At 43.9% G+C, this 58805-nt stretch overlaps 3 protein-coding genes across 4 annotated transcripts; all 3 read left to right on the forward strand.

The window, feature by feature from the left end:
• Positions 1–175: 175 nt before the first annotated feature.
• LOC135530541 (stonustoxin subunit beta-like) lies at positions 176–3506 on the forward strand (the record flags this gene model as incomplete). Its single annotated transcript, XM_064958841.1, has 4 exons — positions 176–349; positions 1764–1937; positions 2141–2187; positions 2561–3506. Coding segments are annotated over 4 exons (928 nt in total), but the record flags the coding sequence as incomplete, so codon positions are not given.
• A 24728-nt stretch (positions 3507–28234) lies between these two features.
• LOC135530543 (chromobox protein homolog 5-like) lies at positions 28235–42619 on the forward strand. Of its 2 annotated transcripts, none has more exons than XR_010453864.1 (4): positions 28235–29059; positions 33515–33582; positions 35653–35796; positions 42509–42619. XR_010453864.1 is itself a non-coding variant. In XM_064958844.1 (4 exons), exons 3-4 carry the CDS (start codon positions 35778–35780, stop codon positions 41751–41753), a joined length of 255 nt encoding a protein of 84 aa, XP_064814916.1. In that variant the 5' UTR covers positions 28235–29059; positions 33515–33582; positions 35653–35777; the 3' UTR covers positions 41754–42080. The 2 variants fall into 2 exon arrangements, 1 of the variants encoding a protein (XP_064814916.1); XM_064958844.1 differs by lacking the exon at positions 42509–42619 and adding an exon at positions 41518–42080.
• Positions 42620–42845: 226 nt separating this feature from the next.
• On the forward strand, positions 42846–45530 carry LOC135530542 (NLR family CARD domain-containing protein 3-like). The gene is made up of 3 exons (XM_064958842.1): positions 42846–43021; positions 43133–43361; positions 43738–45530. The coding sequence occupies exons 2-3, from the start codon at positions 43133–43135 to the stop codon at positions 45528–45530; spliced, it is 2022 nt and encodes a 673-aa protein (XP_064814914.1). The 5' UTR covers positions 42846–43021.
• Positions 45531–58805: the final 13275 nt, after the last annotated feature.

Genomic DNA, 58805 nt, shown 5'->3' on the forward strand with positions numbered 1-58805 from the left:
TAAATTCATTGATTTGCACATTAGCATAACAATATGACCATACAATTATAGGAGATGGAAGATGAATCTATATGTTGTTTGAGAGAATAAACCAAATGCATCTCCCATTGTCCTTCTACACTACTGGTGTTAAATGAACAGTGTGTTTGTGAAGTCATGATGATCTCTTTGTCAGGCTGCCAGGCTGTGGAGTCACAGAGGAAGGCTGTGCTTCTCTGGTCTCAGCTCTGGAGTCAAACCCCTCACACCTGAGAGAGCTGGACCTGAGTAACAATGACCTGAAGGATTCAGGAGTGAAGCTGCTCTCTGCTGGACTGGGGAATCCCCACTGTAAACTGGAGACTCTGAGGTCAGTATTCCTGTAGTTGGTCAACAAGTGATAACTGTTCACCAGATCCACATGTGTTTACCAGACACACATAGTCCACACTATATGTGTTTGGACAGTGAAGCTTACAGTTTTAAATGTGGTGCTATTCTCCAGCATTTTGGATTTGAGATACAATGTTTCATATTAGGAGACAGTACATAATGTCAACTTTTATTTATTTAAATTAACCTATATTTAACTAGGTTAAGAACATATTCTTACTTACGATGGCGGTCTACCAGGGAAAAGTGGGTTAACTGAGTGCGTTAACTTCAGGGGCTGAATGAATGAATGAATGAACAATGCCTCTGGGATTCAATCTTTCTGTTAACGGCCCAATGCTCTAACCACTAGCCCCCAAATAAGGTATTTAAAGGTATTATACATACATATTTTATAGAACCTTTATTTGATAATATTTATTTTCTTAATCATCGGGATTTTAGAGAATATTACTCCAGTCATCATCCACCATTGAGTTTCTGAAAACACAACCAAAACAAACTGCAAATACGAAACATTTGATCTGAAATCCAAACTAATGTTGGAGTATAGAGCCACATTTAAAATGTTAGCTTCACTGACAAATCTGATACCTCACTGTCTAAATAGATATGGTGTGGACTGTATACTCAATACAATCTAAATCTGATTCCTCACTGTCTAAATAGATATGGTGTGGACTGTATACTCAATACAATCTAAATCTGATACCTCACTGTCTAAATAGATATGGTGTGGACTGTATACTCAATACAATCTAAATCTGATACCTCACTGTCTAAATAGATATGGTGTGGACTGTATACTCAATACAATCTAAATCTGATTCCTCACTGTCTAAATAGATATGGTGTGGACTGTATACTCAATACAATCTAAATCTGATACCTCACTGTCTAAATAGATATGGTGTGGACTGTATACTCAATACAATCTAAATCTGATACCTCACTGTCTAAATAGATATGGTGTGGACTGTATACTCAATACAATCTAAATCTGATACCTCACTGTTAAAATAGATATGGTGTGGACTGTATACTCAATACAATCTAAATCTGATTCCTCACTGTCTAAATAGATATGGTGTGGACTGTATACTCAATACAATCTAAATCTGATTCCTCACTGTCTGTCTTCTGACTGATACTGCTTTTTAAACTGGTCTGGACAGTCTACTATAATATTTGTACTATACATTTGTCTCTCTACAAGTAATATTATGATAATTTATAATAATGACATTTTTAATGATGATACATTAATTTATGAATAGATATGGCAGGTTTCAGGACACTGATGTATCTGAATATGTTGAAAAAATATACTGCCACTATTTTCATCACCAAAGAATATCAGTGTGGTTTTAATATGATTTGACTCTTTGCAGGCTGTCAGGCTGTCTAGTCACAGAGGAAGGCTGTGCTTCTCTGGTCTCAGCTCTGAGGTCAAACCCCTCACACCTGAGAGAGCTGGACCTGAGCTACAATCACCCAGGAGACTCAGGAGTCAGACTGCTCTCTGCTGGACTGGAGGATCCACACTGCAGACTGGAGAAACTCAAGTATGTAGAGGGTTTATGTCAATGTTCATATCAGACATGTTGGACTTATCAGGCTGGTTAAGACAAACATTCTGACCACCACTTGATAGTTAAGATAAACTGTGTGTTTTTTGGACAAAGTTATATGCTGACTGTGTGTGTGTGTGTGTGTGTGTGTGTGTGTATCCCTCAATGACTGTCTGTTCTTCTGCTTACCGCTACAGTGTGGAACATGGTGGAGAGAACACAATGAAACCTGGACTTAGAAAATGTGAGTGTTGACAGCTGTGAAGAATATGACTAAGAATAAGTCTTAATTCAAGTTAAGTCAAAGACCACCATCATTACTGACTTGGTCATATTAAATATCAGCTGTAGTTCTACAGAAGCAGAAATCAGGGACACCAAAGTTTACAAAGAGTTGATTTGACATTGTGTGTGTGTGTGTGTGTAATTAATGGGAATAAGTGTGTTTTATATTACCATACAGTATAACATATGATCATTCAACAAGTCTCAAGTTACCTTAACTTCTCCTTTTGATACCTAGAAACATCTACATTAAATGAATTAGTGAAAAGTGAGTTAACATTCTAATGTGAATGATGATGATTTCTAATATTGTGTCTGGTTTCATCCATCAGATGTCTGTGATCTCACACTGGACCCAAACACAGTAAACAGACACCTCTCTCTGTCTGAGGAGAACAGAAAGGTGACATGTAGGAGAGAGGAGCAGCCGTATCCTGATCACCCAGAGAGATTTGAGGTCTGTAGACAGGTGCTGTGTAGAGAGGGTCTGACTGGGCGCTGTTACTGGGAGGTAGAGTGGAGTGGGAGATGGGGGGCTGCTATTGGAGTGACATATAAAGGAATCAGCAGGAGAGGAGGTGGTGATGACTGTTATCTTGGATACAATGACAAGTCCTGGAGTCTGTTCTGCTCTGACAACAGTTACACTGCCAGGCACAATAGTAATCCCTCTACCATAGACGTCCCCTCCTCCAGCTCCCACAGAGTAGGAGTTTATCTGGACTGGCCAGCTGGCACTCTGTCCTTCTATAGAGCCTCCTCTGACACACTGACCCACCTGATCACATTCACCTCCACATTCACTGAGCCCCTCTATCCAGGGTTTAGGGTTTGGGATGATGGAGACTCTGTGTCATTGAAATAATAACGTGACATGAATCAGTGTCCCTGTGATACTGTGGACACAGACTGGATTCACACACACACACTGGACTCACGAACACACACACACATACTGGACAAAAACACTCACACACACACTGGACTCACACACACACACTGGACTCACACACACACACACACACTCACACACACTGGACCGACACACACACCCTGAACACACACATAAACACACACAGGAAACACACACACACTGGACAAACACACACACTGGGCAAAGACACACACACACACACACTGGGCAAAGACACACACACACACACACACACTGGACAAACACACAGGCTGGACAAACACACACAGGCTGGACAAACACACACACACTGAACACACACCCTGAACACACACTGGACTCACACACACACACACACACACACACACACACTGGACTCACACACACACACTGCACTCACACACACACACACTGGACTCACACACACACACACACACACACTGGACTCACTCACACACACACACACACACCCTGAACACACACTGGACTCACTCACACACACACACACACACACCCTGAACACACACTGCACTCACACACACACACTGGACACACTCACATAAACACACACACTGGACAGACACACACACACACACACACACTGGACAGACACACATACACACACACTGGACAGACACACACACACACACACTGGACAGACACATACACACTGAACACACACACACTGAACACACACACACTGGGCAAAGACACACACACACACACACACACACAATTGGACACACACACACACTGGACACAAACACACACACTGAACACACACACACTGGGCAAAGACACACACACACACACACCAAACACAAACAAACACAGACACACACACACACAGAACACACACACACGCTAGACACACACACACACACACTGGACACAAACACACACACACACACTGGACACACACACACACACACTGGACACACACACACACACTAAACACACACACACACACTGGGCAACGACACACACACACACTGGACTCACACACACACACACACACACACTGAACACACACAGACACTGGACACACACACACACACACACATACTGGACAAAAACACTCACACACACACTGGACTCACACACACACACTGGACTCACACACACACACACACACTCACACACACTGGACCGACACACACACCCTGAACACACACATAAACACACACAGGAAACACACACACACTGGACGCACACTCACATTGCACACACACACTGGACAAACACACACACTGGGCAAAGACACACACACACACACACTGGGCAAAGACACACACACACACACACACACTGGACAAACACACAGGCTGGACAAACACACACAGGCTGGACAAACACACACACACTGAACACACACCCTGAACACACACTGGACTCACACACACACACACACACACACACACACACACTGGACTCACACACACACACTGCACTCACACACACACACTGGACTCACACACACACACACACACACACTGGACTCACTCACACACACACACACACACCCTGAACACACACTGGACTCACTCACACACACACACACACACACCCTGAACACACACTGCACTCACACACACACACTGGACACACTCACATAAACACACACACTGGACAGACACACACACACACACACACACTGGACAGACACACATACACACACACTGGACAGACACACACACACACACACTGGACAGACACATACACACTGAACACACACACACTGAACACACACACACTGGGCAAAGACACACACACACACACACACACACAATTGGACACACACACACACTGGACACAAACACACACACTGAACACACACACACTGGGCAAAGACACACACACACACACACTGGACAAGCACACAAACACAGACACACACACACACTGAACACACACACACGCTAGACACACACACACACACACTGGACACAAACACACACACACACACTGGACACACACACACACACACTGGACACACACACACACACTAAACACACACACACACACTGGGCAACGACACACACACACACTGGACTCACACACACACACACACACACACTGAACACACACAGACACTGGACACACACACACACACACACACTGAACACACACACACACACACTGAACACACACACACACACACACTAGACACACACACACACACACTGAACACACACACACTGAACACACACACACACACACTTGACACACACACACACACTGAACACACACACACACTGGACAAACACACACATGCTGGACAAACACACACACTGGACTCACAAACACACACACACATACTGGACAAACACACACACACACACACACTGAACACACACACACACACACACACTGAACACACACACACACACACACACACACTGAACACACACACACTGGACAAACACACACATGCTGGACAAACACACACACTGGATACAAACACACACACACATACTGGACAAACACACACACACACACACACACACACTAGACACACACACACTGAACACACACACACACACACACACTGAACACACACACACACACACTGAACACACACACACACACACACACTGAACACACAAACACACACACTGGACAAACACACACATGCTGGACAAACACACACTGGACAAAAACACACACACACACACACACACTGGACAAACACACACACTGGACACAAACAAACACACACACACTAGACACACACACGCTAGACACACACGCACACACACACTGGATAGAGACACACACACAGTGGACAGACACACACACACACTGGACAAACACATACACACTGAACACACACACACTGGGCAAAGACACACACACACACACACAATTGGACACACACACACACTGGACAAACACACAAACACAGACCCACACACACTGAACACACACACACACACACACACTGGGCACAGACACACATGCTAGACACACACACACACACACACACACACACACTGGACAAGCAAACAAACACAGACACACACACACTGAACACACACACACGCTAGACACACACACACACACACTGGACACAAACACACACACACACACACACTGGACACACACACACTGAACACACACACACACACACACTGGGCAACGACACACACACACACACACAATTGGACACACACACACACACTGAACACACACACACACACACACACACACTAGACACACACACACACTGAACACACACACACACTAGACACACACAGACACTGGACTCACACACACACACACACTGGACTCACTCACACACACACACACCCTGAACACACACAAACACACTGGACACACTCACATAAACACACACACTGGACAAACACACACACACACACTGGACAGACACACATACACACACACTGGACAGACACACACACACACACACACACACTGGACAGACACACACACACACACTGGACAGACACATACACACTGAACACACACACACTGAACACACACACACTGGGCAAAGACACACACACACACACACACACACACACACACACACACACACACACAATTGGACACACACACACACACTGGACAAAAACACACACACACACTGGACAAACACACACACACACACACACACACACACACTGGACACAAGCACACACACTGAACACACACACACTGGGCAAAGACACACATGCTAGACACACACACACACACACACACACACACACTGGACAGACACACACACACACACTGGACAGACACACACACACTGGACAGACACGCACACACACACTGGATAGAGACACACACACAGTGGACAGACACACACACACACTGGACAAACACATACACACTGAACACACACACACTGGGCAAAGACACACACACACACACACAATTGGACACACACACTGGACAAACACACAAACACAGACCCACACACACTGAACACACACACACACACACTGGGCAAAGACACACATGCTAGACACACACACACACACACACACACACTGGACAAGCACACAAACACAGACACACACACACTGAACACACACACACGCTAGACACACACACACACACACACACTGGACACAAACACACACACACACACACACACTGGACACACACACACTGAACACACACACACACTGAACACACACACACACTAGACACACACAGACACTGGACTCTCACACACACACACACACACTGGACTCACTCACACACACACACACCCTGAACACACACACACACACTGGACACACTCACATAAACACACACACTGGACAGACACACACACACACACACTGGACAGACACATACACACTGAACACACACACACTGAACACACACACACTGAGCAAAGACACACACACACACACACACACACACACACACACAATTGGACACACACACACACACTGGACAAAAACACACACACACACACTGGACAAACACACACACACACACACACACACACACTGGACACAAACACACACACTGAACACACACACACTGGGCAAAGACACACATGCTAGACACACACACACACACACACTGGACAGACACACACACACACACTGGACAGACACACACACACTGGACAGACACGCACACACACACTGGATAGAGACACACACACAGTGGACAGACACACACACACACTGGACAAACACATACACACTGAACACACACACACTGGGCAAAGACACACACACACACACACAATTGGACACACACACACACTGGACAAACACACAAACACAGACCCACACACACTGAACACACACACACACACACACTGGGCAAAGACACACATGCTAGACACACACACACACACACACACTGGACAAGCACACAAACACAGACACACACACACTGAACACACACACACGCTAGACACACACACACACACACTGGACACAAACACACACACACACACACACTGGACACACACACACTGAACACACACACACACACACACACTGGGCAACGACACACACACACACACAATTGGACACACACACACACACTGAACACACACACACACACACACACACTAGACACACACACACACTGAACACACACACACACTAGACACACACAGACACTGGACTCACACACACACACACACACATTGGACTCACTCACACACACACACACCCTGAACACACACACACACTGGACACACTCACATAAACACACACACTGGACAGACACACACACACACACTGGACAGACACACATACACACACACTGGACAGACACACACACACACACACACACTGGACAGACACACACACACACACTGGACAGACACATACACACTGAACACACACACACTGAACACACACACACTGGGCAAAGACACACACACACACACACACACACACACACACACACACACACAATTGGACACACACACACACACTGGACAAAAACACACACACACTGGACAAAAACACACACACACACACACACTGGACACAAACACACACACTGAACACACACACACTGGGCAAAGACACACATGCTAGACACACACACACACACACACACACACACACACACTGGACAAGCACACAAACACAGACACACACACACTGAACACACACACACGCTAGACACACACACTGGACACAAACACACACACACACTGAACACACACACACACTGGACACAAACACACACACTGAACATACACACACTGGGCAAAGACACACATGCTAGACACACACACACACACACACACTGGACAAGCACACAAACACAGACACACACACACTGAACACACACACACACGCTAGACACACACACACACACACTGGACACAAACACACACACACTGGACACAAACACACACACACTGAACACACACACACTGGGCAACGACACACACACACACAATTGGACACACACACACACACACACACACTGAACACACACACACACACACTAGACACACACACACACTGGACACACACACACACACTACACACACACACACTGAACACACACACTAGACACACACACACACTGAACACACACACACTGAACACACACACACTGGACACACACACACACACACACACACACACACTGAACACACACACACACACTTGACACACACACTGAACACACACACACACACACACTGGACTCACAATCACACACACACATACTGGACAAAAACACACACACACACTGGACAAACACACACACTCTTCTTCCTAAAATTGTGACCTTGACCCAGGACCTCTTACAATAACATGTATTTTATGTTGAATAACACATTGTACAATTACATACAATTATATATGGACATACGCTCCATAGTTGTACAAGTATACAAGGATATATTGTACTTTTCATAATAAAACACACTTGAAACAAGAAAAGGCTTGTTACTTGTGAAAACAGTTTGTTTATTGATTTTACGTTTCCTCTGTCAGGTTGATGTTAACCTGCGACTGGTTGAAACATGAAACAAATATGAAATGAAATACAAAACAATTAAATATGTGGAATATAATTAAACAAATTGTACAATTAGTACACCAGAGTGTTGTGATGCAGGGTCACTATAGCAACAGTGTTGTGATGCAGGGTCACTATAGCAACAGTGTTGTGATGCAGCGTCACTATAGCAACAGAGTTGTGATGCAGGTTCACTATAGCAACAGAGTGTTGTGATGCAGGGTCACTATATCTCTCTGCTCTTTCTCTCTGTTCTCTCTGTTCTCTGCTCTTTTCTCTGCACTCTGCTCTCTCTCTGTCTGCTCTCTCTGCTCTCTGCTCTCCCTGATCTGTCTCTCTGCTCTCAGCTCTCTCTGTTCTCTCTCTCAGCTCTCTCTGTTCTCTCTCTCTGCCCTCTGTTCTCTCTCTCTGCCCTCTCTGCTCTCTCCCTCTGCTTTCTCTCTCGCTCTCTGCTCTCTCACTTCCTCTGATCTCTCTGCTCTCTCTCTATGCTTTCTCTCTCTCCCTCTGCTCTCCCTGATCTGTCTCTCTGCTCTCAGCTCTCTCTGCCCTCTCTCTCTCTCCCTCTCTGTTCTATCACTCTTTTCTCTCTGTGATCTGCTCTCTCTTTTCTCTGCTCTCTCTCTTTGCTCTCTCTTCTATGCTCTCTTTCTGCTCACTCTGCACTCTCTGTTCTCTCAGCCTGCTATCTATTCTCTGCTCTCTCTCTCCCTCTGCTCTCTCTGCTATATGCTCTCTCTCTTTCTCTCTCTGCTCTCTCTGTGCTCTCTCTGCCTCTGCTCTCTCTGTTCTCTGCTCTCGCTCTCCCTCTGCTATCTCTCTTCTCTCTGTTCTCTGCTCTCTCTGCTCTTCCTCCCTTTGCTCTATCTGCTCTCTGCTATCTCTGTTCTCTGCTCTCTCTCCCTCCCTCTGCTCCCTCTGCTCTCTTGACTCTCTGCTCTCTGCTCTTCCTCTGCCCTCTCTGTTCTCTCTCTCTCTCTGCTCGCTCTCTCTGCTGTCTCTGCTCTCTCAGCCTGCTCTCTGCTTGCTCTATCTCTGTTCTCTCCTCTCTCTGCTCACTCTGCTCTCTCTGCTCTCCCTATCTGGTCTCTTCTCTCTCCCTCTGCCCTCTCTATTTGCTCTCTTGCTTTTCCCTGCTCTCTCTCTGCTCTCTCTCTTTCTGCTCTCATTATCTGCTGTCTCTCTCTTCTCTCTGCTCTCTCTTCTCTCTGCTCTCTCTCCCTCTGCTCTCTCTCTCCCTCTGCTCAGTCTGCTCTCTCTCTGTTCTCTGCTCACTGTTCTCTGCTCTCTCTCTTCTCTCTGCTCTCTCTCTCTCCCTCTGCTTTCTCTGCTCTCTCTTCTCTCTGTTCTCTGCTCTCTCTCTTCTCTCTTCTCTCTGTTCTCTCTGCTCTCTCTCTCTCTCCCTCTGCTTTCTCTGCTCTCTCTTCTCTGCTCTCTTCTCTCTGTTCTCTCTGCTCTCGCTCTCCCTCTGCTTTCTCTGCTCTCTCTTCTCTGCTCTCTTCTCTCTGTTCTCTGCTCTCTCTCTTCTCTCTGTTCTCTCTGCTCTCTCTCTCTTCTCACTGCTCTCTCAGCCTGCTCTCCGCTCTCTCCCTCCCTCTCTCTCTCTCTCTTTCTCTCTCTCTAATGCTCTCTGCCCTCTCTTCTCTCTCTCTCTAATATACTGATATGCAGAAACATTCAGAAAGTATTCAGACCCCTTTTTACACATTGTGTCACATTACAGCCTTATTCTAAAATTGATTAAATGTGTTTTTCCCCTCATCAATCTACACACAATAACCCATGATTACAAAGCAAAAACGGTTCACTTTGTGTGAACACCTTTATTTAAAAAAAACGTAGATATCACAGAGGGAGAGTAGAGAGTCAGAACAGAGGACAAGAGAGAGAGAGAGAGGGAGGGTAGAGAGTCAGAACAGAGGGCAAGAGAGAGAGAGGGAGGGTAGAGAGTCAGAACAGAGGGAAAGAGAGAGAGGGAGGGTAGAGAGTCAGAACAGAGTGAAAGAGAGAGAGAGAGAGGGAGGGGAGGGAGGGGAGAGAGTCAGAACAGAGGGAAAGAGAGAGAGGGAGGGGAGAGAGTCAGAACAGAGAGAGAGAGAGAGGGAGGGGAGAGAGTCAGAACGGAGGGAAAGAGAGAGAGGGAGGGTAGAGAGTCAGAACAGAGAGAGAGAGAGAGGGAGGGGAGAGAGTCAGAACGGAGGGAAAGAGAGAGAGGGAGGGTAGAGAGTCAGAACAGAGAGAGAGAGAGAGGGAGGGGAGAGAGTCAGAACGGAGGGAAAGAGAGAGAGGGAGGGTAGAGAGTCAGAACGGAGGGAAAGAGAGAGAGGGAGGGTAGAGAGTCAGAACGGAGGGAAAGAGAGAGAGAGGGAGGGTAGAGAGTCAGAATAGAGGGAAAGAGAGAGAGAGAGGGGAGATTCAGAACAGAGGGAAAGAGAGAGAGAGAGGGGAGATTCAGAACAGAGGGAAAGAGAGAGAGAGGGAGGGTAGAGAGTCAGAACAGAGGGAAAGAGAGAGAGAGAGGGAGGGTAGAGAGTCAGAACAGAGGGAAAGAGAGAGAGAGGGGGGAGAGTCAGAACAGAGGGAAAGAGAGAGAGAGAGAGAGAGAGAGGGGAGAGAGTCAGAACAGAGGGAGTGGAGAGACTCAGAACAGAGGGAAAGAGAGAGGATGTGTGGAAGTTGCTTTATGTTTGGTAATCGGGGGCCTTTGAGCCCTGATGGGCTGGGTGACATCAGTGACTCTGAGAGATTACTGTTGCTGTGGAGGGAGAGGAGAGAGAGGGAGAGAGAGATTACTGTTGCTGTGGAGGGAGAGAGAGAGAGAAGGAGGGAGAGATTAGTCAGCAGAAATGATTCAGGACGACGTTCATCTTTAAATGTACTTCTTCATTTCTCTCTCTCTCTTCCCCACTGAGGAAGATAAAGGAGACAGACAGACAGACAGACAGACAGACAGACAGACAGACAGACAGACAGACAGGCAGACAGACAGACAGACAGACAGACAGACAGACAGACAGACAGACAGACAGACAGACAGACAGACAGACAGACAGACAGACAGACAGGAGGGCTAGGTAATCAGGAATTCCTCCCAAGGTGTATATTGATTTTAGTCCCCTTCTCATTAACTAGATGCTGACAGTAACCAGAGATGGCTAGATTGAGCTAGAGGGGTGTGTGTGTGTGTGTGTGTGTGTGTGTGTGTGTGTGTGTGTGTGTGTGTGTGTGTGTGTGTGTGTGTGTGCAAGCGTTTTTACATCTGTGTTTTTGTGAGAGAGTTAACAGGACTTTCGATAAGTTTAGGGCCTCATTATGAATGGTTAAGGTTTGGGATAGAGTTATAACATTAAGTTTAGGGACTCAGTATGAATGGTTAAGGTTTGGGACAGAGTTTAAACAGAATGTTTAGGGCCTCATTATGAATGGTTAAGGTTTGGGATAGAGTTTAAACATTAAGATTAGGGCCTCATTATGAATGGTTAAGGGTTGGGATAGAGTTATAACATTAAGTTTAGGGACTCAGTATGAATGGTTAAGGTTTGGGACAGAGTTTAAACAGAATGTTTAGGGCCTCATTGTGAATGGTTAAGGTTTGGGATAGAGTTATAACATTAAGTTTAGGGACTCAGTATGAATGGTTAAGGTTTGGGATAGAGTTATAACATTAAGTTTAGGGACTCAGTATGAATGGTTAAGGTTTGGGACAGAGTTTAAACAGAATGTTTAGGGCCTCATTATGAATGGTTAAGGTTTGGGATAGAGTTTAAACATTAAGATTAGGGCCTCATTATGAATGGTTAAGGGTTGGGATAGAGTTATAACATTACAGAGTCACTGGGATCAACCTTCTGGTCCAGAGTCATGGGGTTACCCCCCATCACCACCCTCTGTCTCTACCACTGGGATCAACCTTCTGGTCCAGAGTCATGGGGTTACCCCCCATCACCACCCTCTGTCTCTACCACTGGGATCAACCTTCTGGTCCAGAGTCATGGGGTTACCCCCCATCACCACCCTCTGTCTCTACCACTGGGATCAACCTTCTGGTCCAGAGTCATGGGGTTACCCCCCATCACCACCCTCTGTCTCTACCACTGGGATCAACCTTCTGGTCCAGAGGTGTGTGTGTGTGTGTGTGTGTGTGTGTGTGTGTGTGTGTGTGTGTGTGTGTGTGTGTGTGTGTGTGTGTGTGTGTGTGTGTGTTTAGAAGGAAATACTAGTACGTTCCTGGGGGAGTAGACACCACCTCTACAGGTAGTGGAGGAGGAAGAGAATGAGAGAGAAAGAACTCGAGGACATGGTAAGAAGAGGACAAGATGAGGGAGGAATGAGGTAGGAGAAGGATGGATAGATGAAGGGAGAGGAAGATGAGGGAGAAGAAGTAAACATATGTGGATGTAGAGGAAGAGGAGGAAGGTGAAGAATAAGTAAACATGTGTGGATATAGAGGAAGAGGAGGAAGTAGAAGAAGTAAACATATGTGGATGTAGATTAAGAGGAGGAAGGAGAAAAAAGTTGATGCACCGTAGGTGGCAGTGTTGCTCTTTAAACAGAGGAGGAGAGAAGAAGAGGGAGGAGAGAAGGTGGATGGAGGAGGAGAGAAGGTGGAGAGAAGAAGATGGAGGGAGGAGGAGAGAAGAAGAGGGAGGAGAGAAGGTGGATGGAGGAGGAGAGAAGGTGGAGAGAAGAAGATGGAGGGAGGAGAGAAGGTGGAGAGAAGAAGATGGAGGGAGGAGGAGGAGGAGAGATGAAGAGGGAGGGAGGAGAGAAGGTGGAGGGAGGAGAGAAGGAGAGATGAGGGAGTGGAAGCGAGAAGGAGAGAATAAGATTGATGGAGGGAGGAGGAGAGAAGAGGAAGAGAGAAGGAGAGAAGAAGATTGATGGAGGGAGGAGGAGAGAAGAGGGAGAGGAAGAGAGAAGGAGAGAAGAAGATTGATGGAGGGAGGAGGAGAGAAGAGGGAGAGGAAGAGAGGAGGAGTGAAGAAGATTGATGGAGGGAGGAGAAGAGAAGAGGGAGAGAAGGAGAGAAGAAGATTGATGGAGGGAGGAGGAGAGAAGAGGGAGAGGAAGAGAGAAGGAGAGAAGAAGATTGATGGAGGGTGGAGGAGAGAAGAGGGAGAGGAAGAGAGAAAGTGAAGGAATATGTGAATATGTCAATGGATATGGAGGGAAAGATGAAAAATTAAAAAAGCTATTAATATATACTGTAACCCACCAATGAGAGAGGAAACATTCTGTGACTACCTCCTCTCCACCAATGAGAGAGGAAACATTCTGTTCTACCTCCTCTCCACCAATGAGAGAGGGAACATTCTGTTCTACCTCCTCTCACCCAATGAGAGAGGAAACATTCTGTTCTACCTCCTCTCCACCAATGAGAGAGGAAACATTCTGTTCTACCTCCTCTCCACCAATGAGAGAGGAAACATTCTGTTCTACCTCCTCTCCACCAATGAGAGAGGAAACATTCTGTTTCTAACTCCTCTCCACCAATGAGAGAGGAAACATTCTGTTTCTAACTCCTCTCCACCAATGAGAGAGGAAACATTCTATTTCTAACTCCTCTCCACCAATGAGAGAGGAAACATTCTGTTTCTACCTCCTCTCCACCAATGAGAGAGGGAACATTCTGTTCTACCTCCTCTCCACCAATGAGAGAGGAAACATTCTGTTTCTACCTCCTCTCCACCAATGAGAGAGGAAACATTCTATTTCTAACTCCTCTCCACCAATGAGAGAGGAAACATTCTGTTTCTAACTCCTCTCCACCAATGAGAGAGGAAACATTCTGTTCTACCTCCTCTCCACCAATGAGAGAGGAAACATTCTATTTCTAACTCCTCTCCAACAATGAGAGAGAGGACTCCACCAATTTTTATTTTATTTTTATTTCACCTTTATTTCACCAGGTAGGCAAGCTGAGAACAAGTTCTCATTTACAATTGCGACCTGGCCAAGATAGTCTCTATAGTTCCTGGACCATTCTGTCTCTATAGCACCTGGACCATTCTGTCTCTATAGTCCCTGTACCATTCTGTCTCTATAGCCACTGGACCATTCTGTCTCTATAGCACCTGTACCATTCTGTCTCTGTAGTCCCTGGTCCATTCTGTCTCTATAGTCCCTGGCCCATTCTGTCTCTATAGTCCCTGTACCATTCTGTCCCTATAGTCCCTGGACCATTCTGTCTCCATAGTCCCTGGACCATTCTGCCTATAGTCCCTGGTCCATTCTGTCTCTATAGTCCCTGTACCATTCTGTCTCTATAGTCCCTGGACCATTCTGTCTCTATAGTCCCTGTACCATTCTGTCTCTATAGTCCCTGGACCATTCTGTCTCTATAGCACCTGTACCATTCTGTCTCTATAGTCCCTGGTCCATTCTCTCTCTGTAGTCCCTGTACCATTCTGTCTCTATAGTCCCTGTACCATTCTGTCTCTATAGTCCCTGGACCATTCTGTCTCTATAGTCCCTGTACCATTCTGTCTCTATAGTCCCTGGACCATTCTGCCTATAGTCCCTGGTCCATTCTGTCTCTACAGTCCCTGTACCATTCTGTCTCTATAGTCCCTGTAACATTCTGTCTCTATAGTCCCTGGTCCATTCTCTCTCTGTAGTCCCTGTACCATTCTGTCTCTATAGTCCCTGTACCATTCTGTCTCTATAGTCCCTGGTCCATTCTCTCTCTGTAGTCCCTGGTCCATTCTGTCTCTATAGTCCCTTCACCATTCTGTCTCTATAGTCCCTGGCCCATTCTGTCTCTATAGTCCCTGTACCATTCTGTCTCTATAGTCCCTGGTCCATTCTCTCTCTGTAGTCCCTGTACCATTCTGTCTCTATAGTCCCTGGACCATTCTGTCTCTATAGTCCCTGGACCATTCTGTCTCTATAGTCCCTGTACCATTCTGTCTATAGTCCCTGTAACATTCTGTCTCTATAGTCCCTGGACCATTCTGTCTCTATAGTCCCTGGACCATTCTGTCTCTATAGCCCCTGGACCATTCTGTCTCTATAGTCCCTGTACCATTCTGTATCTATAGTCCCTGGACCTGAACCATTCTGTCTCTATAGTCCCTGTACCATTCTGTCTCTATAGTCCCTGTACCATTATGTCTCTATAGTCCCTGTACCATTCTGTCTCTATAGTCCCTGTACCATTCTGTCTCTATAGTCCCTGGTCCATTCTCTCTCTGTAGTCCCTGGTCCATTCTGTCTCTATAGTCCCTGTACCATTCTGTCTCTATAGTCCCCGTACCATTCTGTCTATGGTCCCTGTAACATTCTGTCTCTATAGTCCCTGGACCATTCTGTCTCTATAGTCCCTGGACCATTCTGTCTCTATAGTCCCTGTACCATTCTGTCTCTATAGTCCATGGACAATTCTGTCTCTATAGTCCCTGTACCATTCTGTCTCTATAGTCCCTGGACCATTCTGTCTCTATAGTCCCTGTACCATTCCGTCTCTATAGTCCCTGTACCATTCTGTCTCTATAGTCCCTGGACCTGAACCATTCTGTCTCAATAGTCCCTGTACCATTCTGTCTCTATAGTCCCTGGACCATTCTGTCTCTATATTCCCTGTACCATTCTGTCTCTACAGTCCCTGGACCTGAACCATTCTGTCTCTATAGTCCCTGGACCATTCTGTCTCTATAGTCCCTGTACCATTCTGTCTCTACAGTCCCTGGACCTGAACCATTCTGTCTCTGTAGTCCCTGTACCATTCTGTCTCTATAGCCCCTGGACCATTCTGTCTCTATAGCCCCTGGACCATTCTGTCTCTATAGTCCCTGGACCATTCTGTCTCTATAGTCCCTGTACCATTCTGTCTCTACAGTCCCTGGACCTGTACCATTCTGTCTCTATAGTCCCTGTACCATTCTGTCTCTATAGTCCCTGTACCATTCTGTCTCTATAGTCCCTGTACCATTCTGTCTCTATAGTCCCTGGACCATTCTGTCTCTATAGTCCCTGTACCATTCCGTCTCTATAGTCCCTGTACCATTCTGTCTCTATAGTCCCTGGACCTGAACCATTCTGTCTCTATAGTCCCTGGGCCATTCTGTCTCTATAGCCCCTGGACCATTCTGTCTCTATAGCCCCTGGACCATTCTGTCTCTATAGCCCCTGGACCATTCTGTCTCTATAGTCCCTGGACCATTCTGTCTCTATAGTCCCTGTACCATTCTGTCTCTATAGTCCCTGTTCCATTCTGTCTCTATAGTCCCTGTACCATTCTGTCTCTATAGTCCCTGTACCATTCTGTCTCTATAGTCCCTGGACCATTCTGTATCTATAGTCCCTGTACCATTCTGTCTCTATAGTCCCTGTACCATTCTGTCTCTATAGTCCCTGGACCTGAACCATTCTGTCTCTGTAGTCCCTGTACCATTCTGTCTCTATAGTCCCTGTACCATTCTGTCTCTATAGCCCCTGGACCATTCTGTCTCTATAGTCCCTGGTCCATTCTGTCTCTATAGCCCCTGGACCATTCTGTCTCTATAGTCCCTGTTCCATTCTGTCTCTATAGTCCCTGTCTATTCTGTCTCTATAGTCCCTGTACCATTCTGTCTCTATAGTCCCTGGTCCATTCTGTCTCTATAGTCCTTGGTCCATTCTGTCTCTACAGTCACTGGACCATTCTGTCTCTATTGTCCCTGGTCCATTCTGTCTCTACAGTCCCTGGAACATTCTGTCTCTACAGTCCCTGGACCATTCTGTCTCTATTGTCCCTGGACCATTCTGTCTCTATTGTCCCTGGTCCATTCTGTCTCTATTGTCCCTGGTCCATTCTGTCTCTACAGTCCCTCGACCATTCTGTCTCTATTGTCCCTGGAACATTCTGTCTCTTCTCACAGAACTGTCTCTACAGTCCCTGGACCATTCTGTCTCTATAGTCCCTGGACCATTCTGCCTCTTCTCACAGAACTGTCTCTACAGTCCTTGGACCATTCTGTCTCTGTAGTTCCTGTACCATTCTGTCTCTATAGTCCCTGCACCATTCTGTCTCTATAGTCCCTGGACGACTATTCTGTCTCTATAGTTCCTGTACCATTCTGTCTCTACAGTCCCTGGACCATTCTGTCTCTATTGTCCCTGGACCATTCTGTCTCTATTGTCCCTGGTCCATTCTGTCTCTATTGTCCCTGAACCATTCTGTCTCTATAGTCCCTGGACCATTCTGTCTCTATAGTCCCTGGACCATTCTGTCTCTATAGTCCTTGGTCCATTCTGTCTCTATAGTCCCTGTACCATTCTGTCTCTATAGTCCCTGGACCATTCTGTCTCTTTAGCCCCTGTACCATTCTGTCTCTATAGTCCTTGGACCATTCTGTCTCTATAGTCCTTGGTCCATTCTGTCTCTTTAGCCCCTGTACCATTCTGTCTCTATAGTCCCTGGACCATTCTGTCTCTATAGTCCTTGGTCCATTCTGTCTCTATAGTCCCTGGACCATTCTGTCTCTATAGTCCCTGGACCATTCTGTCTCTATAGTCCCTGGACCATTCTGTCTCTATAGTCCTTGGTCCATTCTGTCTCTATAGTCCCTGTACCATTCTGTCTCTATAGTCCCATGACCATTCTGTCTCTTTAGCCCCTGTACCATTCTGTCTCTATAGTCCCTGGACCATTCTGTCTCTATAGTCCTTGGTCCATTCTGTCTCTTTAGCCCCTGTACCATTCTGTCTCTATAGTCCCTGGACCATTCTGTCTCTATAGTCCCTGGACCATTCTGTCTCTATAGTCCCTGTACCATTCTGTCTCTATAGTCCCTGGACCATTCTGTCTCTATAGTCCTTGGTCCATTCTGTCTCTTTAGCCCCTGTACCATTCTGTCTCTATAGTCCCTGGACCATTCTGTCTCTATAGTCCCTGGACCATTCTGTCTCTATAGTCCTTGGTCCATTCTGTCTCTATAGCCCCTGGACCATTCTGCCTCTTCTAACCCATCTTCCATTCCAATCACTGACCTGTAAAGTACCTGTGAATATGTGTGTGTGTTTATCTGCGTGTCTAGAGGTCCAACTGCAGCACCTGGATTACTGAGGAGGAGTGGGTCAATGTTCTAGAGGTCCAACTGCAGCCTCTTCACCTGGATTACTGAGGAGGACTGGGTCAATGTTCTAGAGGTCCAACTGCAGCCTCTTCACCTGGATGACTGAGGAGGAGTGTGAGGACTGAGTCAATGTTCTAGAGGTCCAACTGCAGCCTCTTCACCTGGATGACTGAAGAGGATCGTGAGGACTGAGTCAATGTTCTAGAGGTCCAACTGCAGCCTCTTCACCTGGATGATTGAAGAGGATCGTGAGGACTGAGTCAATGTTCTAGAGGTCCCACTGCAGCCTCTTCACCAGGATGACTGAGGAGGAGCGTGAGGACTGGGTCAATGTTCTAGAGGTCCAACTCCAGCCTCTTCACCTGGATGACTGAGGAGGAGTGTGAGGACTGGGTCAATGTTCTAGAGGTCCCACTCCAGCCTCTTCACCTGGATGACTGAGGAGGAGTGTGAGGACTGGGTCAATGTTCTAGAGGTCCCACTCCATTCTCTTCACCTGGATGACTGAGGAGGACTGGGTCAATGTTCTAGAGGTCCCACTCCATTCTCTTCACCTGGATGACTGAGTAGGACTGGGTCAATGTTCTAGAGGTCCCACTCCATTCTCTTCACCTGGATGACTGAGGAGGACTGGGTCAATGTTCTAGAGGTCCCACTCCAGCCGCTTCACCAGGATGACTGAGGAGGAGTGTGAGGACTGGGTCAATGTTCTAGAGGTCCCACTGCAGCCTCTTCACCAGGATGACTGAGGAGGAGCGTGAGGACTGGGTCAATGTTCTAGAGGTCCAACTCCAGCCTCTTCACCTGGATGACTGAGGAGGAGTGTGAGGACTGGGTCAATGTTCTAGAGGTCCCACTCCAGCCTCTTCACCTGGATGACTGAGGAGGAGTGTGAGGACTGGGTCAATGTTCTAGAGGTCCCACTCCATTCTCTTCACCTGGATGACTGAGGAGGACTGGGTCAATGTTCTAGAGGTCCCACTCCATTCTCTTCACCTGGATGACTGAGTAGGACTGGGTCAATGTTCTAGAGGTCCCACTCCATTCTCTTCACCTGGATGACTGAGGAGGACTGGGTCAATGTTCTAGAGGTCCCACTCCAGCCGCTTCACCAGGATGACTGAGGAGGAGTGTGAGGACTGGGTCAATGTTCTAGAGGTCCCACTCCAGCCGCTTCACCAGGATGACTGAGGAGGAGTGTGAGGACTGGGTCAATGTTCTAGAGGTCCCACTCCAGCCTCTTCACCGGGATGACTGAGGAGGAGCGTGAGGACTGGGTCAATGTTCTAGAGGTCCCACTCCAGCCTCTTCACCTGGATGACTGAGGAGGAGTGTGAGGACTGGGTCAATGTTCTAGAGGTCCCACTCCAGCCTCTTCACCTGGATGACTGAGGAGGAGTGTGAGGACTGGGTCAATGTTCTAGAGGTCCCACTCCAGCCTCTACACCAGGATGACTGAGGAGGAGTGTGAGGACTGGGTCAATGTTCTCGAGGTCCCACTCCAGCCTCTTCACCAGGATGACTGAGGAGGAGCGTGAGGACTGGATCAATGTTCTAGAGGTCCCACTCCAGCCGCTTCACCAGGATGACTGAGGAGGAGCGTGAGGACTGGGTCAATGTTCTAGAGGTCCCACTCCAGCCTCTACTCCTGGATGACTGAGGAGGAGTGTGAGGACTGGGTCAATGTTCTAGAGGTCCAACTCCAGCCTCTACACCAGGATGACTGGGGAGGAGCGTGAGGACTGGGTCAATGTTCTAGAGGTCCCACTCCAGCCTCTACACCAGGATGACTGGGGAGGAGCGTGAGGACTGGGTCAATGTTCTATGCTTTGACCCAGACTCTAAGGGGTTCATTCAAATTTAAAACTATGCCTCTGATGCGTTTCTTCATCACCAACATGAAAGACAAGTTTAAATATAGTGACAGTTTGTTTCCCAACAGGAAAGACACGTTTAAATATAGTGACAGTTTGTTTCCCAACAGGAAAGACAAGTTTAAATATAGTGACAGTTTGTTTCCCAACAGGAAAGACAAGTTTAAATATAGTGACAGTTTGTTTCCCAACAGGAAAGACGTTTAAATGTAGTGACAGTTTGTTTCCCTCTTGGTGCATTTCTCCATCTGCTCCTGTGTCCTAAAATGGCCATTTCATTCATCCCAACAACAGTTACAGATTGTGGATGTGTTGAGTGATTACTGCATATTAACTTAAATAAACAGTCTTTATATGGATCGTCCCAAATCATATCTACAGAGGGGAAACTAAAGTGTTCATCAGTTGATACATAGTTGAATGTGAGGTCGATAGTCTGTAGACTGTCAACGAAGCTCAACTTGTGTTTCACTTTATTTGGATAGTTCCAAAGCACATCTGCCAATAGAGTATAATATACTGTATATAGTATATACATACACATGTATATATAGTTTAACCTTTAAAGGCAAAAGGCCTCCTGCAGGGACAGGGGCTGGGAATGAAAGATATAGACAAAACACACATCACAACAAGAGAGACAACACAACACTACATAAAGAGAGACCTAAAGACAACAACACAGCATGGCAGCAACACAACACTACATAAAGAGAGACCTAAGACAACACTACATAACGAGAGACCTAAAGACAACAACACAGCATGGCAGCAACACAACACAACATAAAGAGAGACAACACAACACTACATAAAGAGATACCTAAAGACAGCAACACAGCATGGCAGCAACACAACACTACATAAAGAGAGACCTAAAGACAACAACACAGCATGGCAGCAACACAACACTACATAAAGAGAGAACTAAAGGCAACAACACAGCATGGCAGCAACACAACACTACATAAAGAGAGACCGAAAGACAACAACACAGCATGGCAGCAACACAAAACTACATAAAGAGAGACCTAAAGACAACAACACAGCATGGCAGCAACACAACACTACATAAAGAGAGACCTAAAGACAACAACACAGCATGGCAGCAACACAACACTACATAAAGAGAGACCGAAGACAACAACATAGCCAGGCAGCAGCACATGACAACACAGCATTGTGGCAATACAACATAGCAACAACATGGTAGCAACACAACACTACATAAAGAGAGACCTAAAGACAACAACATAGCCAGGCAGCAACACAACACTACATAAAGAGAGACCGAAGACAACAACATAGCCAGGCAGCAGCACATGACAACACAGCATGGTGGCAATACAACATAACAACAACATGGTAGCAGCACAACATCGTAGCAGCACAAAAACATGGTACAAACATTATTGGGCACAGTCAACACCACAAAGGGCAAGAAGGTAGAGACAACAATACATCAGACAACAGCACAAAGGGAAAGAAGGTAGAGACAACAATACATCAGACAACACCACAAAGGGCAAGAAGGTAGAGACAACAATACATCAGACAACACCACAAAGGGCAAGAAGGTAGAGACAACAATACATCAGACACATTATCATCATCAATTAGAAGTACAGCTGGCAGCACACATCATCATCATCATCATCAATTAGAAGTACAGCTGGCAGCACACATCATCATCATCATCATCAATTAGAAGTACAGCTGACATCACACATCATCATCATCAATTAGAAGTACAACTGGCAGCACACATCATCATCATCATCAATTAGAAGTACAGATGACAGCACACATCATCATCAAATTAGAAGTACAGCTGGCAGCACACATCATCATCATCAATTAGAAGTACAACTGGCAGCACACATCATCATCATCATCAATTAGAAGTACAGCTGACAGCACACATCATCATCAATTAGAAGTTCAGCTGGCAGCACACATCATCATCAATTAGAAGTACAGCTGGCAGCACACATCATCATCATCAAGTAGAAGTAGAGCTGGCAGCACACATCATCATCATCAATTAGAAGTACAGCTGGCAGCACACATCATCATCATCAATTAGAAGTACAGCTGACAGCACACATCATCATCATCATCAATTTGAAGTACATCTGACAGCACACATCATCATCATCAATTAGAAGTACAGCTGACAGCACACATCATCATCATCATCTATTAGAAGTACAGATGACAGCACACATCATCATCATCAATTAGAAGTACAACTGGCAGCACACATCATCATCAAATTAGAAGTACAGCTGGCAGCACACATCATCATCATCATCAATTAGAAGTACAGCTGGCAGCACACATCATCATCATCAATTAGAAGTACAGCTGGCAGCACACATCATCATCATCAATTAGAAGTACAGCTGGCAGCACACATCATCATCATCATCAATTAGAAGTACAGCTGGCAGCACACATCATCATCAATTTGAAGTACAGCTGACAGCACACATCATCATCATCATCAATTAGAAGTACAGCTGACAGCACACATCATCATCATCATCAATTTGAAGTACATCTGACAGCACAAATCATCATCATCAATTAGAAGTACAGCTGACAGCACACATCATCATCATCATCAATTAGAAGTACATCTGACAGCACACATCATCATCATCAATTAGAAGTACAGATGACAGCACACATCATCATCAAATTAGAAGTACAGCTGGCAGCACACATCATCATCATCAATTAGAAGTACAGCTGGCAGCACACATCATCATCATCATCAATTAGAAGTACAGCTGGCAGCACACATCATCATCATCAATTAGAAGTACAGCTGGCAGCACACATCATCATCATCAATTAGAAGTACAGCTGACAGCACACATCATCATCATCATCAATTAGAAGTACAGCTGGCAGCACACATCATCATCAATTAGTAGTACAGCTGCACACTAACCAATCGTAATGCTTGTGGTAAATTTAGTTTGACTTTGGAAATCCCTATTGGGCTAGTTAGGAACCTTCTGTAAATTACACAATGTACATGGGACAATATGTTAAAATTCAAATAGCTCCAAATGTCAACGAATTTAAAACCTCAAACAAACTATACATTTATAATATGCATTTTGAAATATTGAAAGCATTTCATGAAAACTAAAAAGTGTGAAACATTAAACTATTGTCTCATTTACATGGTGTAATTTATTGACGGTCCCTCACTAGCCCCGGAGATAGGGTATCCAAAGTCAAAGCGGAAGCTAATTGGCAAAATATTTAGCAAACCTGCGAACACACTTGAGACGAGCATTTCTTAATGAACGAAATCTAAAATGAGGCCAAATCAGGAAGTGCAGTCTCCCTTTAAAACTAACTAATGTCCTCTACCTTTCAGATGAGCCAATCAGGACAGATGACAACAGCAGGCCATTGAAGCACTTAGAACAGCAGCAGCCAGTAGGAAATGGTAGTGAAGAGGATGATGTAGGAGACCCAGACACAGACCAGGGGCTGTGGAGGTCATGATGTAGGAGACACCGACACAGACCTGGAGCTGTGGAGGTCATGATGTAGGAGACCCAGACACAGACCTGGAGCTGTGCAGGTCATGATGTAGGAGACCCAGACACAGACCTGAAGCTGTGGAGGTCATGGTGCAGGAGACCCAGACACAGACCTGGAGCTGTGGAGGTCATGACCTGAAGCTGTGGAGGTCATGATGTAGGAGACCCAGACACAGACCTAGAGCTGTGGAGGTCATTATGAAGGAGACCCAGACACAGACCTGGAGCTGTGGAGGTCATGACCTGAAGCTGTGGAGGTCATGCTGTAGGAGACCCAGACACAGACCTGGAGCTGTGGAGGTCATGATGTATGAGACCCAGACACAGACCTGGAGCTGTGGAGGTCATGATGTAGGAGACCCAGACACAGACCTGGAGCTGTGGAGGTCATGATGTAGGAGACCCAGACACAGACCTGGAGCTGTGGAGGTCATGATGTAGGAGACCCAGACACAGACCTGGAGCTGTGGAGGTCATGATGTAGGAGACCCAGACACAGACCTGGTGCTGTGGAGGTCATGATGTAGGAGACCCAGACACAGACCTAGAGCTGTGGAGGTCATGATGTAGGAGACCCAGACACAGACCTGGAGCTGTGGAGGTCATGATGTAGGAGACCCAGACACAGACCTAGAACTGTGGAGGTCATGATGTAGGAGACCCAGACACAGACCTGGAGCTGTGGAGGTCATGATGTAGGAGACCCAGACACAGACCTGGAGCTGTGGAGGTCATGATGTAATAGGCCCAGACACAGACCTAGAGCTGTGGAGGTCATGATGTAGGAGACCCAGACACAGACCTAGAGCTGTGGAGGTCATGATGTAGGAGACCCAGACACAGACCTAGAACTGTGGAGGTCATGATGTAGGAGACCCAGACACAGACCTAGAACTGTGGAGGTCATGATGTAGGAGACCCAGACACAGACCTGGTGCTGTGGAGGTCATGATGTAGGAGACCCAGACACAGACATGGAGCTGTGGAGGTCATGATGTAGGAGACCCAGACACAGACTTGGAGCTGTGGAGGTCATGATGTAGGAGACCCAGACACAGACCTGGAGCTGTGGAGGTCATGATGTAGGAGACCCAGACACAGACCTAGAGCTGTGGAGGTCATGATGTAGGAGACCCAGACACAGACCTAGAGTTGTGGAGGTCATGATGTAGGAGACCCAGACACAGACCTAGAGCTGTGGAGGTCATGATGTAGGAGACCCAGACACAGACCTGGAGCTGTGGAGGTCATGATGTAGGAGACCCAGACACAGACCTAGAACTGTGGAGGTCATGATGTAGGAGACCCAGACACAGACCTGGTGCTGTGGAGGTCATGATGTAGGAGACCCAGACACAGACATGGAGCTGTGGAGGTCATGATGTAGGAGACCCAGACACAGACCTGGAGCTGTGGAGGTCATGATGTAGGAGACCCAGACACAGACCTGGAGCTGTGGAGGTCATGATGTAGGAGACCCAGACACAGACCTAGAGCTGTGGAGGTCATGATGTAGGAGACCCAGACACAGACCTAGAGTTGTGGAGGTCATGATGTAGGAGACCCAGACACAGACCTAGAGCTGTGGAGGTCATGATGTAGGAGACCCAGACACAGACCTGGAGCTGTGGAGGTCATGATGTAGGAGACCCAGACACAGACCTGGAGCTGTGGAGGTCATGATGTAGGAGACCCAGACACAGACCTGGAGCTGTGGTCATGATGTAGGAGACCCAGACACAGACCTGGAGCTGTGTAGGTTATGACAGTACTGTGCAGCCGTCTTCATCGACCTTGCCAAGGCATTTGACTCTGTCAATCACCATATTCTTATCGTCAGACTCAGTAGGCTCAGTTTTTCTGATGACTTCCTTGCCTGGTTCACCAACTACTTTGCAGGCAGAGTTCAGTGTGTCGGAGGGCATGCTGTCCGGTCCTCTGGCAGTCTCTATGGGGGTGCCACAGGGTGCAATTCTCGGGCCGACTCTTTTCTCTGTATATATCAATGATGTTGCTCTTGCTGCGGGCGATTCCCTGATCCACCTCTACGCAGGCGGCACCATTCTGTATACTTCCGGCCCGTCCTTGGACACTGTGCTATCTAACCTCCAAACGAGCTTCAATGCCATACAACACTCCTTCCGTGGCCTCCAACTGCTCTTAAACGCTAGTAAATCCAAATGCATGCTTTTCAACCGTTTGCTGCCTGCACCCGCATGCCCGACGAGCATCACCACCCTGGATGGTTCCGACCTTGAATACGTGGACATCTATAAGTACCTAGGTGTCTGGCTAGACTGTAAACTCTCCTTCCAGACTCATATCAAACATCTCCAATCGAAAATCAAATGAAGAGTCGGCTTTCTATTCCGCAACAAAGCCTCCTTCACTCACGCCGCCAAACTTACCCTAGTAAAACTGACTATCCTACCAATCCTAGACTTCGGCGACGTCATCTACAAAATAGCTTCCAACACTCTACTCAGCAAACTGGATGCAGTTTATCACAGTGCCATCCGTTTTGTCACTAAAGCACCTTATACCACCCACCAGTACAACCTGTATTCTCTAGTTGGCTGGCCCTCGCTACATATTCGTCGCCAGACCCACTGGTTCCAGGTCATCTACAAGTCCATGCTAGGTAAAGCTCCGCCTTATCTCAGTTCATTGGTCACGATGGCAACACCCACCCGTAGCACGCGCTCCAGCAGGTGTATCTCACTGATCATCCCTAAAGCCAACACCTCATTTGGCCGCCTTTTGTTCCAGTTCTCTGCTGCCTGTGACTGGAACGAATTGAGGGAGACTTTTATCTCCACCACCAACTTCAAACATCAGCTATCTGAGCAGTTAACCGATCGCTGCAGTGGTACATAGTCTATCGGTAAATAGCCCACCCAATTTTACCAACCTCATCCCCATACTGTTTTTATTTATTTACTTTTCTGCTCTTTTGCACACCAATATCTCTACCTGTACATGACCATCTGATCATTTATCACTCCAGTGTTAATCTGCAAAATTGTAATTATTTGACAACCTCCTCATGCCTTTTGCACACAATGTATATAGACTCTCTTTTTTCCACTGTCTTATTGACTTGTTTATTGTTTACTCCATGTGTAACTCTGTGTTGTCTGTTCACACTGCTATGCTTTATCTTGGCCAGGTCGCAGTTGCAAATGAGAACTTGTTCTCAACTAGCATACCTGGTTAAATAAAGGTGAAATATAAAAAATTATAAAAATGTAGGAGACCCAGACACAGACCTGGAGCTGTGACTGTCAGCCATTTATTGTCATGCAAAAGACTGTAGGTCTCAAGGCAAATGACCGTTAATTAGCATTAACATACAAGCCGCTGATGAGTTTTAATATCTACATTTTTTTAAAATTATAAATTAGTTAAATACACACCATCACAATAAATCCATTGTTTATTTTAGGCAGATCTAAATAAACATGTATTTCAGAAGAACAGAATATGAGTTGGCCTACTGAATGTTATCTGCGCCATGCCATAGGCTGTCGTCTTGTTCATTTAGCAGACAAGATATGCTTATAAGTCCTGTGCAATTGTTTGATATTATATGATTTTATAGTAAGAAGAATATAATTGAATTTAGATTTAAATAACAATAATATTTGTCTCATTCCAGAGCGAGTGCACATATGAAGTGTCTACGTAGACCATACAAGTGATCATGTGAAACAATTATTTATCAATTTTAGTTGTGAATGATACAAACCTTAGTAAAGCCAATTGTAAAGTATAGAATTGCATACAGTTGTAGAATGTATGCCAAGACACATTGTAAGAGCTATAAAGAGAGAGGGAGAGAGAACAGGCAGAACCTGATATGTAAATGAGCAGAGCAAATGAAACTAACTTTTGACGACCCGATGATCCTTCAGACTGTGTTTCTATTGAGAGATAAAAGGTAAGACGACGATTGTAATGTGTATTAATGTAGTTGATGATATTGTTATGTGTGTTCATATAGTTGATGATGTTGTTATGTGTATTAATATAGTTGATGATATTGTTATGTGTATTCATATAGTTGATGATATTGTTATGTGTATTCAGATAGTTGATGATATTGTTATGTGTATTCATATATTCATATAGTTGATGATATTGTTATGTGTGTTCATATAGTTGATGATATTGTTATGTGTATTCATATAGTTGATGATATTGTTGTGTATTCATATAGTTGATGATATTGTTGTGTGTATTCATATAGTTGATGATATTGTTGTGTGTATTCATATAGTTGATGATATTGTTATGTGTGTTCATATAGTTGAGGATATTGTTATGTGTGTTCATATAGTTGATGATATTGTTGTATATTCATATAGTTGATGATATTGTTATGTGTGTTCATAGAGTTGATGATATTGTTGTGTGTATTCATATAGTTATATAGTTGATGATATTGTTATGTGTGTTCATATAGTTGATGATATTGTTGTGTGTATAAATATAGTTGATGATATTGTTGTGTGTATTCATATAGTTGATGATATTGTTATGTGTATTCATATAGTTGATGATATTGTTATGTGTATAAATATAGTTGATGATATTGTTGTGTGTATTCATATAGTTGATGATATTGTTATGTGTATTCATATAGTTGATGATATTGTAATGTGTATTAATATAGTTGATGATATTTTTATGTTTATAAATATAGTAGATGATATTGTTATGCGTATTCATATAGTTGATGATATTGTTATGTGTATTCATATAGTTGATGATATTGTTATGTTTATTCATATAGTTGATGATATTGTTATGTGTATTCATATAGTTGATGATATTGTTATGTGTATTCATATAGTTGATGATATTGTTGTGTATTCATATAGTTGATGATATTGTTGTGTGTATTCATATAGTTGATGATATTGTTGTGTGTATTCATATAGTTGATGATATTGTTATGTGTATTCATATAGTAGATGATATTGTTATGCGTATTCATATAGTTGATGATATTGTTATGTGTATTCATATAGTTGATGATATTGTTATGTGTATTCATATAGTTGATGATATTGTTATGTGTGTTCATATAGTTGATGATATTGTTATGTGTATTCATATAGTTGATGATATTGTTATGTGTATTCATATAGTTGATGATATTGTTATGTGTGTTCATATAGTTGATGATATTGTTATGTGTATTCATATAGTTGATGATATTGTTATGTGTGTTCATATAGTTGATGATATTGTTATGTGTGTTCATATAGTTGATGATATTGTTATGTGTATTCATATAGTTGATGATATTGTTATGTGTATTCATATAGTTGATGATATTGTTATGTGTGTTCATATAGTTGATGATATTGTTATGTGTATTCATATAGTTGATGATATTGTTATGTGTATTCATATAGTTGATGATATTGTTATGTGTATTCATATAGTTGATGATATTGTTATGTGTATTCATATAGTAGATGATATTGTTATGCGTATTCATATAGTTGATGATATTGTTATGTGTATTCATATAGTTGATGATATTGTTATGTGTATTCATATAGTTGATGATATTGTTATGTGTATTCATATAGTTGATGATATTGTTATGTGTGTTCATATAGTTGATGATATTGTTGGTGGACAGTGTTATAATAGTCCTACTCTCCTAAAAATGCTTTTGACATTAATTAGATGTGTGGGGTGAATTTGTTCTGTGCCCATCTGTGTGCCCCAGGGTGATCACTCCTACACTATCTAGAATCTAAAAGGGTTCTTTGGCTGTCCCCATAGGATAAGCCTTTGTAGAACCCTTTTTGTTACTAGGTAGAACCCTTTTGGGTTCCATGAAGAACCCTTTCCACAGAGGGTTCTGCATAGAAGCCAGGAGAATTCTACCTGGAACCCAAAAGCATTCTCCTATGGGGACAGCCAGAGGACCTGTTTGGAACCCTTTAGTCTAAGAGTGTACTGTATCATGTGTCTATAGACCAGGGTGATCTCCTGCTGTATCATAGGTCTATAGACCAGGGTGATCTCCTACTGTATCATAGGTCTATAGACCAGGGTGATCTCCTACTGTATCATAGGTCTATAGACCAGGGTGATCTCCTACTGTATCATAGGTCTATAGACCAGGGTGATCTCCTACTGTATCATAGGTCTATAGACCAGGGTGATATCCTACCGCTTTTTACTCAGGGAGGTATTTTGTGTGAAAGAGAGACAAATAGATATTGTGGAAAGACTAACAACTTACACTTCCTCAAAACAGGTTGTGTGTATTCATTAGTGCCATTTAAAACTGTTGGCTGTGGAGTAAACTAATGAACACAACCCAGGTTGTTGCCTACGACTCGGCATGTTGATAGCTGCCTGATGCTGAAACCTGATTGTAGCCTGAGGGGTAAACTATGATACTAGCTAGATATACTGGTTTTCTAAAGTTAGCCAGATTCAGTTAGCTTCACATTCCAGCTCAGACCTCATCCATCAGAATATACAGAACAGAACATATCTCAATGTCTTGACATGTTCTGGTTGTGAATTCAGGCTACAAGGTGAGAATCCTGCCAGGGATTATTGTAAAGTGTGTAGATAAATTAAATGTAATGTTAGTATAGTGAATGGAAGTAAAACACTCCTAACAGTAGATCAATTAAATGTCTGGTGTAATGTTAGTATAGTGAATGACAGTAAAACACTCCTAACAGTAGATAAATTAAATGTCTGGTGTAATGTTAGTATAGTGAATGACAGTATAACACTCCTAACAGTAGATAAATTAAATGTGTGGTGTAATGTTAGTACAGTGAATGACAGTAAAACACTCCTAACAGTCTACTTCTACTGAGACAGGTTGGTGTCAGTTTAATCATACAACATGGAGCTGACTGGACGTGGTCAAGTCAAATTCAATATATCAACATTCATATATTATAGTTCTACATTTAACATTTCATGTGATAATGTAATTAAATCATAGTTCCACTATAGTGTAGTGATCCTCTACATTTCATATGATAATGTAATTGTACCATAGTTCCTCTACATTTCATATGATAATGTAATTGTATCATAGTTCCTCTACATTTCATATGGTAATGTAATTGTATCATAGGTCCTCTATAGTGTAGTGATCCTCTACATTTCATGTGATAATGTAATTGTATCATAGTTCCACTATAGTGTAGTGATCCTCTGCATTTCATATGATAATGTAATTGTATCATAGTTCCACTATAGTGTAGTGATCCTCTACATTTCATATGATAATGTAATTGTATCATAGTTCCACTATAGTGTAGTGATCCTCTACATTTCATATGATAATGTAATTGTACCATAGTTCCTCTATATTGTAGTGAAACTCACTATTGAGCCACGTCACAATTCCAACCAAGTTACCCAATTGATGCCAATGGCGCGATGCGTAGGTTGTTCACCTTTAACACATGCAACCTTGGTTCGATTCCCTGCCCCGCTGTTTGCTACATTGGTGTCTGAGACATGTTTTTGTGTGAGCCAGGTAACAATTCCCACCATGTGGGTTAACCCTATTGGTGCAATACGTAGGGTGTTGACCTCCCTGCCCGCTGTTTTCAACTATATTAACAGCACAGGCTGCCTGTAGGGTGTTGACCTCCCTGCCCGCTGTTTTCAACTATAGTAACAGCACAGGCTGCCCCACATTCGTTGAACAAAGAGACACAATAATAGGAGTGAAAGGATGTTAGGATAATATGAGTAAGTGTTGATTTAGAGTTGTCTTCTGGGTTCAGCCTTCTAGTTGCCTTCATCAACAGGTTGAAATGTAACTAATGACATCACAATGACATGTCCTCAGAGTTGGAAAGATCCTACATCTGAACACATTATTTAACATGGTGACATGGTGCTGCTAGTGATAGAAAACATTAAGAGACAGAATACAGGCGGTGGAGTTTGCACAAAGTTTACGTACAACAATATATTGAACTAGGTAGACTGAGCATAGAGCTAAAGGCTATAACCACGGGGAAGAAACTGTTCAGATTGGGGTCTATAACATCCAATCACAGAGGTTTACAGCAGCTGACAGTTGCAACTTCATTGCTAATAACTCAAACTTCCTTTTTCAGATAAAGACATCATCTCTGTACAGATGTAGGATCTGACTTTGATCACCCTGTTGCAGGAAAACTAAAACTTGCAGTGTATTTGATGTTTTAAAAGGCTTCTGAAGTTTGTCATTTCCACTTTCCACTTTAAAATGTTCATTATAATCCACATAATTTTTCTGCTGTCGTAAACTGTCTCAAATTAAGATCCTACATCTGTAGCAAAATACCTGTCTTTCATGTGTTCTCCTTTGACGATTTGACATCTTGTATTTACTGTTGTTTAGGCTGGTTGAATGAGTTGTCTATGAAAGCTACTTCATCTGCAAGAAAACAGGCATCTGCACCAGTGACTGTAAGTTATGTGATTTCCTCATATGAAATTAAAAGTATGTTGGTAGCCTACGCAGTTATAAAATGGCTGTTGAAACTGTGACACATATTTCTCAGTACATTAGAAGTCGGATAAATGTGTTGAGACGTAGGAAAGATGGGCAAACTCTCGTTGGTCTTGGCTTTCTACACACTATTATAAGGTTAGTCGATGTCAGACATTCAATAGTCAGAGTAGGTTGGAGTTATGATCACTTATCATGCTGACAAACCTGATGGTCTCTGTGAACTGATCTGAACAGGTTTAGACTGGTCATCTATGATATGTAGGTTATATACAGTACATTCTCTGTCCTGCTACTGGTAGGACTATAACATTATGTGAACTGATCTGAACAGGTTTAGACTGGTCATCTATGATGTGTAGGTTATATACACTACATTCTCTGTCCTGCTACTGGTAGGACTATAACATTATGTGAACTGATCTGAACAGGTTTAGACTGGTCATCTATGATATGTAGGCTGTAGCCGAGGGATAGACCTTGATCTGCATATCACTAACAAACTGCTATTATACATTATAACCTAGTCTACTTTACATAATATAACATCTACATATCACTAACAACCCACTACTATACATTATAACCTAGTCTACTTTACATAATATAACATCTACATATCACTTACAACCCACTACTATACATTATAACCTAGTCTACTTTACATAATATAACATATCACTAACAACCCACTACTATACATTATAACCTAGTCTACTTTACATAATATAACATCTACATATCACTAACAACCCACTACTATACATTATAACCTAGTCTACTTTACATAATATAACATCTACATATCACTAACAACCCACTACTATACATTATAACCTAGTCTACTTTACATAATATAACATCTACATATCACTAACAACCCACTACTATACATTATAACCTAGTCTACTTTACATAATATAACATCTACTTATCACTAACAACCCACTACTATACATTATAACCTAGTCTACTTTACATAATATAACATATCACTTACAACCCACTACTATACATTATAACCTAGTCTACTTTACATAATATAACGTCACTAACAACCCACTACTATACATTATAACCTAGTCTACTTTACATAATATAACGTCACTAACAACCCACTACTATACATTATAATCTAGTCTACTTTACAGAATATAACATCTCTTACTTGATGCAAATAAACTTTCTGAATGGATCAATGATTTCCCCCTCAGATCAATCATGTCCGTTTTATCCCTTCTGTCTACATTCTCAGATACATTTAGAAAATAACAGATTGAAAGACAATAAATAGCCACTTTTCATTAATAAAAATAAGTGTGAGACATGACCTTGTGTTGCTGTACTGTCTATAACTACCTTAACAGTAACTTATTATTATTATTATTATTATTATTGTTGCTGTACTGTCTATAACTACCTTAACAAACAGTGACTTATTTATATTATTATTATTATTATTATTATTATTATTATTGTTGCTGTACTGTCTATAACTACCTTAACAAACAGTGACTTATTATTATTATTATTATTATTGTTGTTGTACTGTCTATAACTACCTTAACAAACAGTGACTTATTATTATTATTATTGCTGTACTGTCTATAACTACCTTAACAAACTGTGACTTATTATTATTATTGTTGCTGTACTGTCTATAACTACCTTAACAAACAGTGACTTATTATTATTATTATTATTATTATTGTTGCTGTACTGTCTATAACTACCTTAACAAACAGTGACTTATTATTATTATTATTATTATTATTATTGTTGTTACTGTACTGTCTATAACTACCTTAACAAACAGTGACTTATTATTATTACAGACAGTTGCCATGGAGATGAAATGTCACAACTACATATTCATGTGATTGCATTAAATCACCTGATTGTTTCTATATGTCTGTTAGTAAATGTTTTATTTCTCAAAAGAGATAATGGATAAATGTGAACAATTGACATTCAGTAATTAGTTGTCACCATATTAACCACAACCAACATGTTGGATCTCTGTTTAGGGGTCAGTGCTCTAAAATGAGTCTCTCTGGGGAGAGAGAGGAGGAGGGCCCTGCCTCTAAAATGAGTCTCTCTGGGGAGAGAGAGGAGGGGGGCCCTGCCTCTAAAATGCATCTCTCTGGGGGACATGACACCAAAGCTAAGAGGTAAGATGACCATTTATAAAGAATTTATCGAGTTCATTAAAAAAATAAAGAGCTATCTTAAGATGAAACACTATATATCCATTGTTAATCAGGAATGGAATGTTCGTATCCTGTATATCTGACTGTGATATGTGGTTGTCTCACCTAGATATCTATATATCCATTATTTAACAGGAATGTTGGTATCCTGTATATTTGACTGTGATATGTGGTTGTCTCACCTTGATATCTTAAGATGAATGCACTTACTGTAAATCACTCTGGATAAGAGCATCTGCTAAATCAGGGGTTCTCAATCCGGGGTCTGTGGAGGTACTGTAGGGGTTCTCAATCCGCCCCCGGACATGCCCCCGGAGAAGGCAGAGTAACGACACCAGCCTTTTAGCGGGGCTGACAGACTGACTACAATGCTCGCGACGCTAAATGAATTTTGTTATTAAAAATGACACACTGCTGTCAGGATTTGGCCAGGGTTGTTCCGGGTTTTGGTCACTAGATGCCCCCATTGTGCTTTTTGACCTTATGTTTTTTCCCTTGTTCCCCATTATTATTTGCACCTGTACCTCGTTTCCCTGATTGTATTTAAACCCTTAGTTTCCCTCAGTTCTGTGCTCTGTGTTTGTATGTTAGCACCCAGCCCTAGTGTTCTGTGTTTTCCTGTCGATTCCGGTGGATGCTCTTGTGGAATTCTGTTTTTGTTTTTGAGTGTCTCTTGAGGCTTTTTTGTGCTATTCCTACCACCTTTTGGATTTGCCATTTTTGTATTTAAGGACTTCTCCTTTTTACTTTATTAAATACACCGTCTTAAGTACTGCTGTGTCTGCCTCATCTTCTGGGTTCTGCTGACTATTCGTGGCTCAGTTGGTTAAGTGACTGTTTCTCACTCCGGAGACCCAGGTTCGTAACCGGGTCCTGACAGAAACACAGAGCCAAAAATGAACCCAGAGGCAGCCAGTTCACAGGACCTTTTTGCCATGCTGTCCCACCACCAGGAGACTGTCCAACGCCACGAAGCCGCCCTGGTTCAGCCAGAGGCCTTAATGGCTAGACATTCTCATCTTCTGTCGGAGATGCTGACTTCCATTAAGCAAATATCTGATCGTCTTACCCCGGCAACAGTTCCCGTCCCAGTACCTCAGATTCACGTACCCATGGCAGTTAACCCCCTGGCTGAACCTCGTCTTCCACCTCCCCAACAGTTCTCAGGTGATCCAAGTGCTTGTAAAGGGTTTCTCACCCAATGTTCTCTCTCCTTTGAGCTACAACCCTCGTCGTTTCCCACCGACCGGTCTAAGATCGCTTATATCATCACCCTGCTGTCGGGAAAAGCCCTGGCCTGGGCTACTGCTGTGTGGGATGCCCATAGTTCCTGCTGTGACAGCTACTCTGCCTTTGCTGAGGAATTCAAACGAGTGTTTCAAGGCCCAAGCAGTGGTTCTGACTCAGCCAAACAGCTCCTGACTCTCCACCAAGGTTGGCGCAGTGTGACGGACTATGCCATCCAGTTCCGCACGGTGGCAGCAGCAAGTGGCTGGAACAACGAGGCGCTCACGGTGTGCTTTCTGAAAGGCCTTTCCGACACTATCCAAGATGAACTGGCCACTCGGGAACCACCGGACAATCTCGAGTCCCTGATCAAGTTGGCCTCACGCATTGACCAGCGTCTGAGAGAGAGAGAACTCAACCGTAGACCTCTAGCCCCTATCAGTCCCAGCTTCGAGTCCCCACCTTTATCCTCGCTGGCTCCATCGGAACCCATGCAGATTGGACGCATCTCCCAGGCTGAGAGAGACCGCCGGATGAGGGAGCGACGCTGTCTATATTGCGGCAAACCGGGCCATTTCCGTTCCACGTGTCCCGGGCTCCAGGGAAACGCTCTGTCCCGTACAGACCGGGGGAACTGTAACGGGAAACATAACCTCCTCCCATCCGTCCAACTCCCGTCTGCTCATTCCAGTCACCCTCTCCTGGGACAACCACAAGCTTCACCTTCAAGCCTTGGTAGACTCTGGAGCCGCAGGTAACTTCATGGATGGTGTCTGGGCGAAGGAGAATGGCGTTCCCTCTGAACCTCTAAGTGAACCCATGAGGGTCACTACATTGGATGGAAGCCCTTTGGGATCTGGACTTGTCACTCATGTCACTACCTCCTTGCGACTTTCAGTTTCACAACACCAGGAATTGATGAACTTTCATTTGATCTCCTGTTCCGAGTTCCCTCTCATCCTTGGATACCCCTGGCTTCACAGCCATAACCCTCACATCGACTGGTCTGTGGGCACTATCAAGCAGTGGGGTCCTACGTGCCAAGCTACTTGTATTTTCCAGAATTCCCCGAGTTCTACTCCCGAGTCTTTAGAATCCATCGACCTGACCCAAGTTCCCGAGTGTTACCATGACCTCAAACTGGTGTTTAGCAAACAGAGGGCCACCATGCTACCACCCCATAGACCTTACGATTGCCCCATCGACCTGTTTCCGGGCACTTGCCCCCCCAGGGGTCGGATCTTTTCCCTATCTCCACCCGAACGAGCTGCTATGGATACCTACATCAAGGACGCTGTTACGAATCCCTTTTGGCCCGACAGTCTAGGGGGGATGGTAATGAGACTCGTAACATAACTCATGCAAATTATTATTGTGACAAAGGAAAAGTGTGAACGAAATAAGCACGACAACTGAAATCTACCGTCAAACTCTAGGTTTATTTATAAACACACGGTAATGGGGGGAGCAGGAAAAGGGGCTGAGCTGGACCCAAGGAAAGAAACAATAAGTATTCAAAAACACCCCTAAGCTAGACTAGCCTACTTTAACAACAGCTAACTAACTAACCAAAAATACAGTGGGTGGTCCGCCCAGTTCTAACTAGTGTATTTAACAAAGTTCACCTACGGGTAGTGTATGCCCATGGGCGACTTGTCTTGGTTTCCCCCTTTTCCACCAGCAATCAAACACAAACACCATAACCAAAAACAATACTCACAGGTGATGACAAAGTGCTATGAGGTGCTTAAACAAAAGAGAGGTTACGACACAAAGCGAGAGTGAAACACAGAGACCTACAGACATGGCATTTACAGAGAGATTGAGCTGAGCTGGGCTCCAGAACAAACAAATGATGGGGTTTTTAAACCATGGGGAAAGAACTGTGATAGGTTTAGGAAATATGAGGAGGTGTGTCTTCTGATTGATGATTGATTGTTGACTGATTGGGGAGTGATGATTTTCACCTGTGAGGGGAGAAGGAGAGAAAAGAAACACACACACAGGATACACACACACACACAGGATAACTGTATCCGTAACAACGCTCTGGAAGCAGGCCTCATGCGTCCATCCACCTCCCCGGCGGGAGCAGGGTTTTTCTTTGTGGCCAAGAAAGACGGTGGATTACGTCCTTGCATCGACTACCGGGGACTCAATGCCATAACCGTCCGTAACCGTTACCCGCTACCCCTTATGGCCACAGCCTTCGAGCTGCTCCAGGAAGCAGTTGTTTTCACTAAGCTTGACCTGCGGAACGCATACCATCTTGTGCGGATCAGACCTGGTGACGAGTGGAAGACCGCTTTCAACACGCCTACTGGTCACTATGAATACTTGGTGATGCCCTTCGGCCTGACCAACGCCCCAGCGGTGTTCCAAGCGCTCATAAACGATGTGCTTAGGGATATGCTTAACATATTTGTGTTCGTTTACTTGGATGACATCCTCATCTTTTCGAGCTCCCTTCAAGAACACACTAAGCATGTCAGACAAGTACTCAAACGCCTCCTGGACAGCCATCTGTACGTTAAGCCGGAAAAATGTGAATTCCATTCATCCCGAGTACAATTCCTGGGATTTGTAGTGGAACCCGGTCGAGTCCAAATGGACCCCAGGAAGGTAGGGGCGGTAGCGGATTGGCCCACCCCAAATCCGTTAAGGAAGTTCAGCGTTTCCTGGGCTTCACAAACTTTTACCGCAAGTTCATCAAGAACTTCAGCTTGGTGGCAGCCCCTCTCTCAGCTTTAACCAAGGGTGGCAATGCAAGGTTTTTGTGGGGAAGAGAAGCTGAGACGGCCTTCCAAGGACTCAAGCAGCGCGTTCTCTCTGCTCCCATCCTGATACTACCGACTACGGATGAACCATTTGTGGTGGAGGTAGACGCATCAGAGGTTGGTGTTGGAGCTGTCCTGTCTCAGAGGGGTGAAGACAAGAAGCTTCATCCGTGCGCTTTCTTCTCACACCGGCTTACCCCGACTGAGAGGAACTACGATGTGGGGGATCGTGAACTCCTAGCGGTTAAGATGGCATTGAAGGAATGGAGACACTGGCTCGAGGGGGCTTCTCACCCGTTTCAAGTGCTTACGGACCACAAAAATCTGGAGTATATCCAGCAGGCGAAGCGGTTGAACTCTAGACAAGCTAGATGGTCTCTTTTCTTCAATCGATTCCAGTTTATCCTCACCTATCGGCCCGGGTCGAAGAATCTCAAACCGGATGCCCTGTCCCGAGTCTACGCTCCTGCCATTCGAGATGACACGGACATGCCTGTCCTTCCTGCTGCTAAGATTGTGGCTCCGATCTCGTGGCAAGTTGAGGATACCGTGAGACGTGCTCAAGCTAGCGAACCGGACCCGAAAGGAGGTCCTGCCAATCGGTTGTTTGTCCCCAAGGCAGTGAGGACTCAGGTCCTTCTGTGGGGGCACTCCTCTCGCCTCACCTGTCATCCGGGCGTAGGTCGCACCTTGGAGTTCATCCAGCGTAAGTTCTGGTGGCCTACCATAAGAGAAGACGTTGCCACTTTCGTCAATGCCTGTCCCGTGTGCTGCCAGGGCAAATCTTCTCACCTCTGCCCTCAAGGACTCCTTCACCTGTTCCCCACAGACCCTGGTCCCATATCTCATTGGACTTTATTACTGGACTTCCTCCATCCCATGGCAATACTACTATCCTAGTCATAATCGACAGGTTTTCAATGGCGGCCAGGTTCGTCCCTCTGACTAAGTTACCTTCTGCCAAGGAAACGGCTGAGTTGGTAATTAATCATGTGTTCCGAGTCTTCGGCATTCCTCAAGATATGGTTTCTGACAGAGGTCCCCAGTTCGCCTCAAGGTTTTGGAAGGCCTTCTGCCAACTCATGGGGGCTTCTGCCAGTCTATCTTCAGGGTACCATCCGGAGTCCAACGGCCAAACAGAGAGGATGAATCAAGAGCTGGAAACCACCCTCCGATGTATGACTCGTGACAACCCGTCCACATGGTCATCCTTTATTGTTTGGGCCGAATACGCGCACAACACCTTGCGCTCCTCCTCCACTGGTATGTCCCCGCACGAGTGTCAGTTTGGCTATGCTCCTCCATTGTTCCCGGACCAGGAGGCAGAAGTCAGAGTGCCTTCAGCCTTGAAGTTCGTCAGACGCTGTCGGCTTATGTGGAGGAAGACCCGTCTTAATCTTATGCGTTCCTCACAGAGGTACCAACAACAAGTCAACAGACGTCGCCGTCCCGGGCCTACCCTGCGCCCCGGCCAGAGAGTCTGGCTCTCCACAAGAGACTTAACCCCTACGGGTGGAGTCTCGCAAGCTGTCCCAAAAATACATCGGTCCCTTCAAGGTTGCCAGGAGAGTTAACCCAGTTTCTTATCGCCTACACTTACCCAGATCCCTTAAGATTAATCCCACATTTCACATTTCATTGTTAAAACCTGTTGTTTTTTCTCCCCTTGTCCCGGCAGACAGACCTCCCCCTCCGCCTCGTGTCATTGGAGGCCAGCCGGCTTATACCGTCCATCGGATACTGGATTCCCGCCGGGTGCAGCGGTCCTGGCAGTATCTGGTGGACTGGGAAGGCTACGGTCCCGAGGAGCGCTCCTGGGTTCCTGCCAAAGACATCCTGGATCCTGACCTCATTCGTCAGTTCAGGGCCCTCCACCCTGAGAGAGCTGGTAGGAACGTCAGGAGCCGTTCCTAGGGGGGGGGGATTCTGTCAGGATTTGGCCAGGGTTGTTCCGGGTTTTGGTCACTAGATGCCCCCATTGTGCTTTTTGACCTTATGTTTTTTCCCTTGTTCCCCATTATTATTTGCACCTGTACCTCGTTTTCCCTGATTGTATTTAAACCCTTAGTTCCCCTCAGTTCTGTGCTCTGTGTTTGTATGTTAGCACCCAGCCCTAGTGTTCTGTGTTTTCCTGTCAATTCCGGTGGATGCTCTTGTGGAATTCTGTTTTTGTTTTTGAGTATCTCTTGAGGCTTTTTTGTGCTATTCCTACCACCTTTTGGATTTGCCATTTTTGTATTTAAGGACTTCTCCTTTTTACTTTATTAAATACACCGTCTTAAGTACTGCTGTGTCTGCCTCATCTTCTGGGTTCTGCTGACTATTCGTGGCTCAGTTGGTTAAGTGACTGTTTCTCACTCCGGAGACCCAGGTTCGTAACCGGGTCCTGACAACTGCTCTCGCGCGTTAACTAACTTCTGGAAGTCAGTTCGATTTGTGATGCAGTTCGCGCTGCATCTCCTCATTGGTTTATAGAAGTACCCTCATTTTGCAAAAAAAAACCACAACTTAACATAAACATAACTTCTACAATAAATGCTAATTTACGAACATTTCTGAAAATGTCTGAACATGAATATATAGCTTTTTGGAATGAAACTCTTCTTATGTTTCCCCATCTGAGCTCAGAGTAGATGAGAGATGTAATGTTTGTCTCTGTTGTGTTGAAGACCAATCCAGCAGGAGAGACCAGCCTCCCCTGTTCCCAGCTGTGTGTCCATGAAGAGTGACTGGTCTATGGAACCTCCTCTAAACTTTAGAGAGGAAGACTTTTCTACTGAACAAATGTAAGAAGAACTCATGGGTCCTGGTCAGTGAGTTAAACAACACTGTCTCTAGTCATTTCTCCTCTCCCATTTTCCCATTTATTGTTGTTGTTTTCATAATCCATAGGCTAATTCTTTTGTCCATTTTCATATCCTAAAACAATATTAAACAAACACAACGTGTGTGTGTGTGTGTGTGTGTGTGTGTGTGTGTGTGTGTGTGTGTGTGTGTGTGTGTGTGTGTGTGTGTGTGTGTGTGTGTGTGTGTGTGTGTGTGTGTGTGTGTGTGTACTCCCTGGATGAGGAGATGTAATCTCATGTTTTGTCCACAGAAACCAACAGGAGAGATCAGAGTCAGAGATTCTCAGTGGTCAGTCTTCCCAGAGTCATCAAACAGACCTGGCCTCCATATTCAGTGTATGTGGTCCTGTTATGTACTTTTGTTTACCTCAAGTAAAGTTGATCTGTCAATCATTCATTAATGTGTCTCTTGTCTCTTGCTTAACTCATTTGCTTAATTTATTCCAGATGCTTGAAGAGAAAATTATGACATTTGTGAAGAACGAGCTGAAGAGGTTCAAGAGGATTCTTAGTCCAGAACTCCCAGAAGGCTTTGAGAGTCAGAAGCAGGATAAGGAAGTGGTGGACGCTGAAGATGAGAAGCAGGAGAGCAGTGCCAGAGAGGGGGCTCTGAAGATCACACTGCACATCCTGAGGAAAATGAACCAGAAGGAGCTTGCTGACACACTGGAGAAATGTAAGATCTGTCTGCCTCATGTTGAATGCTGTTTTATAACATTTAAAAGCTGTAGCTAAAGTCCAGCTAAAGTAGCTGTGTAACTCAATGATATTGTAGCAGCCTTAACACAACACCTAGTGACCTCATCAAGTAGCAGCAGGGATGTGTTGTGGTGATTAATTTAGAGAGAGATAGACAACATTAATAATACCATCAATAATACCAATAATAATATAATCAGTCACACCAGTCTGTAATGCATTATGAAAACATTTACACATTTATACAGTCAGTTAAGAGAATAAATTATTATGATGTACAACTTTATAACAGTCCTACAATACTGTAGACATTAAAACAGACGTAATATTAATATCCTCTGTGTTATTTCTAGATTCAGATGAGCTTGCTGTGATTTGCCAACGTGAACTCAAATCTAATCTAAAGAAGAAGTTTCAATGTGTATTTGAGGGGATCGCTAAACAAGGAAACCCAACACTTCTCAATAAGATCTACACAGAGCTCTACATCACAGAGGGTGGAACAGGAGAGATCAATAATGAACATGAGCTGAGACAGATTGAGACAACAACCAGGAAACAAGCAAGACCAGAGACTGCAATCAAATGTAACGACATCTTCAAACCCTTAACTGGACAAGACAAACCTATCAGAACTGTGCTGACAAAGGGAGTCGCTGGCATTGGAAAAACAGTCTCTGTGCAGAAGTTCATTCTGGACTGGGCTGAAGGAAAAGCAAATCAGGATGTCCAATTTGTATTTTCATTCCCTTTCCGGGAGCTGAATTTGATGAAAGAGGACAAACACACTTTCATTGAACTTCTTAATCACTTCTCAATGGAAACCAAACAATCAGGAATCTCCATCAACAACAAGTACAAAGCTCTGTTCATCTTTGATGGTCTGGATGAGTGCCGACTGCCCCTAGACTTCCAGAAGAACAAGATCTGTTGGGACGTCACAGAGTCAACCTCAGTGGATGTTCTGCTGACAAATCTCATCAGGGGAAATCTGCTTCCCTCTGCTCTCCTCTGGATAACTACCCGACCTGCAGCAGCCAATAAGATCCCTTCAGGGTGTGTTGACCAGGTAACAGAGGTACGAGGGTTCACTGACCCACAGAAGGAGGAGTACTTCAGGAAGAGATTCAGTGATGAGGACCTGGCCAGCAGAATCATCTCACACATAAAGACATCAAGGAGCCTCCACATCATGTGCCACATTCCAGTCTTCTGTTGGATTTCTGCAACAGTCCTTGAACACATGCTGAAACATAAGAGAGAAGAGATGCCCAAGACTCTGACTGAGATGTACACACACCTTGTGGTGTTTCATACCAAACAGAAGAATGAAAAGTATCTTGGGAAAGAAGAGACAGGTCCACACTGGAATAAAGAGAGCATTCTGTCACTGGGAAAACTGGCTTTTCAACAGCTTGTGAAGGGCAATCTGATTTTCTATGAAGAAGACCTGAAAGAGGCTGGTATTGATGTCAATGAAGCCTCAGTGTACTCAGGATTGTGCACACAGCTCTTTAAAGAGGAATGTGGGCTGTACCAGGACAAGGTGTACTGCTTCGTTCATCTGAGCATTCAGGAGTTTCTGGCTGCTGTATATGTGTTCCTCTCATTCACCAACAATAATGGGAATCTAATGGACAAACTACAAACCAAGTCCAGGAACCTGTTCAGAGACAAGCCTGAAGTTACTTTCTACAAGAGTGCTGTGGATAAAGCCTTGCAAAGTGAGACGGGAAACCTGGACCTTTTCCTCCGCTTCCTTCTGGGCCTCTCACTGGAGTCCAATCAGAAGCACTTACGAGGTCTACTGACAAAGACAAGAAGCAGCTCACAGAGCCATGAAGAAACAGTGAAGTACATCAAGGAGAAGATCGGGGAGGATCTCTCTCCAGAGAGGAGCATCAATCTGTTCCACTGTCTGAATGAACTGAATGACCGTTCTCTAGTGGAGGAGATCCAAAGCTACCTGAGATCAGGAAGTCTCTCAGAAGACGACCTGTCACCTGCACAGTGGTCAGCTCTGGTCTTTGTGTTGCTGACTTCAGAAAAGGAGCTGGATGTGTTTGACCTGAAGAAATACTCCAGATCAGAGGAAGGTCTTCTGAGGCTGCTGCCAGTGGTCAAAGCCTCCAGAGGTGCTCTGTGAGTAAATAAAATGACATTTAAGAACTCATCATCAGGAAGAAATATTCAGTTTAGAGAAAAATATGTATTATAATATGTATATACTATTATATTGAAAAACATATTGAATAAATGCATTGATTTTCATATTAGTATACCAATATGACTTATTTGAGAGAAAACATACTGAATAAATGCATAGATTTTTACATTATTACAACATTGTGACCATACAATAATTGGAGATGGAAGATGAATCTATATGTTGTTTGAGAGAATAAACCAAATGCATCTGCCATTGTCCTTCTACACTACTGGTGTTAAATGAACAGTGTGTTTGTGAAGTCATGATGATCTCTTTGTCAGGCTGTCAGGCTGTGGAGTCACAGAGGAAGGCTGTGCTTCTCTGGTCTCAGCTCTGAGGTCAAACCCCTCACACATGAGAGAGCTGGACCTGAGTAACAATGACCTGAAGGATTCAGGAGTGAAGCTGCTCTCTGCTGGACTGGGGAATCCCCACTGTAAACTGGAGACTCTGAGGTCAGTATTCCTGTAGTTGGTCAACAAGTGATAACTGTTCACCAGATTCACATGTGTTTACCAGACACACATAGTCCACACCATATGTGTTTGGACAGTGAAGCTTACAGTTTTAAATTTGGTGCTATTCTCCAGCATTTTGGATTTGAGATATAATGTTTCAAATTAGGTGACAGTACAGAATGTCACCTTTTATTTGAGCTTAAAGGTGAGAGGTTAGCATGTTTTGTTGTATCCTCTGTTATTGGTAATGCTGAGAGGTTAGCATGTTTTGTTGTATCCTCTGTTATTGGTAATGGTTAGAGGTAAGTATGTTTTGTTGTATCCTCTGTTATTGGTAATGCTGAGAGGTTAGCATGTTTTGTTGTATCCTCTGTTATTGGTAATGGTTAGAGGTTAGCATGTTTTGTTGTAGTCTCTGTTATTGGTAATGATGAGAGGTTAGCATGTTTTGTTGTATCCTCTGTTATTGGTAATGGTGAGAGGTTAGCATGTTTTGTTGTAGTCTCTTATTGGTAATGGTGAGAGGTTAGCATGTTTTGTTGTAGCCTCTGTTATTGGTAATGGTGAGAGGTTAGCATGTTTTGTTGTAGCCTCTGTAACTTTTTCACTCATTATTATTCATGATTCATTCATGATCTTTCTCAGTCAAGGCGTCACAGGCTTGATGTTGTCATTGTGTTCGAGGAATATGGGACCAGATATACTTTTGACTAATTTAATACACTTTAAGTGTCAGAATACTTATGACTTCTTCAAATGGGGGACGAGATACATAAAATGCTTTAATCTTTCTAAACGTTGAAACAGATATGTATTAAAAAATCCTCAAATAAAAGGTGACATTATATACTGTCACCTTATATGAAACATTTGATCTGAAATCCAAAATGTTGGAGTATAGAGACACATTTAAAATGTTAGCTTCACTGTCTAAATAGATATGGTGTGGACTGTTTACTCAATACAATCTAAATCTGATACCTCACTGTCTAAATAGATATGATGTGGACTGTATACTCAATACAATCTAAATCTGATACCTCACTGTCTGTCTTCTGACTGATACTGCTTTTTAAACTGGTCTGGTCAGTCTACTCAAATATTTGTACGATACATTTTTCTATCTGCAGGCTATACTTTTATCATTTGTTATTTCTAATAATTAAACATTCATTTATAAATAGATATGGCAGGTTTCAGGACACAGATATATCTGAATATTTTTTATATTTGAAAATGTAAAAAACATATACTGCCACGATTTTCACCACCTAAGAATGTTTCTATCACAAATGATATGGCAGAACAGGCAACTAAACATAGAATAACAACCCACAAACAAACCAAGAAATATGGTTCCCAATCAGAGACAACGATAAACAGCTGCCTCTGATTGAGAACCAATCCAGGCAACTGTAGACATATAAACACCTAGACAAGACAAACCCATAGATGTACAAAAACTAAACAAGCCCTCGTCACACCCTGACCTAACTAAAATAATAAAGAAAACAACGTTAACTAAGGTCAGGGCGTGACATCTGCAGGCAACACTTTGATCATTTATAATAATGATACATTCATTTATGAATAGATATGGCAGGTTTCAGGACACTGATGTATCTGAATATGTTGAAAAAATATACTGCCACTATTTTCACCACCAAAGAATATCAGTGTGATTTTAATATGATTTGACTCTTTGCAGGCTGTCAGGCTGTCTAGTTACAGAGGAAGACTGTGCTTCTCTGGTCTCAGCTCTGAGGTCAAACCCCTCACACCTGAGAGAGCTGGACCTGAGTAACAATGACCTGAAGGATTCAGGAGTGAAGCTGCTCTCTGCTGGACTGGGGAATCCCCACTGTAAACTGGAGACTCTGAGGTCAGTATTCCTGTAGAAGATGGCACGGGAGGCAGATGTGGACAGGCCAAAGGTCATAACCAGATCAGAGTCCAGGAGGCACAGAGTGGCAGACAGACTAGAGGTCAGGACAGACAGACTGGACAGGACAGGCAGACTGGTCAGGCAGAATAGAGGTCAGGACAGGTAGACTGGACAGGACAGGTAGACTAGAGGTCAGATAGACTAGAGGTCAGGACAGACAGACTGGACAGGACAGGCAGACTGGTCAGACAGACTAGAGGTCAGGACAGGTAGACTGGACAGGACAGGCAGACTGGTCAGGCAGACTAGAGGTCAGGACAGACGAGAGGTTAGGACAGACAGACTGGTCAGGACAGGCAGAATAGTCAGGCAGACTAGAGGTCAGGACAGGCAGACTGGTCAGACAGGCTAAAGGTCAGGAAAGGCAGAATGGTCAGGCAGGCTAGAGGTCAAGACAGGCAGAATGGTCAGGCAGACGAGAGGTCAGGACAGGCAGAATGGTCAGGCAGACGAGAGGTCAGGACAGGCAGAATGGTCAGGCAGACGAGAGGTCAGGACAGGCAGAATGGTCAAGCAGACAAGAGGTCAGGCAGAATAGGTCAGGACAGGAAGAATGGTCAGGCAGGCTAAAGGTCAGGACAGGCAGACTGGTCAGACAGGCTAAAGGTCAGGAAAGGCAGAATGGTCAGGCAGGCTAGAGGTCAAGACAGGCAGAATGGTCAGGCAGACGAGAGGTCAGGACAGGCAGAATGGTCAGGCAGACGAGAGGTCAGGACAGGCAGAATGGTCAGGCAGACTAGAGGTCAGGACAGGCAGAATGGTCAGGCAGGCTAGAGGTCAGGACAGGCAGAATGGTCACGCAGGCTAGAGGTCAGGACAGGCAGAATGGTCACGCAGGCTAGAGGTCAGGACAGGCAGAATGGTCACGCAGGCTAGAGGTCAGGACAGGCAGAATGGTCAGGCAGGCTAGAGGTCAGGACAGGCAGAATGGTCAGGCAGGCTAGAGGTCAGGACAGGCAGAATGGTCAGGCAGACTAGAGGTCAGGCAGAATGGTCAGGACAGGCAGAATGGTCAGGCAGACTAGAGGTCAGGCAGTCGGGTCCAGAAAACAGGGACAAAAACCGGGCGGAACAAATAGAAGCAGGAGTAGAGAAAAACGCTGGTTGACTTGATAAACATACAAGACAAACTGGTACAGAGAAACAGGAAACACAGGGATAAATACACCAGGGATACATACACCAGGGATAAATACACCAGGGATACATACACCAGGGAAACACAGGGATATATACACCAGGGATACACGGGGATATATACACCAGGGATATATACACCAGGGATATATACACCAGGGATATATACACCAGGGATACACGGGGATATATACACCAGGGATATATACACCAGGGATATATACACCAGGGATATATACACCAGGGATATATACACCAGGGAAACACAGGGATATATACACCAGGGAAACACAGGGATATATACACCAGGGATATATACACCAGGGATATATACACCAGGGATATATACACCAGGGAAACACAGGGATATATACACCAGGGATATATACACCAGGGATATATACACCAGGGATATATACACCAGGGATATATACACCAGGTAAACACAGGGATATATACACCGGGGGAACACGGGGATATATACACCAGGGATATATACACCAGGGATATATACACCAGGGATATATACACCAGGGATATATACACCAGGGATATATACACCAGGGATATATACACCAGGGAAACACAGGGATATATACACCAGGGATATATACACCAGGGATATATACACCAGGGATATATACACCAGGGATATATACACCAGGTAAACACAGGGATATATACACCAGGGGAACACGGGGATATATACACCAGGGATATATACACCAGGGATGTATACACCAGGGATATATACACCAGGGATAAATACACCAGGGATATATACACCAGGGGAACACGGGGATATATACACCAGGGATATATACACCAGGGATATATACACCAGGGATATATACACCAGGGATATAAACACCAGGGATATATACACCAGGGATATATACACCAGGGATATATACACCAGGGAAACACAGGGATATATACACCAGGGGAACACGGGGATATATACACCAGGGATATATACACCAGGGATAAATACACCAGGGATATATACACCAGGGATATATACACCAGGGATATATACACCAGGGATAAATACACCAGGGATATATACACCAGGGATATATACACCAGGGGAACACGGGGATATATACACCAGGGATATATACACCAGGGAAACACAGGGATATATACACCAGGGATATATACACCAGGGATAAATACACCAGGGATATATACACCAGGGGAACACGGGGATATATACACCAGGGATATATACACCAGGGATAAATACACCAGGGATATATACACCAGGGATATATACACCAGGGATATATACACCAGGGGAACACGGGGATATATACACCAGGGATATATACACCAGGGAAACACAGGGATATATACACCAGGGATATATACACCAGGGATATATACACCAGGGAAACACAGGGATATATACACCAGGGATATATACACCAGGGATATATACACCAGGGATATATACACCAGGGATATATACACCAGGTAAACACAGGGATATATACACCGGGGGAACACGGGGATATATACACCAGGGATATATACACCAGGGATATATACACCAGGGATATATACACCAGGGATATATACACCAGGGATATATACACCAGGGAAACACAGGGATATATACACCAGGGATATATACACCAGGGATATATACACCAGGGATATATACACCAGGGATATATACACCAGGTAAACACAGGGATATATACACCAGGGGAACACGGGGATATATACACCAGGGATATATACACCAGGGATGTATACACCAGGGATATATACACCAGGGATAAATACACCAGGGATATATACACCAGGGGAACACGGGGATATATACACCAGGGATATATACACCAGGGATATATACACCAGGGATATATACACCAGGGATATAAACACCAGGGATATATACACCAGGGATATATACACCAGGGATATATACACCAGGGAAACACAGGGATATATACACCAGGGGAACACGGGGATATATACACCAGGGATATATACACCAGGGATAAATACACCAGGGATATATACACCAGGGATATATACACCAGGGATATATACACCAGGGATAAATACACCAGGGATATATACACCAGGGATATATACACCAGGGGAACACGGGGATATATACACCAGGGATATATACACCAGGGAAACACAGGGATATATACACCAGGGATATATACACCAGGGATAAATACACCAGGGATATATACACCAGGGGAACACGGGGATATATACACCAGGGATATATACACCAGGGATAAATACACCAGGGATATATACACCAGGGATATATACACCAGGGGAACACGGGGATATATACACCAGGGATATATACACCAGGGAAACACAGGGATATATACACCAGGGATATATACACCAGGGAAACACAGGGATAAATACACCAGGGATAAATACACCAGGGATATATACACCAGGGATATATACACCAGGGAAACACAGGGATATATACACCAGGGATATATACACCAGGGATATATACACCAGGGAAACACAGGGATATATACACCAGGGATATATACACCAGGGATATATACACCAGGGATATATACACCAGGGATATATACACCAGGGAAACACAGGGATATATACACCAGGGATATATACACCAGGGATATATACACCAGGGATATATACACCAGGGATATATACACCAGGTAAACACAGGGATATATACACCAGGGGAACATGGGGATATATACACCAGGGATATATACACCAGGGATGTATACACCAGGGATATATACACCAGGGATATATACACCAGGGATATATACACCAGGGATAAATACACCAGGGATATATACACCAGGGGAACACGGGGATATATACACCAGGGATATATACACCAGGGATATATACACCAGGGATATATACACCAGGGATATATACACCAGGGATATAAACACCAGGGATATATACACCAGGGATATATACACAAGGGAAACACAGGGATAAATACACCAGGGATATATACACCAGGGAAACACAGGGATATATACACCAGGGGAACACGGGGATATATACACCAGGGATATATACACCAGGGATATATACACCAGGGATATATACACCAGGGATATATACACCAGGGAAACACAGGGATATATACACCAGGGATATATACACCAGGGAAACACAGGGATATATACACCAGGGATATATACACCAGGGAAGCACAGGGATATATACACCAGGGATATATACACCAGGGATATATACACCAGGGAAACACAGGGATATATACACCAGGGAAACACGGGGATATATACACCAGGGAACACAGGGATAAATACACCAGGGATATATACACCAGGGATATATACACCAGGGAAACACAGGGATATATACACCCGGGATATATACACCAGGGAAACACGGGGATATATACACCAGGGATATATACACCAGGGGTATATACACCAGGGAAACACAGGGATATATACAGCAGGGAAACACAGGGATATATACACCAGGGAAACACAGGGATATATACACCAGGGAAACACAGGGATATATACACCAGGGAAACACAGGGATATATACACCAGGGAAACACAGGGATATATACACCAGGGAAACACAGGGATATATACACCAGGGGAACACAGGGATATATACACCTGGGATATATACACCAGGGAAACACAGGGATATATACACCAGGGGAACACAGGGATATATACACCAGGGATATATACACCAGGGAAACACAGGGATATATACACCAGGGAAACACAGGGATATATACACCAGGGGAACACAGGGATATATACACCAGGGAAACACAGGGATATATACACCAGGGGAACACAGGGATATATACACCAGGGAAACACAGGGATATATACACCAGGGGAACACAGGGATATATACACCAGGGAAACACAGGGATATATACACCAGGGGAACACAGGGATATATACACCAGGGAAACACAGGGATATATACACCAGGGAAACACAGGGATATATACACCAGGGAAACACAGGGATATATACACCAGGGAAACACAGGGATATATACACCAGGGAAACACAGGGATATATACACCAGGGATATATACACCAGGGAAACACAAGGATATATACACCAGGGAAACACAGGGATATATACACCAGGGAAACACAGGGATATATACACCAGGGATATATACACCAGGGATATATACACCAGGGATATATACACCAGGGATATATACACCAGGGATATATACATCAGGGGAACACAGGGATATATACACCAGGGATATATACACCAGGGATATATACACCAGGGATATATACACCAGGGATATATACATCAGGGGAACACAGGGATATATACACCAGGGATATATACACCAGGGATATGTACACCAGGGATATGTACACCAGGGATATATACACCAGGGATATATAAACCAGGGATATATACACCAGGGAAACACAGGGATATATACACCAGGGATATATACACCAGGGATATGTACACCAGGGATATGTACACCAGGGATATGTACACCAGGGATATGTACACCAGGGATATATACACCAGGGATATATAAACCAGGGATATATACACCAGGGAAACACAGGGATATATACACCAGGGAAACACAGGGATATATACACCAGGGATATATACACCAGGGATATATACACCAGGGATATATACACCAGGGATATAACATGATGCTGATATGATCCAATCAAAGCCACGGTAGATATAACGTGATGTTCATTTTATCTGTGGCCAATGACCTTGAGCCTTTTGGTTGGACACTACTAATGTAACTCTATGGCAGCACCCAATGGGCTTGAATTTTAGAGATCTCACTGTAGTTGTTGAGGTGACGTAGTGTCTCCATGAGTGACAGAACACTGAGCCAATCATGACTGACTACAGAACATTGCCAACCCCTATGCTCAGTATTTTCCTCTGGCTGCTCATTGCCTTCATTCATGCAGAGGCGGGCAGCCTGAAGGTCTCCTCATTGATTTAGCTGCAAAGGGGAGAAATGGTGCTTTACATTGGTATTCATATTACAGTTGACCTGGAAGTGTTGTGTTTTTGGGGCGCTAAAATAAGGTCAATTGTACAGAACAGTGCAATATACAAATGTTTGTTAGCTATCTTTATGCTTCCACTGTCTGGTTCTCCTCTCTTCACTAGATGGATGGTAACTTTAGTGTTTAACCTCTCTGTATCCAAGGACCAAACTTTTGAATATTATTTTCGGGGTTCTTCAAGTAGGCTGGACACCTTACATTTTTAACAATGTTTTTTTCTGATGAAAACTAGTTCATTGCATCTGCCATGGAGTCCAGTTCCATAATATTACCATATTTGCTTTGCAGTAATCGCACAGAGTGGGCTGAGGCAATCTTCGGGAATAACGATGGAGTTCGCTACAGTGTTGAGATATCGAAGTTTGTTGTTCAGACGAACGACCTGCTAGCGAGGCAAGCTAGTCGGTAACTTTAGTGTTTAACCCCTCTGTGTCCATGGACCAAACTTTTGAATATTATTTTCCGTCGCCTCAAGGGTTTAATTGTTTGTAAAACTTTAGTGGAGAGCTCTCAATTTTGGTTTTCGGTTTGCCTTCAGAAAGTATTCACACACCTTGAATTGTTCCACATTTTGTCGTGTCAAAGCCTGAATTTAAAATGGATTCATTCAGATGTTTTGGGGTCACTGTCCTACACACACAACACCCCATAATGTCAAAGTGGAATTATGTTTTATGAAGTCTTTACAAAATGTATTTAAAATGAAAAGCTGAAATGTCTTGAATCATTAAGTATTCAGCCCCTTTGTTATGGCCCCAAGTCTAAAAAGGTTCAGGAGGAGAAATGAGCTTAACAAGTCACACAATAATCAGCAGTGGTGCTGCAGTGGTGCCTGGGTAATATCAATATCACTGGGGAAGACATGGTACAACACATGTGTTGTGATAATAGTGGGTAATATCACTGGGGAAGACATGGTACAACACATGTGTTGTGATAATAGTGGGTAATATCACTGGGGAAGACATGTTACAACACATGTGTTGTGATAATAGTGGGTAATATCACTGGGTAAGACATGGTACAACACATTGTTTGCTCTATAACCTGCTAGATCATATGCTTTGGAACCATGATATATAAGCCTAAGGCCCAGACAATAAGAAGACACAGTGGCAGATTAAATTCAACCACACCTTTGTTTCATCACTGAATCAGAGAGTCTGTCCGGTGGAGTCCAGTAGATCTATATACAGCATGGAGTCCACAACACATACTGCATTTAACAGACAGTTACAACTAAAAGATACCAACAACTATTTAGTCTAATCAACGTAAGCTAAATATGTGGCAGTCCATGGTTCTGATTCATGTGTGTGTGTGTGTGTGTGTGTGTGTGTGTGTGTGTGTGTGTGTGTGTGTGTGTGTGTGTGTGTGTGTGTCAGCAGATTTCTCTACTTGTTGTTGATGTTGAAATTCAACACACGGACACTCGAAGTCAAACTTAAATGAATCATTTAGTTAACTGGAGAGGTTTAAACCACCTCAATGCACCACAGTAGAGAAGAGATAACACCCTGTGACAGTCACCTGCATGAACCAAAACAGAGTGAGAGAAGAGATGGCACCCTGTCAGTCACCTGCATGAACCAAAACAGAGTGAGAGAAGAGATGGCACCCTGTCACAGTCACCTGCATGAACCAAAACAGAGTGAGAGAAGAGATGGCACCCTGTCACAGTCACCTGCATGAACCAAAACAGAGTGAGAGAAGAGATGGCACCCTGTCAGTCACCTGCATGAACCAAAACAGAGTGAGAGAAGAGATGGCACCCTGTCAGTCACCTGCATGAACCAAAACAGAGTGAGAGAAGAGATGGCACTCTGTCACAGTCACCTGCATGAACCAAAACAGAGTGAGAGAAGAGATGGCACCCTGTCAGTCACCTGCATGAACCAAAACAGAGTGAGAGAAGAGATGGCACTTTGTCACAGTCACCTGCATGAACCAAAACAGAGTGAGAGAAGAGATGGCACCCTGTCAGTCACCTGCATGAACCAAAACAGAGTGAGAGAAGAGATGGCACCCTGTCAGTCACCTGCATGAACCAAAACAGAGTGAGAGAAGAGATTCTCTTCAGCAACAAAATTCCAGAAGAACAAAACGGTCTATCACCCTGTCATACTGTTTAATTTGTTATTTTTTTATTTCACCTTTATTTAACAAGGTAGGCTAGTTGAGAACACCTTTATTTAACCAGGTAGGCTAGGTGAGAACACCTTTATTTATCCAGGTAGGCTAGTTGAGAACACCTTTATTTAACCAGGTAGGCTAGTTGAGAACACCTTTATTTAACCAGGTAGGCTAGTTGAGAACACCTTTATTTTACCTGTTAGGCTAGTTGAGAACACCTGAACCAAAACAGAGTGAGAGAAGAGATGGCACCCTGTCAGTCACCTGCATGAACCAAAACAGAGTTATTTATCCAGGTAGGCTAGTTAAGAACACCTTTATTTAACCAGGTAGGCTAGTTGAGAACACCTTTATTTATCCAGGTAGGCTAGTTGAGAACACCTTTATTTAACCAGGTAGGCTAGTTGAGAACACCTTTATTTAACCAGGTAGGCTAGTTGAGAACACCTTTATTATCCAGGTAGGCTAGTTGAGAACACCTTTATTTAACCAGGTAGGCTAGTTGAGAACACCTTTATTTAACCAGGTAGGCTAGTTGAGAACACCTTTATTTAACCAGGTAGGCTAGTTGAGAACACCTTTATTTAACCAGGTAGGCTAGTTGAGAACACCTTTATTTAACCAGGTAGGCTAGTTGAGAACACCTTTATTGAACCAGGTAGGCTAGTTGAGAACACCTTTATTTAACCAGGTAGGCTTGTTGAGAACACCTTTATTTAACCAGGTAGGTAACAACTGCGACCTGGCTAAGATAAAGCAAAGCAGTTCGACACAGACAACAACACAGTGTTTCACATGGAATGAACCAACATACAAGCAATAATACAGTAGATCTATATACAGCATGTGTAAATGAGGCAGGATAAGAGAGGTAATAAATACAGTAGATCTATATACAGCATGTGTAAATGAGGCAGGATGAGAGAGGTAATAAATACAGTAGATCTATATACAGCATGTGTAAATGAGGCAGAATGAGAGAGGTAATAAATACAGTAGATCTATATACAGCATGTGTAAATGAGGCAGGATGAGAGAGGTAATAAATACAGTAGATCTATATACAGCATGTGTAAATGAGGCAGGATGAGAGAGGTAATAAATACAGTAGATCTATATACAGCATGTGTAAATGAGGCAGGATGAGAGAGGTAATAAATACAGTAGATCTATATACAGCATGTGTAAATGAGGCAGGATGAGAGAGGTAATAAATACAGTAGATCTATATACAGCATGTGTAAATGAGGCAGGATGAGAGAGGTAATAAATACAGTAGATCTATATACAGCATGTGTAAATGAGGCAGGATGAGAGAGGTAATAAATACAGTAGATCTATATACAGCATGTGTAAATGAGGCAGGATGAGAGAGGTAATAAATACAGTAGATCTATATACAGCATGTGTAAATGAGGCAGGATAAGAGAGGTAATAAATACAGTAGATCTATATACAGCATGTGTAAATGAGGCAGGATGAGAGAGGTAATAAATACAGTAGATCTATATACAGCATGTGTAAATGAGGCAGGATGAGAGAGGTAATAAATACAGTAGATCTATATACAGCATGTGTAAATGAGGCAGGATGAGAGAGGTAATAAATACAGTAGATCTATATACAGCATGTGTAAATGAGGCAGGATGAGAGAGGTAATAAATACAGTAGATCTATATACAGCATGTGTAAATGAGGCAGGATAAGAGAGGTAATAAATACAGTAGATCTATATACAGCATGTGTAAATGAGGCAGGATAAGAGAGGTAATAAATACAGTAGATCTATATACAGCATGTGTAAATGAGGCAGGATAAGAGAGGTAATAAATACAGTAGATCTATATACAGCATGTGTAAATGAGGCAGGATGAGAGAGGTAATAAATACAGTAGATCTATATACAGCATGTGTAAATGAGGCAGGATGAGAGAGGTAATAAATACTGTAGATCTATATACAGCATGTGTAAATGAGGCAGGATGAGAGAGGTAATAAATACAGTAGATCTATATACAGCATGTGTAAATGAGGCAGGATGAGAGAGGTAATAAATACAGTAGATCTATATACAGCATGTGTAAATGAGGCAGGATGAGAGAGGTAATAAATACAGTAGATCTATATACAGCATGTGTAAATGAGGCAGGATAAGAGAGGTAATAAATACAGTAGATCTATATACAGCATGTGTAAATGAGGCAGGATGAGAGAGGTAATAAATACAGTAGATCTATATACAGCATGTGTAAATGAGGCAGGATGAGAGAGGTAATAAACACAGTAGATCTATATACAGCATGTGTAAATGAGGCAGGATGAGAGAGGTAATAAATACAGTAGATCTATATACAGCATGTGTAAATGAGGTAGGATGAGAGAGGTAATAAATACAGTAGATCTATATACAGCATGTGTAAATGAGGTAGGATGAGAGAGGTAATAAATACAGTAGATCTAT

Source organism: Oncorhynchus masou, unplaced genomic scaffold, assembly GCF_036934945.1.
Source record: "Oncorhynchus masou masou isolate Uvic2021 unplaced genomic scaffold, UVic_Omas_1.1 unplaced_scaffold_1375, whole genome shotgun sequence".
Lineage (NCBI taxonomy): Eukaryota > Metazoa > Chordata > Actinopteri > Salmoniformes > Salmonidae > Oncorhynchus > Oncorhynchus masou.

What these genes read in the sequence shown, in the direction of transcription:
- LOC135530542 (XM_064958842.1), top strand. Translation starts at nt 43,133, where the DNA reads ATGCTTGAAGAGAAAATTATGACATTTGTGAAGAACGAGCTGAAGAGG. An exon ending in TGCTGACACACTGGAGAAAT is followed by an intron (nt 43,362 to 43,737) that starts GTAAGATCTGTC and finishes TGTTATTTCTAG; the next exon opens with ATTCAGATGAGCTTGCTGTG.